Raw genomic sequence first — 72,089 nt, forward strand, 5'->3', positions numbered from 1 at the left:
AAACTGAGTCCACCTCTTTCATACCAACAACTCGGTGTACAAGAAAACATGGTACCCCTGTGGAGTCCTCAAAGTCTCTGGAGTTCACATTCCATTGAATCAAAGTCGAAGCCAGCCCAATCAATTTGCGCGTCGAGATCAAACATAGGATCTGCGACTGGCATCTGTAGGTGGCTGATGTCTGCCAGCCCGATATAGTCATCATCTGGGGGAGCATCTGTCGCACCGATAAAACCTTTGACGGTGAACATATCTGCCAGCCTTGAAAAGTCATCCAGCGAGAGTTCATCGGTTGGACAAACATAGTCACTGATAGGAAGCTCATTTATCTGGCCAAGGAGCACATCCACTGGAATTTCTTCATCGCTAGGTGTTGATGAGGAGTGCAGTTGTAAGCTTTGATCAACAGTGCCAGGGGCTATCTCCATTGGCACTACCTTGTGCACCTCTTCTGTTTTCTGGTCGAGCGACGAAGACGAGGACACACAGGATACAGTAGCTGAGCTGGATAAAGCCTCTTCTTCTGGTGCGGATGATCTAGATTTGATGGCCAACATCTCTGCACGTACCCGGCTCCGTTCAGCCTGATATGCTTCAGCAGCCGCCTCCTCAGAGGTAAATGTGCCAATCCATTTCCGGGTCTTAGTCACAGGATCACGGATCTCCGCTGCCCATTTTCCCCATGCCCTCATGCGCACACCAGGGTACTTGCTTGATGGTTCCTTCTTCTCTACAGCATTTGATTTCTTTGTGCTGCATGGCACAAGGATCTTTCGAGATTTGAAGGCTCCTGAGCTCTTCCTTGGAATTTCTAATTCTATTATCATTCTCTTTTCCTTCTTGGCATTCTGTTCATCTTCATCAGAGGAATCGGTGGCATCAGGATCATAGCAGGAAATGCGGACCTTCCGCGAAGAGGGCATCATGTTCTGCATCTGGCCCTAAATTCAATTAAGATCCGAAGATTACTGGATTGTTGGCTTTGGTTACAAATCTGCAGAGCAAACCAGTGAATGTGTCAGATATGATCATAAAAGGTTGAAATTTAGCAAATTCCAAGGATGTGGAAAAGAACAAGTCTACGTACCAACTGCAATGTTTCACCAAATCAGGACAGAGACTCCTGCTCTGCTCTAGAGCTTGAGTGCAGAATATCTAGAATCAGAAACTAAGCTGTCACAAACTTCTAACTGAAACTGGAGAAAAGAAAGAGTTATTCTCTTTCTGCGAAGACGTCGAAGAGAAGTCGGTCTTCTGTTATGAACTTCAAGAGTGTCAGGGTGGAAAGGAAGGAAGAATGCTGAACTTAATCCACCCAAACCAAATCTGCAAGGATCCAAACATTGCCAGATGAGGCCCAATCTTGTGAGGAAAGTTGTAAAAGATATTTGCCGATATTTTCTCAGTCTGAGGTACAACATTCCTTGCAGATAATTAATACATACCAAGATTATGCGGTTTGGGGGATTCTTTAATCGCTATTACTTCACGTGCGGCAGAGTATGGGGCACTGGTCTAAATGTAGAAAACCAGAGTACTTGACCCCAAATCCAAACCTGAAACAAGAAAGCAGAGCTCATCACTACATGTTATGATGGAGTTCTGCAATTCCAGATGAAGGGCAGCAGATTCTAACACTACATAGAAGAATGTGAGCATTAGATATTAGCACGTGGACATTAATTCATGACTAAATAAAGCAGTAATATTAATGATTGTGCAGCTCAGCTCTGAAATCAGTCCACGGCAAATATACAAAATTGGTAAAGGAGTAAGATTTAAGATGCCTAGATGAAGAAAAAAACCTCCACAATTAGATGAGAAGAAAATAGATTGATCAGTGTTACGGGCTACGTCCATCTCCATTATCTGAAGGTACACTCAATACAGATACTAAGAACAGGAACATAACATCTTACATGAACAGCAATTGCAGTTTATTCTAGTCATAATAAACTATTGATACTAAGAGAAAATTTAAAACAAAAACTGCCTCTGAACTTTGTAGCATAATGAATCATCTTTCTTCTGAATAATAAGAACACGTGGCCCTTTGACTCTGACAAGGAACTATAAGAGAATAATAAAATTCAAACGTAAATAGAACAGGGGAAGCAGGTACTACATCAATCAACTCTCCTTATACTGCTACCGCACACGACATTGCTGTCGTCAGGTGTTGCAACCAGAAACAAACTGCTGCAGGGCAAGGCATAATATAATAATAATAAGTCTGGAGCAGGAGCGATAGGACAGTGCTTACCGGGAGATCTTGAAGCGATGATCCTGCGTTCTGGGGCCCCTCTGCCAAGACTGGGGGAGAAGGTCGCAACAAGCGGAAGTAGCTGATGGTGATGGGAGCTCAGAACCATGGAGCAGCAGAGCAGGCGACATAAATCAATAGCGAGCGCTGGCGCCGGCGGTGTCTACTCCAACTCTGCGATCATCGCGCCAACACCACGAACGGGAAAACGATTAAACCCAGGAAGGAAACAAAAATTAAAGGAACGCGAGAGGAAACAAAAATTAAAGGAAGGAACGCGAGAGATTATATATGGCAGGCAAATCAATCGGCGGGGGGAGGGGCACTGGAGTAGAGCAAGAACACAACACCTGAAAGATTTGCTCTTTCCAAAAATTTCATCAGATGATAAAAAAAAATTCCTTGTTCTCGTTTTTTTAGAAGAATTTAAGGAAGGGGCGGAGATTAGATCGGCAGCAGAAAGAGGACTCCAGGAGGAAGAAGGGAAGGGAAACAAAATAAAAAAGGGGGAGAGACGAGCAAACCGACAGCAAATCCCGTGTATTATCTCCCCGCGATTACCAAAAGAGGAACGACTGCCCGTAAAAAAGGCCCGGCCTTTCCGCGAGAACCAGGCAGCCGATCCATGCCCAGGGACATGGAGGCGAAGGGCGAATCGATCTCGCGCGAGAAACCATTCGGTCGATCGAGCCCGGCGGCGCTCGGTACTTACGGGCACGAGCCGGCGCGCGCTGCGATCTCCGGCCGGGAGAATGAAGGGGAGGGGGATCGGGGGGCTTACGTGGTGGCAGGTCGGGACGGGGCGGGTTTCGCCGTGGCGGAGCGGAGCGGATCGGAGTGGCGCGGAGCGGGGTGGTGGCCGGGGGACGGAGTGGAGCTCTCTGGTTTTCTTGATTTGTTGGGGACGGGAAGGGGAAGCGAGGGGGTTTAGCGAGGAGACGAGACGAGCGGAGCGGAGGGACGAAACGTGTGACGAGCGGAGGTGATGTGGCCTGCGTAATTATAGGTGGGGTCCCGACGGGATGGTCGAATTGGATGGGGGACACCGTTCGTGCACCAGGACTCTGACTTGTGGCTTATAAATCGTTAGAACCAGGACTCAATTTGCCAGATGAGATGTAGTACTTGTTGGAGTAGTGAACTGCTCTATGTGTTAGTAATGTTTAATTGTTGAGGTGGCTAGTTCTACTATACTCAGTTAACTCCATGTTTGACTATGTTATTTTGCCACATTTACTTGATGTGTGTTGCGGGTTTCCAGTGATTTGGCATAAATTCCAAACAAATTTGACTACCGCACGTGTGTTGCAGGGCTTCCAGTGATTTGACATGAACTCCTGAAAAAATTAACTAGCACACGTGTGTTGCGGGATTCCAGTGATTTGGCCTGAATTCCTGATAAAGTTAACTAGCACACGTGGTTGCGGGATTTCCAGTGATAAATTTAACTAACACACGTGTGCTGCGGGCTTCCAGTGATTTGGCCTGAATTCCTGATAAATTTAACTAGCACACGTGTGTTGCGGGCTTCCAGTGCTTTGGCCTGAATTCCTGATAAATTTAACTAACACACGTGTGTTGCGGCATTTCCAATGATTTGGCATGAATTCTTGATAAATTTAACTAGCACACGTGTGTTTAATTTGTGTTTGATTATAATATCACACTTGTGCATACTTTTTTTGCGAATTGTGCATCTTAATTAATTACTCCCTCCGTTCCTTTCTATAATGCCTATTGTTTTTTCGCTTTTGTTTCAGAATATAAGAGTAAAGTTATGTTTTTTTGCAAAGAACCTCTTCCACCGATCTGTTCTCGTCTAGAAAATCTGGAAACGAATCTGTTCCCGTCCAGTAAATCTGGAAACCAATCTGTTACCATCCAAAAAATGTGGAAACCAATCTGATTATGGAAAGAATAGCGGGAGAGAGGACGTACATGACGCGATCGGTTATGGAAACAAGATTATTTTGAGATCTGATTTCAGTTTCCTATTTTGTTTCTAAGATCGCTAGGGGGTTTTGTGTCAAAAAAATGGCTTGCCCTAATTTCCGTGCCAAAATACAATAGGCACTATAGAAAGGAACGGAGGGAGTACAATACATTATCACTATTGTATTTCGACCATGTTGTGGCTTATGTTGACACTAGTCGAACTATACCCATTGGAGTAGTGTGTGATAATATTGTTAAACTGCCATCATTCGTTCAACTATGTTTTCTTCACAATATATTTCAATCTTTTTTACCACGTGAAAACTGTGTAGTCTTATGGCAAAACAATTTATATTATCATTGTAAAAACTCATAGCCCATACATTGCTAAGTGTATGATAATTGGTTGATTTGGAAAGGTGATGTCTACGGGTGCTTCTGTTCTTGTAGACAGTGTTGGGCCTCCAAGAGCAGAGATTTGTAGAACAGCAGCAAGTTTCTCTTAAGTGGATCACCCAAGGTTTATCGAACTCAGGGAGAAAGAGGTCAAAGATATCCCTCTCATGCAACCCTGCAACCACAAAGCAAGAAGTCTCTTGTGTCCCCAACACACCTAATAGGTGCACTAGTTCGGCGAAGAGATAGTGAAATACAAGTGGTATGAATGAATATGAGCAGTAGTAACGGCGCCAGAAAAGTGCTTGCTGGCGTGCAGTTGATGATAGTAATATTGCAGGAAGTAAACATGCAGCAGAACAGTAAACAAGCAGCGATAGCAGTATTTAGGAACAAGGCCTAGGGATCATACTTTCACTAGTGGATACTCTCAACATTGATCACATAACAGAATAAATAGATAGATGCTAGGCTCTACACCCTCTTGTTGGATGATGAACACCACTAACTGTGTAGGATTACACGAACCCTCAATGCCGGAGTTAACAAGCTCCACAATATTCAATGTTCATAATTAAATAACCTTAGAGTGCATAACAGATCAACATAACCAAACCAAGTACTAACATAGCATGCACACTGTCACCTTCACACTACGAAAGGAGGAATAGATCACATCAATACTATCATAGCAATAGTTAACTTCATAATCTACAAGAGATCACAATCATAGCCTACGCCAAGTACTACACGATGCACACACTGTCACCATTACACCGTGCAGGAGGAATAAACTACTTTAATAACATCACTAGAGTAGCACACAGATAAATTGTGATACAAAACACATTGCAATCATAAAGGGATATAAATAAGCACTTCACTATGCCATTCATAACAGTGAATAAGTATTCTGTGAAATATAGCCTAAGAGACTCACACGGTGCACACACTGTCACCTTTCCACACGTGGGACAAGGAGTCTCCGGAGATCACATAAGTAAAATCCACTTGACTAGCATAATGACATCTAGATTACAAGCATCATCATATGAATCTCAATCATGTAAGGCAGCTCATGAGATTATTGTATTGAAGTACATAGGAGAGAGATTAACCACATAGCTACCGGTACAGCCCCGAGCCTCGATGGAGAACTACTCCCTCCTCATGGGAGACAGCAGCGTTGATGAAGATGGCGGTGGTGTTGATGGAGAAGCCTTCCGGGGGCACTTCCCCGTCCCGGCGACGTGCCGGAACAGAGACTCCTGTCCCCCAGATCTTGGCTTCGCGATGGCGGTGGCTTTGGAAGGTTTTCTCTGGTTTCGTCGAATGTGGTAGGGTTTTCGCGACGGAGACTTTAAGTAGGCGGAAGGGCAAGGTCGGTGGAGTCCTGGTGGAGCCACACACTAGGCCGGCGCGGCCAGGGCTTGGGCCGCGCCGCCCTACTGTGTCCCCACCTCGTGGCCCCACTTCGTTTTCCCTTCGGACTTCTGGAAGCTTCGTGGAAAAATAGGACCCTGGGCGTTGATTTCGTCCGATTCCGAGAATATTTCCTTACTAGGATTTCTGAAACCAAAAATAGCAGAAAACATCAACTAGCCCTTCGGCATCTCGTTAATAGGTTAGTTCCGGAAAACGCATAATAATGACATAAAGTATGCATAAAACATGTAGATATCATCAATAATGTGGCATGGAACATAAGAAATTATCGATACGCCGGAGACGTATCAGCATCCCCAAGCTTAGTTCCTGCTCGTCCCGAGCAGGTAAACGATAACAAAGATAATTTCTGGAGTGACATGCCATCATAACCTTGATCATACTATTGTAAGCATATGTAATGAATGCAGCGATCAAAACAATGGTAATGATATGAGTAAACAACTGAATCATAAAGCAAAGACTTTTCATGAATAGTACTTTCAAGACAAGCATCAATAAGTCTTGCATAAGAGTTAACTCATAAAGTAATAAATCAAAGTAAAGGTATTGAAGCAACACAAAGGAAGATTAAGTTTCAGCGGTTGCTTTCAACTTATAACATGTATATCTTATGGATAGTGTCAATGTAAAGTAATATAACAAGTGCAATATGCAAGTATGTAGGAATCAATGCACAGTTCACACAAGTGTTTGCTTCTTGAGGTGGAGAGAAATAGGTGAACTGACTCAACATAAAAGTAAAAGAAAGGTCCTTCAAAGAGGAAAGCATCGATTGCTATATTTGTGCTAGAGCTTTTATTTTGAAAACATGAAACAATTTTGTCAACGATAGTAATAAAGCATATGTATCATGTAAATTATATCTTACAAGTTGCAAGCCTCATGCATAGTATACTAATAATGCCCGCACCTTGTCCTAATTAGCTCGGATTACCAGGATTATCATCGCAATACACATGTTTTAACCAAGTGTCACAAAGGGGTACCTCTATGCCGCCTGTACAAAGGTCTAAGGAGAAAGCTCGCATTTGGATTTCTCGCTTTTGATTATTCTCAACTTAGACATCCATACCGGGACAACATAGACAACAGATAATGGACTCCTCTTTAATGCATAAGCATGTAGCAACAATTAATGTTCTCATATGAGATTGAAGATATATGTCCAAAACTGAAACTTCAACCATGGTTCATGGCTTTAGTTAGCGGCTCAATGTTCTTCTCTAACATCATGCATGCTCTAACCATTAAATGAGTGGTAAATCTTCCTTACTTCAGACAAGACGGACATGCATAGCAACTCACATGATATTCAACAAAGAGTAGTTGATGGCGTCCCCAGGAACATGGTTATCGCACAACAAACAACTTAATAAGAGATAAAGTGCATAAGTACATATTCAATACCACAATAGTTTTTAAGCTATTTGTCCCATGAGCTATATATTGCAAAGGCGAATGATAGAAATTTAAAGGTAGCACTCAAGCAATTTACTTTGGAATGGAGGAGAAATACCATGTAGTAGGTAGGTATGGTGGACACAAATGGCATAGTGGTTGGCTCAAGGATTTTGGATGCATGAGAAGTATTCCCTCTCGATACAAGGTTTAGGCTAGCAAGGTTATTTGAAACAAACACAAGGATGAACCGGTGCAGCAAAACTCACATAAAAGACATATTGTAAACATTATAAGACTCTACACCGTCTTCCTTGTTGTTCAAAACTCAATACTAGAAATTATCTAGACTTTAGAGAGACCAAATATGCAAACCAAATTTTAGCAAGCTCTATGTATTTCTTCATTAATGGGTGCAAAGTATATGATGCAAGAGCTTAAACATGAGCACAACAATTGCCAAGTATCAAATTATCCAAGACATTTTACCAATTACTACATGTAGCATTTTCCGTTTCCAACCATATAACAATGAACGAAGCAGTTTCAACCTTCGCCATGAACATTAAAAGCTAAGAACACATGTGTTCATATGAACCAACGGAGCGTGTCTCTCTCCCACACAAGCATTTATTCAAACAAAAACAAAAACAAAAACAAACAGACGCTCCAACTAAAGTACATAAGATGTGACCGAATAAAAATATAGTTTCAAGGGAGGAACCTGATAAATTTGTCGATGAAGAAGGGGATGCCCCCCAAGATTAGACGCTTGAGTCTTCTTGAAATATGCAGGGATGAACCACGGGGGCATCCCCAAGCTTAGACTTTTCACTCTTCTTGATCATAGTATATCATCCTCCTCTCTTGACCCTTGAAAACTTCCTCCACACCAAACTTAAAACAAACTCATTAGAGAGTTAGTGCATAATCAAAAATTCACATGTTCAGAGGTGACACAATAATTCATAACACTTCTGGACATTGCACAAAGCTTCTGAAAGTTAATGGAACAAAGAAATCCATCAAACATAGCAAAACAGGCAATGCGAAATAAAAGGCAGAATCTGTCAAAACAGAACAGTCTGTAAAGACGAATTTTAAAGTGGCACCAGACTTGCTCAGATGAAAATGCCCAAATTGAATGAAAGTTGCGTACATATCTGAGGATCACTCACGTAAATTGGCATAATTTTCTGAGTTACCTACAGAGAATTCTGCCCAGATTCGTGACAGACAAAAATCTGTTTCTGCGCAATAATCCAAATCTAGTATGAACCTTGCTATCAAAGACTTTACTTGGCACAACAATGAAATAAAGTAAAGATAAGGAGAGGTTGCTACAGTAGTAACAACTTCCAAGACTCAAATATAAAACAAAGTACTGTAGTAAAAAAACACATGGGTTATCTCCCAAGAAGTTCTTTCTTTATAGCCATTAAGATGGGCTCGGCAGTTTTAATGATGCACTCGCAAGAAATAGTATTTGAAGCAAAAGAGAGCATCAAGAGGCAAATTCAAAACAAATTTAAGCCTAACATGCTTCCTATGAAAAGGAATCTTGTAAATAAACAAGTTCATGAAGAGCAAAGTAACAAGCATAGGAAGATAGAACAAGTGTAGCTTCAAAAATTTCAGCACATAGAGAGGTGTTTTAGTAACATGAAAATTTCTACAACCATATTTTCCTCTCTCATAATAATATCCAGTGGCATCATGAGCAAACTTAACAATATAACTATCACATAAAGCATTCTTATCATGAGTCTCATGCATAAAATTATTACTCTCCACATAAGCATAATCAATTTTATTAGTTGTAGTGGGAGCAAATTCAACAAAGTAGCTATCATTATTATTCTCATCAAGTGTAGGAGGCATATTGTAATCATAATTAAAATTATCCTCCATAGTAGGCGGCACCAAAAGACCACTATCATTATAATCATCATAAATAGGAGGCATATCATAATCAACATAAACTTTCTCCTCAATACCCGGAGGGCTAAAGAGATCATTTTCATCAAAACCGACCTCCCCAAGCTTAAATTCTTCCATAGCATTAGCAACAATGGTGTTCAAAGCATTCATACTAATAACATTCCCATTAGCATGCATAAGTTCCATGGGTTTTTAAATTTTCTCTTCAAACACATCATGTCCTAATTCAAGATAAAGTTCATAAAGATCTCTCATTTTGTTGTTGTTTTCCATTAACCCTTACTAGTGTAAAACAAGAGACAAAAAGATGCAATTGCAGGATCTAAAGGAAATAGCTTCGAGCACACACACAACGGTAACAGAAAAGTACTCAGTTACCTGGGACCGAAGTATGAATGCCTTTTACCTTTCCTCCCCGGCAACGGCGCCAGAAAAGTGCTTGATGTCTACGGGTGCTTCTATTCTTGTAGACAGTGTTGGGCCTCCAAGAGCAGAGGTTTGTAGAACAGCAGCAAGTTTCCCTTAAGTGGATCACCCAAGGTTTATCGAACTCAAGGAGGAAGAGGTCAAAGATATCCCTCTCATGCAACCCTGCAACCACAAAGCAAGAAGTCTCTTGCGTCCCCAACACACCTAATAGGTGCACTAGTTCGGCGAAGAGATAGTGAAATACAAGTGGTATGAATGAATATGAGCAGTAGTAACGACGCCAGAAAAGTGCTTGCTGGCGTGCAGTTGATGGTAGTAATATTGCAGGAAGTAAACATGCAGCAGAACAGTAAACAAGCAGCGATAGCAGTATTTAGGAACAAGGCCTAGGGATCATACTTTCACTAGTGGATACTCTCAACATTGATCACATAACAGAATAAATAGATAGATGCTAGACTCTACACCCTCTTGTTGGATGATGAACACCACTAACTGTGTAGGATTACACGAACCCTCAATGCCGGAGTTAACAAGCTCCACAATATTCAATGTTCATAATTAAATAACCTTAGAGTGCATAACAGATCAACATAACCAAACCAAGTACTAACATAGCATGCACACTGTCACCTTCACACTACGAAAGGAGGAATAGATCACATCAATACTATCATAGCAATAGTTAACTTCATAATCTACAAGAGATCACAATCATAGCCTACGCCAAGTACTACACGATGCACACACTGTCACCATTACACCGTGCAGGAGGAATAAACTACTTTAATAACATCACTAGAGTAGCACACAGATAAATTGTGATACAAAACACATTGCAATCATAAAGGGATATAAATAAGCACTTCACTATGCCATTCATAACAGTGAATAAGTATTCTGTGAAATATAGCCTAAGAGACCCACACGGTGCACACACTGTCACCTTTACACACGTGGGACAAGGAGTCTCCGGAGATCACATAAGTAAAATCCACTTGACTAGCATAATGACATCTAGATTACAAGCATCATCATATGAATCTCAATCATGTAAGGCAGCTCATGAGATTATTGTATTGAAGTACATAGGAGAGAGATTAACCACATAGCTACCGGTACAGCCCCGAGCCTCGATGGAGAACTACTCCCTCCTCATGGGAGACAGCAGCGTTGATGAAGATGGCGGTGGTGTTGATGGAGAAGCCTTCCGGGGGCACTTCCCCGTCCCGGCGGCGTGCCGGAACATAGACTCCTGTCCCCCAGATCTTGGCTTCGCGATGGCGGCGGCTGGAAGGTTTTCTCTGGTTTCGTCGAACGTGGTAGGGTTTTCGCGACGGAGACTTTAAGTAGGCGGAAGGGCAAGGTCGGTGGAGTCCTGGTGGGGCCACACACTAGGCCGGCGCGGCCAGGGCTTGGGCCGCGCCGCCCTACTGTGTCCCCACCTCGTGGCCCCATTTCGTTTCCCCTTCGGACTTCTGAAAGCTTCGTGGAAAAATAGGACCCTAAGCGTTGATTTCGTCCGATTCCGAGAATATTTCCTTACTAGGATTTCTGAAACCAAAAACAGCAGAAAACAGCAACTGGCCCTTCGGCATCTCGTCAATAGGTTAGTTCCGGAAAACGCATAGTAATGACATAAAGTATGCATAAAACATGTAGATATCATCAATAATGTGGCATGGAACATAAGAAATTATCGATACGCCGGAGACGTATCAAAAGGCTGCTCCATTGAACTATATTGACCATCTTCTAGTACTATATAAGTTGGTGATTTTGATTTTACCTATTTGCGTTGGCAAGCATAGACTCAAAAGTTATAAATGGTTTCAATGTGTTTGAGCCATGTTTACCCGAATTCGCTAAAAATAGTAGCTTACTCTAGCCTACCCAATGGAGATGTATGATTCTGCTTTCCTCTTCTCCTCTCCCCGCTACAGTTCCTGTGAGAGGCGAAAAGGAGGAGCTTCGTTTCCCTCGTCTCCCCGCTGGCTAGATCGTCGGTTCCCTCCCTCTCCGCCGGCCGCTTCGGCGGCGGGAGAGTGGGGGAACCGCCGATCTGTGTGCTCGGCCTGTAGATAGTAGGGTCTTCGAGTTTGCCGGCGACGCTGTGGTGGCGGAGGCGACGCCGGCTGGAATAAAGGTGCCGCAGCTCACTTCCCATCGCGACGACGTTCCTTCGGGCGGCGTCGGAGAGCTGGCGGCTGCGTATGCCCATGGATCAGGCGGATCTATGGGAGTAGGGTTCCTGTGGGGGGCGGCGCGGCGGCGGCGGCGCCAACCTCCTTGTGGATTTTGTCCTCCGGCTTCGTCGACGTGGCCGCGTTCACTCCGACGCCGCCATGGAGCTTGGGAGGAGCTGTGCAGGAGTTCTGCTGGCATCAGTTGCCGGCACACTCCAGGTGCTAGCTTGGCCGACGCGGGCTTAGCGGTTGTGGTCGGGCGACGTCGCTGTTTTCCGTCGACTTCGTCGATTGGCCCCGGCGGCGTGGCGACTCAGACTAGCTCGGGGCTCTCCCCGGCCGATGTTCCCCAGAGAAGGCTCCGCCGTGCTCGGCGGATGCGGTTAGAGGTCCACAAAGCAGCGGCGACTGCGAGGGTGCTTCTCCGAGTCGTGGTTTGCTGGTATCATCTCCTTCCCCTTCGACGTCTTCGACGGCGGCGGGTGCAGGAGATGTTCGTCGGCGTCCTGCACATCGATCTCCAGGGCTTCTTTGTTATTTTCATTCTTTGTGAGGTTGTTTGTGCAAAGTGTCGGAACAGCTGGTGTTCTGGAGTGTTCGTGTCGTTTCTGAGTTGTAACCTAATGCTAGTATAATGGATGCGTGGTATCTTTTCTAAAAAAAAAAAAGGAGATGTATGCATTACACGGTCGGAGAGATGCGGTAATAGTTAATGCATACTACATATGCAGGACTATTAAACACTATCAACATTTCTTGATTTTTCACCGTATACACAATAATATTGAATCTTCTTCTATCTCTTATTAACTCTGTTTGAAAAATATAACCTTTTTTAGAACGCTAACGTAAATACATAATAAGAAAAAAGAAGATAAATGTTTGATGGATTTCAAATCATGTGTAGAGATATTGTTAGCACACAGAAATTTAATAATAACTTTTTGGATTGAGCAACAGCTCGTATACCGCCTGAAAAAACAATATTTATTATTTGAGTTATATAATGCCATGAGAAGACCAATAGGATCCATACTTGAAAATGACAATCCATAAAAAAATCATAGCTTTCTAAAGAGGCTCTTATTTCGTAACGGAGGTAGCAAGTACTAGTCCAGAATGCACAATAATTCTCCTAGAATCATGAGTGGCTTAGCTTAGCAGAGTCTTAATATAGGCATTACTTGTATTTCGTACCTTTTTTTTTATCTTTTCTTGTGCTATACTGTTTGCAAAAATAGCAAGTGATCCTCCGAAAAGTCATTTTGGATCCTGGGCCACCAGTGCTCTCATCGTATTAAAAAATTCATAAAATATATTTACGTGTTTTAAAAAATTATGTAAAAAAATTCTAAAAGGGGCTGATGATGTATCCCACTAACGTACAAAATCTCAATTACAAATGTTTTATTTTCTGAGATCTACACATTTGTTATTTTGTGTAGCCTAAAATACATATTACTTTCAGTTGAAAGTTTACACGTACGTGGGATACAATACTGGCTACATCATAATTTATTTTCACATTTTTCTGAAACTTGGTAATATAATTTTTAATTATTTTTTTAAAAAGTGATCATTGGTGCCCATGTGCACCAAATCTCTATCCGTGGTCCTCACAACATATAGTTAGAATGTAACTTCTTAAGGTAGTAGCGAGCATTGTCACTTATTACGAAAACAAACAATCAAAATCGTCAAGGCGTGTAACTAATTTCATATCCTACCACAAATTTGGGTAGGGCGATGTCGGCTCTGGCTTGTATTCAACATGGTGGTAAAAATAGAAAGTTGCACATAATTTTTGCAAGCAACTTAGTACTAATACACACATTTTATAAAAGTACAAATACTCCTTCCGTTAGTAGCTGAACTTTGTATAAGTACGGATCTACAAAAAGTTGAGCAATTTTTTTTCACATAGCATTGCATTGATCAAAAGACACTGATAGTGCATGTAACGGTCGTACGTTTCTAGCAATGTATGCTGACTGAATCAGTCAAAGCACAACTGAAAAACTTGCGGCAGAATGCCAACTCAGCCGCTCGAGCTCAACACCACCCCATATCGGTTTAGCTACCGGCTGGTGCGTACGGGCGCCCGTGACCGTGTGTGCGCGAGAGAATAAGCCCGGGCGTGGCGATACGTGTGACGCCTCCCGAAAGATGCGTGACCCAACCCAAGGGCGGTTCCTCGGTCCTCATGGGCCCACGCCGACTAGAACCAACTTCCGCGCCGAGATTCGTGCGGCGTCGAGATCCGCTCGCCGCCAACCGCCGTTCGAAAGCCATTTCGGCTGGCTGCCTCGTGCCGGGCGACACACGCAGCCTCTCTCGCTGCGCTTTCTTGGACTCCAAGTAGCCGGGGTCGCGCGCGGGCCCCACGATGCCGACAGCGCACACTTGCTTTTCCAGTACTGCTCTACCCATCAGTCGTCAGTGCTACTGCTACCTACGCTAGTCGGCGTCAGCTGCAAGACAGAGGCGTCTCTCGCAAGGAACCGAGATATTTTTTTCTCATCAGGATGAGAGGTTTGAAATACTACTGAGGATTTTGGAGGGAAACCAGTTCGCGGGCTTTTTTTTTTTTTGTTTTGGGGATCAGCTACGATAGGAGCCAGCTACCGTTCAGATGCCCATGTGAACTACTCTACTCCCAACAGCATTTAAAAGTCTCTACAAAAAGGAGTTAGCGTTTTGCTCATAGGAGCAAATGCTCCTGTTATACAGAATAATTAAATATTAATTTTAAAAATGTCAAAAAAATTGACATAAAATTATTGGTGTACATCGTGACATTCTATGTTCGTACACAAGTTTTCGTGGAAAAAAATATTTTGTATGGTGTGTACAAAAAAGACAAAAAATGTGTTGTACGTAGTCGTGTTACAACATCAAAATCTGTCTTTTTTACATGAGCCACATATTTTTTTTATTTTTTTGAAAATTTGTGTACCAACATAAAATGTCTAGATGTACATGTAAAAATTTAGTTTAGAATTTTTTGACACTTCGAAATATGGATTCACACAATGAGAGCAAATGCTCCTATGAGCCAAATGTGCATTTCCCCTAAAAAAAACAGCATTTAAAGGGACCGAATTTTTTTCTTGTTTTTTTAGAAACACAGTACAAACGTAGATGCTCACATACACTCATCTCTATAAACACACACGCACACCCTACCCCTTTATTTTAAGCACCTTCGAAAAACTGATTCGGCGGATTGGATCTTGAAATTAACGAAGACCAATTTAAGCATATGATTCCACGTTTCCAAAAATATTTCTAAATATATCAACTGTCGATTTTTTAATGGCTAGGTGATGTAATTTTTTTTTACATTATTGGGATGCATAGTTTGAGGCCAATTGACCAAAATATATACATCAACATGGGTGATGTATCCCCTTTTTTTATTATTGGCGCACGGTCCTAACCACCGCACGAAATATCCATGTGTCTTCTTCCCTCGTAGCCGATTCCCGCCGCCATCCCCCCGCTGAATTGCACCACGCCACATCGGGATGCCTCCGCACCACCTCACCAATCAGCGACCGACTTCATCGGAGCACGGCTGTGGTAGTCTAGCCGCTACGCCACAGAGATCACCGTCGATGGCGTACGCTGGTGGCTCGCCACCTTTGCGTCCCCGGAGCTCGCCCACAACTTCGACGTGTGCACGCTTGGCCAGCTACGGGCAGAGATGAATTTTCCCAGACATCGAGAGCCTCAAGGAGGCTGAGTTCCTCTCGTCGCCGTGCGCATGGCCTCCCGCGAGGAGGAGGAGAAGGAGAATCGCCGCTCGTTCCTTGCAGTTTTGGCACATTGTATCCAAAACTGGTCGTAGCGTGGTCATTTTAAGCAAAAGTACCAATCTTTCCATTTTTAGCCGTGTGGTGTATTCTAACAAATGTGGCAAAAATATCTAGCAAAAACACAATTGGACCGTGTGCTTAACGGTATTACCATGTTAACACTCCATAAATCAGTGGAAAGTGGGATTGATGTATAAAAACGAAAAAGATTGGGCGAAGGAGGCGAAACTCACATGGCATATTTTCGGGTTGAACAACATGCAAGCGACACATGGATAAAAACGTTCTAGCAAACCGATGTATGTAAGTGGCACCTAAAATAGTATCCCCATAATATATATCCAACTAGAGTTCTGTTCTAAACCTCTTGTTAAGAAATCAAATAAACTGCAAAGAGGATCAAAAAATGAAATAAGATAATATATATACATAGCTGGTAACTCATTTTGGGCATGTATTATTTCATATATGCACTGGTGTTAAAATTCGTGCGACGGGTGACAAAAAAACAAGATCTTTTTTTCAGCCAGGAAAACCTGATTTTTCATGAAGGCACAACAAGAACATAGAGCATCTATACCTATTATTTCTCTGCTATTGGGAACAGATACATTACTAAGGTGGTGGCGGGGGTCAAAAGGCTGAAGAACAGAGCTTCCGTTAGTCTGCCTCTCCATTTCTTATTTACATCGTTGAGGGCATGATCTTGGTCAATAATCTGTGACATTTACCATCGTCCAGGTACTTGCGCGGTGCTGGCCGCATAGGTGAAACCAGTGCGTGTAAGAGAAAGCCGAGCATCCTCGCAGCAACAAGCCCGGCTAGCAAAGTAAGACCCAGTAGTGTTAGAAACGCTTTCTAATTGCTGATCTCACAATTCAACATGGCAAGAACTCCGGTGGGAGTCCCCTTTAGGATCCTGGCAAGTTTTCCAAGGGATCTCTCTTCCCTGTCTGTATGAGCTGGAAGAATTCTGCAAGGAAGCCATACAAGATCAACACCTCAAGAAAGCTACAAAATGAGTCACGTGACATGTATTTTTTACCCAAAATAAATCTGATAGATTTGATATCACAAACGTTTGTAGACAGCATACATTCCAAGTCGTTGGATTAATAATAATAAATCAAGCCTTTGCAGACAACATACCTTCCAAGTCTTTGGAAATAGTCAATCAACCTTTGCAAACATATTTCCATGTCGTTGGCTTCAGCAACATAGGTTCTGCACAGATTAATTGCAAAATCTTACACTTAGAGAAACATCATTAGAGAAATTCCTGATTTGTGCCGTACTGCAAACATCACTATCTAACAAGTACATTTAAACTCACAAGTAAGTGAATAGAGAATGTTATTGCTGCTCGCTTACTTCCATAATAATGGGCATCTATGTACTCCCTCTGGAGGCTTCCCAGCTGTTGCTGCAGGCTTATAGGGAGCGTCTTCATACCAGGGCAGTCTATAATGTATAGATATTGGAGACCTGAATATGCTTGTGGCCCATCCGGTAGGGATGATAGTGTATTGCAGCTAGAAAGCAAGAGGTGCTCCAATGATGGGCGCTCTCCCAAGCTAGATTGAAGAGATGTCAACCCATTGCAGCACTTCATTTCTAGTTTCTTCAGGGAGGGAGGAATATGCAGGACCCCTGTTAAGCCATCACATTCCGATAATATTAATTCTTCCAAATGGTCCACGTTGGCTCCAGGCGATGATGGGGATGAAACCTCGGGTACACTAGATGGCCCTTGATAAATCGGTGATGCTGATTGTCCCTGCTGCAGCCTCCTGCCGGATCTGAACACAAGCTTTTTGCAATAATGAATTTCCATTCTCCTGAGAGAGGCAGGGATGATGAAGACCTCAACCAAGCTTTTACAACTCCATATCTCCAGAGACTCTAGACGCGGCAGGAGCTGGCTAGTTTCTGTTGATGCTGATGGCTCGACAGAAGCTTGTGCATATCCAGTAAGATTATTGCATTTGCGAATCAGAAGCCTCCTCAAGGAAGCCAATCCTTGAAACTCTTTTTCTGGCCAGTGGACGAGCGCACTGCAGCTCCAAATTGACAAATCTTGAAGGTGTACAAAACATGCACACAGCTCTTTCACACCCGACTTGAAGTTTTTTAGAACCAAAACTGCCAGGGGAAAATCATGATCATTCCACTTTTCCCTGCCATCCAGCACTTCCCTCAAACCATGCTTAGCGGCAACCGAGGTTGTTTCTGTACTGTCATCAAGGCTCTGAAGTTCTAGATTGGTCAATGAAGTCATATGTCTAGCTACCCATGGGAACAACTCTCCCTCACTTCCTTCCATGTTTAATACGCCGAGCTTTGGTGATTTAGCTGTAGTTGTCAACTCTGGACATCCCAAAATAAGAGCGTGCTGGAGGTTAGGGAAGGTTGGACGTCCTGGGAGTGCTGTCAACTTCTTACAGCGAAGAATAAACAACTTCTCAAGCCTAGGAAAAATTATCTTGTCTCCTTGCATTACATTATTTCTTTCCAAACATCTCTCCAAACAGACAAGATCTTGTAATGTAAGATCCTTCAGATTTGGGAATGCAAAAGATGCATCACTGTCACAGGTGAACAACCATTGCAGCTTTTTACAATGAAAAAGATGGATCTCAACAATGTTCTGTAACATAGCCATCCAGACTGGAAAGGTGGTGGCTCCGTATGAGTGTATACTTATAGCATGCAGCCCATCATGAGGTTCAAGTTTCTCGAGCACTCTTGCATCATCCCTACAACTAGTTTGCTCAGAATCGGCCCATTTTAATGTTAGTTCTCTTAGTTCCTTCTTCATCACGAGGTTTGCTGCTTTTGCATCTTCTTCTATCACATTCTGTAGATGGTGTAGCTCTAGTTGACCACCAAGGTTCAAATGCCCAAGCTCTCCAACATCACTGCAATTAGACCCACTACCTGCTACAAAACTTGTAAGTGTCTGTAGGGATGTGAGCTTTCCGAGGTCCCTAGGCATGCTTTTCAGCATTCGACAACCATGAGTGTAAAGGTGACGGAGGGCAGTCATATACTTCATTTGCCTGGGAAGTTCACGAAGAAATTCGCACCCAGAGAGGTTCAGTGTTTGCAGGTTGTATAGAATAATCATATTTTTCGGAAGTGCCCTGATATAACTTTTAGAAAGATCCAGGTACCTCAGGTGATGTAGATACTTTAGTTTCAGCGGAAATGACCTTTTCTCTGAACAGAGCTGCAATGCTTGTAAAGAGCTGTATTTTGATGGATGATGCAGTGAACTAATCATACCGCTATCACACAGAAGTGTTTGGATCGCTGGAGAGATGTTCTCCAGAGAGATATTTAATTTTCTCCCTGGCTCTTTGCATGACAAAAATAGATGCCGAGCAGAGTTCGGAAGCCACTCCCTCTGACATGGTCCCATAGTTGCGACAATAGAATCAATATTTCCTGGGTCTTCAGTTGCCAAGGCACATTCCATTTCCATTACAGACAGTGCAACATCATGCATAAGATCATGTATTTTACATGTAGTTCTAGAATAACACGCCCGGCCCCTTACAATTTCACTGACTGTGGCTTGGACTTGTTTCACATCTTGAAAGAATGACCTTGAGGCCAGCTCATTGAAAGTCTGTTTGCCAATGGTTTCAAGGCGCACTTGCTCTTCTTGGATAATAAAGCCATGTGCAATCCATAGTCGGATCAGCTTGTCCACATCAATCTCGTAATCTTTGGGAAATATAGCACAAAACGCAAAGCATTGTTTCATATGCGGCGGCAGGTCGTTATAACTGAGCTTAAGTATTGGTAAGATTCCAGACTCCACGGTGCAAATGTTGCTTCTCCTTGATACAGCTTTCCATTCTTCTTCACTGGTTTTGTTACGCAATATGGATCCCAGCGCTATTGCAGCTAAAGGAGAGCCAGCACAGCGCTCGCCAATCTCACCAAGGATATTCACCAACATGGCGGACCTTTTCTCTTCCTTCTTCAAACGACTAAATGCTGTTGTCTCGATAATTTCCTTTATGTACTCTCTTTCCAAAGCTCCGAGATTATAAGCTTTAACAGTACCCATTATTTCTGCAACTCTTTTATCACGAGTTGTTGTCAAGATCACACTACCCATGCCACCATGTTCAAGGCTGGCCTTGAGCTGTTCCCATTTACGATCCTCTCGTGCCCATACATCATCCAATACAAGGAGGTATCTTTTCCCGCTCAGTATATTCTGAAGAGTATCAAGTGGTCTCTGCTTGGAAGCAACAGCTGCTTTTTTACTGTCATCTTTCTTCTCAGGGGCTGCTTCAACTATACGTGTAGCCAGAGAATCCACATCAAAGCCATCAGAGACACACACCCATAGCAGCAAATCAAAATGCGTCTCAATTTCATACTCATTGTAAACAAGTTGTGCTAACGTAGTCTTGCCCAGACCCCCCATTCCAACGATGGGAACAACTGTGAGAGCTGGATTGTTAGCTTGACCAACTAGTATATCAACAATATTCTTATTATCTCTAGCTCTGGATCTATTGATGATTTCCTTTGGATCAAAGATAACGTGATCCGTCTGCCGCCACTGCCTACATACCAGTGGTTGTTGCTCATATTTAAAGCCAAATGCATTCATCTCAGTCACAAGGACCTCAATGGCCAGAACAATCTTGCGGAGCTTTTTACCCATCCTGCACCTGAATATGAAACGGTTGTGGGAGGGGAAGAGCTTTACCACATCGAAGCCAAGCTCCTTGTACTGCCCCATCTTTCGCGCTTGACGACGAAGCGCCTCGTATTTGAACTCGTCGAAGACTTCATTCGCCTGGTAAGCCACTTTCTTGATGGCCTCAAGCCAGGCCGCTGCCCCTTCCCTGTGGGTTGCCGCCTGCTCAGCGTCAGTGATGACGTCCAGGATGGCAGGAAGTTTGCGCTTCAGGATCTCATGTTGCTTCTCCATGCCCTTCATCACCTTGTACTTGTCGAGGAGGTAGTTGGATGCCTTCTCCATCACGATTTTGACCAGTGGTCCGACCACCATGGTGGCCACCACAGCCGCCATTGGAAACACCAAGGACTCGCAAGAACACGAGGCGCACAAGTGCAGCGCAATGTGGAGCAGGCAATGGTCTGAGCAAGATGCACTTGCTTGCTTCTTGCTTTCTTGTGAGGACTGGGGAAAGTCGAAAGCAAATGGTTTTCAGCGATTGCTTTCGGGGACAGGTAAATGTGAATGCTTTTCATTTGATTGATTGCATCCACTAGCATAATATACAAATGAATCAACACGGTAGCAATGGGGGTAGCACTACAGCAGAGGGAAGGTAAGCACCTCTCTGCGTGGCTTTAGAACCGTGGCCCAAAAACACCACTTGCCAAAGCATGTAGAAAAATACTCACAGTAGCTAATTCCACAGTTACCACTACGATGACTAGAATCTCTGTTCCTATGAGTCGTGCATCTACCACCGCAACCAACATAGAAGGACGTTTGCATGTTGTTTGCTACGAACCACCACTAATTAATCAAAAACAAGTAGTAGCACTCAAGAGAGGAAGACCATAGTATAGACTGAATCAACCAAGGTTCAGGAGCAACAAAGCAACCTTATAATATGTAGTAACTAAGCACTACGGGACTCGGACACAACGAATCGAAGGAAGGCTTCAGTACACCTCTGTCCCCAGTCGCCGGCAGCTACTCCCGCGCCCCATTCCGCCTTTAGTGTTGATCCACGGCACGCCCCGGCGGCCGCCAGTGACCCTCTCTCCTAAAACAACGTTGCTGGAGCAGAGAGGGGCGACGACGGCGGCTCCGGAAGACAACATAAACTAGGACGGCGCCATGGCTTCCTCACATGTGGCCTCGCTTTGAGGATGCTCGCTCGATTGCCCCCTCTCCTCACTTCTGCTGCATCCTCTCTACTCACTGCTCCGCCGCCAAATCGAAAGGCCGCTAAGAATCCGGCTTGAGAACGGGATGGAGAAAGTTGGAACCGCTTCGAGGGTGCACGGCTCGGCGGCGGCTGAAGGAGATACCCGCCGGCGTTCTTCTAGGATTTGGGGATTCCATCAGTGGAAACACGAGTACGTTTTTTTAAGGGAAAGACGAGTACGTGATTTGCGAATGATCAGGCCTACTAGGCCAATGCCCATCGAGCAACCAAGAGCCCAGTAAAAGCGAGGATGCGCAGCGAAATATAGCCACGGACTAGTTTCAAGCCCGTCAACTTTTTTATCCCAAAAAATAATCCACAAGAACGAGAATTGCGAGGATGACATGAAAAATGTGTACACTCACATAATAATTGATAATAATAGAATTTTCCAGCAGAAAAAGAGATGCACACAAAAAAATCTCTGGTTAAGATTGAGAAAATGATTTTCTGAGCAGAAATTTCTACAAGAAAAAAGTGTTCCTTTCAAATTAGTGGAAGTTGCGCATAAAAAAATCTCTCAGGATAAACTGTTGTCTAAACAAAAAAAAAGTGCGCTAATAAACCACTAATTGGTAAAAAGCTTTAGAAGTGCGATGATATCAAACAAACTCTTAGGTGAAAATTCGGTGGGCATCAAAAGAGTGCTCAAGAAACATCGAACTATTCTTAACTAAGAGATGTTTGCAAGAAAAGTTTGCATAGCAAAATCAAAATATTATTCGACTGTAGGAAAACTTTTCCCATCTTCTAACCGAAATGGAGCGTTGTATTTAACAAAAAAAAGTACCCCTCCATCTGAAAAAGGATTTCTATATTTGGATGTATCTAGGTACTAAATAGTTTTTAGATATATTTAAATTTAGATAAATTTTAGGTATCTTTTTTTTAGGATGGAGGCAGTATAGTATATCTTAACAGACTAAAGTAGTGAAAAGTAGGATCTTGAAATGTAACATGTTCACATAAAAGCACTGTATATGACAACAACAAGATTGCCGAAAAAACCCACAAAATTTATAAAGTTGAGAGAATGATGTCCAACGAAAATGATGACACTAAGCATATTTTTGTCTTGGAACAAATAAATTGACAAGTGGATGAAAACTCTACTTGGCGAACTGATTTATAAAAGCAGCACTGGAAAAGCCTCCTCGAAACATATACAATAGTATCAAAATTGTTGTTGGTGTTCTGTTTTGAACCTATCGTTTAAGGAACATCAAATATACCACGAAAGGAAAAAAACGGAAACAAAGAAAATACACCATATCTTGACTATTTAAAAAGGGAAGCAATGTATTTGCAAGAAGCAAGAGAATGTTGAGACATATGGAAAGAAGAAAATACGTCTAGTAGATTGTGGTGGTTCTACCCTAAGAGGATAATAATGGCATATGAAGTAAAAATTGGGTGACCAATTCTCGAATTGACTTAGTTCTCAACCATGCAATATCATCGAATCTTACTTGCAACCATGTTGCAACTCACTGTTAGTACGAATCATGAAGAGAATCCACAGAAGAAGTTATTTTTTCTAGTTAGAATCTCATTTGTAACCGAAAAAAGTTATAGTTGTAAGTTATAACTCAATTTGTAACTTATAAGTGCATGAATCACGATATAAATCCAACGATCGATGTATGATTAAGTGAGAGCGAAGTATCTCAACTAGACGGGAATTAGCAAAACTAAAAAAAATAGATTTAGCGTGGATTAGCACTGATTTATATTCGTAATTAGTATCCTAGCATGGACTCTTCAGAACACTAAACTGGCGTCCCTCTATGGCATGCTATTTTTTTAATTACATATATGCTCTCAGATATGCATCTTAGAAAACCAATCTTTACTATTAAATTGCAATAGGTGGCTGCCTGGTGTCACAAACGGGCCGAAGAGCTTTTTCTTTTTCTTTAGGCCCAACATAGATCGCAAACAATCCAAATCGAGATTTAAAAAAAAGCCTGACTCATGCACCTACTGCCGTTCCGAAAAGAACTCCTTTACTCTCACGGGTCGTCCGATTCGACGCCATCGCGGAACGCCGTGCAAAAGAGGCTGCGCACCGGCCGAATGAAACAGGACGGTGCGCGTTTTCGTGCGTGCCCGTGAAAACAGATGCGGCGCCAGAGGAGGCCACGGCAAGCGGCGCAGGATGCAAGAAGGTGAGGGGGTCGCGTGTGACCAGTGCTGCAGTGCAAGATGGTACGGTGTAGCAGGAGATGGTCAAACGGCGACAAGTACACCCTCTGCAGCTCGCCAACGGTTTGTCGGTATCATCTCCTACCCACCGGTTGGAGCGTTGAGAGGGTGTAGCAAGAGCTTCCTCCACGGTGCAATGGCGTGGTTGTGCGTACATGCGGATGCCTTACTTTGAAGATTGAGCGCATATATACGGCCTGCGTATCAGTGTATGTGCACATGCTGTACTACCGTTTGAAGCTGGCATTTGTTCCTGAAACAGCTCCACGGAAGATGGGTCAGTCTGAATATTTTGTCATGTACTGGCCGCAATGAACACCTGCCTTTCAAGTTTCAACTACGCCGTGTTTATACAAACTACAACTATGGAGCTCAATTTTATGTTGCAGGGGTACACGCAAGGAAAAGATCAATGCTTTGTCTGATGGCTAGATCATACTAAAAATGAAGGTTCAAACTAATATGACTAACCATTAATGATATATAGATCAATATTATTTTTGGTTTCTTATATCTCAGATTCAAGAAATTAAAAATATAGTTCGAAAAGTAAAGATTTCATCACAATTTAGATGTAAATCAAAACGGCAATTTCTGAAAGCTATTCTTAGTTAAGCATGCTACATCACAATGTGAGAATTTCACGATTTTAAGCTATGAAATATGTCGGAAGCTAAAACATGGATGCATCAAAAGTCACAGTTCAGAATCATGTAGTCGGATCTGCACTTAGTATAGGAAATGTCATCGTGATATCTTTGGTCTGCATACCAATTCTTCTCTCCAGGTGAAATTGGCTGGTTTTGGTCGCATGTCGTGGCCTCAAAAGAACTTACTTTGTGAGCCTCCGTGACGATGCAGATTTTTTCCACGCTATTGCTATGACGCATGGGCATGTTTAGATTAGATTGACATACAATTTAAAGCATGTGAAATAATTTAAAGCATGTGAAATGTTATTCATTTAGTTTAAGATAATAGTAGCAACGCACGGGATTTATGCTACACTTTGCGATCCACTGATGTCGCCTGGTCATTCCCAAATTCCCTTTTTCGTAGGTAGCGAGCAGAAAATTTGGCTGGTTCCTTTTTCGTATGGGCACGGGATAAAGCTGTGGAGATGATTTGGGGATTTGAGGATGATTGCACTAAAGTGCTTCGTGAAAAAAAAAATACTTGCAGATGAGAAGATTAACATGCTGTCATACTGGGCCATGGGCTGACATAAGTGGGCTTAAAACTTCTCAAAAAAAATTGAAGAGTTTGTAGCAAAATTTCTCAAAAAAATATTAGGAAACAAGACATGATCAAATCATAATATTTAGTAAAGCAAAGGAATTTTATCACTACATATCACCTATGGTACAAGCTTACGAACGTCCCGAATAAGTAAACAACTGATCCTACCTCGTCGCGAAGTGGTGGGGACCCACTACCTTACCTATTTATTCCACGTAATCAGCATCGCCAGCAAGGAGTATGTAAGCGGCGTGGTTAGAAATGAATTAGGATATGATCATGGACATTCAATAATAAAACCAAAATGTTTTCTAAATACATGGACTGAAAACTATCCGTAGCAACGCACGGGTATTGTGCTAGTATATCTTATTATTCGCATCAAAGAATATATATAGTAAAGAAAAATATATAGAGATAATTGGAAAGGGCGGCAATATATATCTGCATCCATCGTATCGATCGGCACAACGAACTTAAGGACGCGAAAAATGTTTCTAAAGTCCTACCCCGGCGGATGATTCAAAATTGACACATATAGTGTGCATGGTGCACTGCATTGTCGAAGCGAGAATAATTAGCTCTAGTTCTCCAGCTTGATCCCGCTCTCCTCCTTCACGAGGAAGCTCGTCACCATGCCATGCACGGGCTCCCAGACTACCTTCCCCCATGGCTCCTCCACGCTCTCGCCGTCCGCCATGCGCGCCAGCACCTCCGTGCAGTCCACCCGCCGGACGTCCCACCCGTCCAGCATGCTCAGCTGCCGGATCTTCTCCACCTGCTCCTGCACCAGCCCGAACGTGTTGGCCTTGATCTCCTCCACCGCCCTCTCCAGCAGCCCCTCGGCGTCCTCATCGTCGTCGTGCCTCGAGCGCCGCAGGTACGCGTCCATCTCCGGTAGGCCGATGGCACGGCGCAGCCCCCTCGTGTACCCGGCGTCCGGGTCGAACGCCGCGCGGGCCTCGTCCACCAGCCCGCGCCGCACCATGTCGTCCACCCGCACCGCGGTGCACCGGCGGAGGACCTCCGGCTCGGCGTCCAGCCAGACGAAGAGGCAGTCGTGCGTGGAGCGGAAAGCGCCGCCGTCGCCGTCCACCAGGGCCTTGATGTACCGGTTGGACCCGCCGGCCACGACGGGGAGGCCGCCGCGGGAGAGCACGCGCTTGATCGCGGCACCCGCCTCACGGCAGAAGTCTTCGGCGGTGAAGTCGGCGTCGGGGCAGGTGACGCAGCTGAGGAGGTGGTGCGGCACGCCGGCGCACTCCTCGTCCGTCACCTTGTTGGTGATCACGGGCAGGCCGGCGTACACCTGGATCTTGTCAGAGTTGATCACCTCGCCGCCGAACCGCGCCGCCAGGGCGATGGCCAGCTTCGACTTGCCCGTCGCCGTCGCGCCCAGCACGAACACTACCTTAGGCTTGCTGCCGCGCTGCTGCTGCTGCTCAACATCCATCACGGCGGCGGCGCCCATGGTGTGCTCCTGCTCCTGCTCGTGCGCGTTGCCGGATGTTGATTGTTGAAAACGACGCGATCAGGGCGCCGCCCTTTATAGGAGCAGGCACGCTGCTGTTCATGGAAGGAATTAAAAGCGCGATCGAGATCGTACACGATCTGTGCTTATGGATTTCGATATGGTAGATTGAGGAAGACGACTCAAGGATTATCAGACCCATATTTGGAAATGAATGACTCTTTCCCAGGAAACGGTGTCGTTTCTTAAGGATTCCAGAAGGTTTTACGCATATATATTGCAAATTTAAGAGGGTTTGATTTGATTTGATCTTCACCAAGCATGGATAGGTACGTACTACTACTACCTTGTGTGGATTTGAATCAAAAAAGTAATTAGCACTATCCTATTCTGTGGATCATTGCATTTATGGGAAGATACGAGACCATATAGCATGTAATTTTGGCAGTCAAAGCTCCGATCAGACGCGGCCCAGTCGCACCCGGTGCCCGGCCGCTTCTCTGCTAGTATACGACATTGTGACAGAAAAGAAAACAATATCAGTGCCTACTATATTTACTATGAGACTTAACAATTGCTTATATTTTTCCATGAAAAAAGATATTTCTTCCATTGCATCTCAAATTAAAGATTTTTTTTTTTTTGCATAGAATATCGGGAGCTTTATTAAATATGGTTTCCAATACAATCAGCCCTTAGGCTGCTGGACAAGAAACTAGGATTTTCATCAAGCCAGCTACAGGTTTGATCAAGTGTACAAGCTAGTCTCGCACATACATGAGCAGAATTATTTGCCGAACGCTAACATGCTGAACTGAGAACGACACAAAATCAGAAACCAGCTCCCCAACTTCATCTAAGATAGGCGCCACGATGGAACGATCATCCTGGCGCAAAGACCAGAGGTTAACTACCTCCAAACTGTCCATCTCCATCACCACATGTGAGAACCCTCGGAGTTTCGCGAAGATCACTCCATCTCTTAAGGCCAATACTTCAGCAATTAATGGATCAGTCACTCCAATGAAAGGTTTACTCCAAGCACCCAGAAAGGACAGGTGAGATCTAGCAACTCCACCACCGCCACCCTTCCCCTCAGGTGCATTGATGGCGCCATCTGTATTGATTTTAACCCATCCCGGATCAGGTGGTCGCCAACATTGTCCCTCTGCAAGTTTTGAGTTCTTTCCTTGCATTTCTAACATATACAACTCCTCCCTAATCTTGCGCATTGACAAGATCGGATCATATGTCTCATCATCATGAACCCATCGATTCCTGGATGACCAAATTGCATACATGGTACTGATAATAGTGCACGTTTGGTCATCACTAAACATGGGGTCACACAGAATGTCCTTTGCCCATGTGTTTTGATGAAGCCGAGGTAGCTTCAGATCAAACATCCGCCTACCTTCCTCCCAGAACCTTTGTGCATGTGAGCAACTTATCAGAGCATGCATGAGGTCTTCTTCAGAACCAAGACAAATCTCACACCTCCCAATCTCCTTAATATGTCTACGCTTCAGGGTAACACTGTCAGGTAAAATACCCCTTAGCACCCGCCACCAAAATACTCTGATCTTAGGCAGCACTCGTAGTTTCCACAGAGATTTCCACATATTTTCTTCTGCAGTTGAAGTTCCCATGACCGTCCCTTCTTCTAGAGCAAGATGCTCTTTCCGAATCATTAGAGCACGGTATGCTGTTTTAACAGAATATATGCCAGTCTTCTCTAGACTCCACGCCAAAAAATCCTCCCCTCCATTTGCTCTTAAAGGAATATTTAAAATTGCATCCGCATCTGGAGCAAGGAAATTATTCCGAACCACATCCACATTCCATGTACCACTTCCAGCAATGATCAGATCAGAAACTTTTTCCAATGGTAGAGTGCCCATCCGGCCCATAGGTTTCAATGATAGAGTACCTGGGATCCAACGATCTTCCCAAGTTCTTATCTGAGTTCCATCGCCAACTCGCTTAATCAGCCCTGTAGATAGAGCTTCTCGTCCCGCCACAATGGCTCGCCATGTCGCGGATGCACCTCGTGGTACAGTAGCCTCCATAAAATCCACATTATGGAAATACTTCCCTCTCAAAACTTTAGCACATAAAGAGTCTGGGTGAGTTAAGAATCTCCACCCATGCTTGCCTAATAATGCTATGTTAAACTGCTCCAGGTCTCGAAAACCCAAACCACCTTTTATCTTTGGTAAAACCATCTTTTCCCAAGATAACCAATGTAAAGACCGTTTGTCCAAAGATCCACTCCACCAAAATTTTGCTATACTTGAAATCAACACTTTATACACCTTTTTGGTGAGCTTAAAACAACTCATACTGTATAAAGGAATTGCCTGAATAATCACCTTTATAAGGATCTCCTTCGCTGCACAAGAAAGGAATTTTTCAGACCAACCTTGCATCTTCCCACGTGAACGTTCTCCAATATGATCAAATGTTCCACTGGTAATTCTACCTACTGCTGTTGGGAGTCCCAAGTAGCGCTCTGTAAAGGCCTCCACTGAAATCCCAAGTAGATTTTTAATCACATCTTTCAAAGGCTGCATTGCATTTGGACTGAAGTAAATAGAGCTTTTCTGTTTATTAACCATTTGACCAGAGCAATCAGCATAAATATTCAGGATTGAGTTTAGCCTTTCCGCACTTTCTACCCTGGCACTCATGAAAATCAGACTATCATCTGCGAAAAGTAAGTGATTAACCCATGGAGATCGGTTACTCACCCTTATACCTCTATCCACATATGCCCCATATCTATTCAACAGGGAGGTCAGCCCCTCTCCACATATCAGAAATAAATATGGAGAGATTGGATCACCTTGTCTCAAACCTCTGGTTGGTGAGAAGAACTCCTGTAATTCACCATTAACCTTGACAGAAAATCTCACCGAGGAGACACACTTCATAATCAATCTGACAAAATTACTATCAAAGCCAAGCTTCAACATAATAGCCTCTAGATAGTGCCACTCCACCCTATCATATGCTTTCATCATATCTAATTTAACTGCACAAAAAGCCTTCTTGCATCTCTTCTTTTTCTTTAGGGAATGCACACTCTCATATGCCACCAAAACGTTATCAGTAATTAACCGTCCTGGCACAAATGCACTCTGTTCCTCCCCAATAACATCATTCAACATCCCTCTCATTCTATTTGCAATAGATTTTGCAGCAATTTTATAAAGAACCTGACAGAGGGAAATTGGTCTATATTGGGATATATACTGAGGATTCCGTACCTTTGGGATTAATGTGATAGCAGTATCATTCATCCCAAGTGGTAACTCCCCGCCATTCAGAAAATGTAAAACAGCCGGCACCAGATCAGCTTTTAAGATTTCCCAATGTCTCTGGAAGAACCCAGCCGTAAAACCATCCACACCCGGCGCTTTCGACGGCGCCATTTGGAAAAGAGCCTTCTTCACATCCTCCTCAATAAACTCCTTAGTCAGAGTTTCATTCATATGTTCTGTTACTTTTGGTATAACCACATCCAATAGCAGTCCCATCTCCCTGTACCCTTGAGACTCGTACAAAGCATGATAAAAACCCTGAATCTCTTCATTAATCTCACTAGGTTCCTCACATACCCGATCATCCTCTGTAGATTTCAGAGATGAAATACGGTTTATTCTTTTTCTTTGAGCAGCTTGAGCATGGAAGTAGGAGGTATTGCGGTCTCCTGATTTAAGCCATTGTACTCTGCTCCTTTGTTTCATCCAAATCTCCTCCTGCCTCAGAGCTTCTCGAAGCTTTCTAGCAACCGCACGTTCCTCGTCCGATGGTCCTGAGCCCACCGATGCACCTCGAAGTCGCTCTAAAAGTTTCTGCAATTTCCGGACCTTTTTCCGTAATCCACCAAACTCCTTTGTACCCCACGTACTAAGCTTATTTTGCATTTCTTTCAAAGCTGAGACCACTCCCTGTAGACCAAACTGGCCAGCACCATGCTGCCAAGTTTTTTTGACCAACTCGTCATATTCCGAATGAGTTTGCCATACATTCTCATACTGGAATTGTTTCGTCCCATAGTTGGACCGTAGACAAACCTGTCGTAGCTGTGTCAAAACAAAGCAATGATCAGACTCTACAGAGCTTATATGTTTCACGCTCGCCATTTCAAAAAGCTGAAGAAACTCCGCATTCACAAAAGATCTATCAAGCCTTGCTTTGACATTTGCATCTCCTTGCTGCTTGTTATCCCATGTGAATGGAACTCCAGAATATCCAAGATCTTGTAACGAACAATCATCCACTGCCTCCCGAAAATTCCTCATCTGCCATTCTGGTCTGGCCGCGGAGCTAAAATGTTCATCCGCATATAATGTTTCATTAAAATCACCAGTACACATCCATGCCCCATGTGGCACCGCATGTAAAATACGCAGGAACCTCCAACTGTGATAACGATTCTCCACTCGTGGTTCCCCATAAAAACCAGTAAAACGCCATGATGGTACATTAGCGTCAGTCATACTCACATTAGCATCAATATGCGCTAAACTGAAACTTTTGATATCAACTTCCACTCCATCAGACCAAAAAAGTCCTATTCCACCACTCAGCCCGTCACTATCGACAGCGAAACAATGTTTAAAACCAAACACACACTTTAACTTCTCAACTCTCTCCGCTAAAATTTTCGTTTCCATGACAAACAAGAGAGTGGGCCCTTCCTGCTTCACCATATTGCGAAGCTCACGAACTGTCGCCTGGTTCCCAAGCCCTCGACAGTTCAGACTTAGACAACTCATTGTGGCAGGCAGGGCTGCGCCGCAGCCGCTGCCAAATTGCCAGAACTTGTTGGTAAGTATCCGGAAAGTATGAGTTGAGGCATATGGATCAACAGTGGGATTTGTCCATCCCGATGACGGATAGATATACTCTGGGCCCTCTCGGTGGAATGTCGTCTAATGTCTTGCAAGCATATGAAAGAGTTCATAAGAGACCACATACCACGGTACATCTCAAATTAAAGATTCTGCTAAATACTGACGTTTTTGCATGGTATATATCTTTATAGGGGAGTATATAATACCCATGAAAGATAACATTGTAAAATGCAATTGGCACACGCAAGTACAAAGTGTGTATTCTGCCATTACGAACAAGACCATTAGCCATTTAAGTTGGTTCTACCTTATATTTGCAAGGCGGTTTTGCAAATATGTTTGCCAACTGGCTAAATGGCGTGGACCATAGGTTTAGAAATCTATACTATTATATTCGAGTTGGTCGTAAGTCGTACAACACGTTTGATGAAGGAGATTGTGACCATCCGGTACGTTAATCTGCATCCGACTCACATATGCCGTCCGATGCTTTTCAGGTACGTCCCCGCCTCCTTAATTAGCGCTTTTGCATGATCAATTAAATCCTCCCTTTCCTATTTCATTATCACAATCAAATCATCTCTTTCCTATTTAGTTAGAACCATACCCGTTCAATACATGCCAAAGTGATCCCCGTAATCAACTCTAACTTGCCAAATCTCTCTCTTTATGGCTAAAGATGCAATCAAATCAGATCTCCCTGCCCCTTCTCTCCCAGATGAAGGCGACCAGCCCTCCCATGGACGCCGCCCACACGACCTACCCTCGGTCAGCGCTGCCGCTTGCCATGGACGATGTACAAGGTCGGTGGTTATGACGGCAGGATCATGAATCGCTTACCGACGCCCCATAGTCGTGACCGTAGCGGCTCCGCCTCGTCCACGGGCGGCGTGTCCCCACCTCCCGCGCTCGCGCCGACACAAGAAGAGGGGTACGAGGAGTTGTTCATCAACAATCAAGATGTGGTGGGCAGAGCTAGCCGGTGGATGCACACTAATGCAAGCTCTCTCCAACACTCCGTCGTTTGGTTCAGTGGGTTCCAAAATTTAGGCTAACCAATTTCGATGTTCTACCATTACAGTTATTTTAACCAAGCTCTTTTCTGTATTTTCTTCCATTACACCATCATTCCTTATGAATTTGCAATACATTCAGACTGCTTCAATTTACTATCAGCTTATAGTCATCGAGCAAAGCAAAACCATGTCGTTGATATTGGTCGTGGTGGTGCAGGTTATTGAGGGCGCATGTCCATCTTTATCTACCATAGATCCACTGAGAGAGTTGGCCACGAGGATGTGAGGAGTTGCCTCCGTCATCCTTAATTATCAGCCAAGAACAGTAGGTCTTTGTCTACCAGTCTTTGTGTTACGACAAGGAGGGCGGAATTATCATTGAGCATCTCTACAGTTATGCCCTGCGGGAGGTGGCTTTGATATATGTAGGGTCCTAAGTTATGTTGATTCATGCGGTCATGTCCATAATCTAATGCGTTGCACTGTTGCTGCCTTTGGGTTATAGTAACTGATAAATATCCATAGTCTAATGTGGTCTTCTTTTGATTTTGTTTTTCCCCTAATTCTCTACCATACTATACTCTCGGACACAATAGATGCAACCTACATAGTTTTCAGGAGTATACTTTTGATATATATAACTTCAAAATCTCTTGAAAATGAACTAAAATACATTTTATAATCCATTATCTATTTCATATATGCCTTCACATTATCTTTATATATAGGCCTTTGTTGCACGTCGGTCGCGGGTGTGGCCGTGGGGAGTGTGGGCTGGAGAATCAGCATAGAACCATCGACTAAAGTGGGCAGCCCCGTATAAGCAACCAGATGGAAGATGGGCACATTGGCTACTCCAATTTTCTACTCTGTTATAAGCATCATTTCAGTTCCGAAGCTTGTTCCGTGAGCAAATTGGTATCTATGCAGGTCTTATGCAGTTACCATGAACATGGACCTCAGCCAGTAGGACAAGCTCAATGAATAGAACAAGTCATCCCTTGATTTGTATGGCGGCTTATTTGTGAATTATACTTGAAAGGTAACCTCGTTCTTCCATTGATCGCCGCAAGCTCACTTAAATGATGACCTGAAATATTTGGAATTATTTTGGTAGGCAAAATATTCAAGACTCAGATCAAACTCTGGACTGATGTTGCAGTTGTTATGAGGGGTTCTTGCATCCCATGTGGTTCGCTGTGAACATGGGGTATAGGATCATTGGGAGCAACCTCTGAGTTGAAGAAGCCGTCACCGGTGTCTCGTGACATCTTTCTGACCCTTCTTCCCGAGATTTAGCGGTTAGTGCCATTACCCAATTAAGTTGCAGACATTGCAGGCGACTTACCATCTGTTGGAAGTAACTTTGTTTGTCTGATGGTCACACCTTTGGCATTTGAATAATGCAATATTGTTGTGCCTATCATGGGGCATACCTCCCATATTCTTTTCAGATATGTCCTACAATTTTTTTGGTCAAGCAAGAAATGAAGTTACTTGGTAAGAATATTCCAACTATGATACACGAAGTGCTAGGATCTTCAGGCAAACTTATATTGCAGATTGTCTCCTGTACAATTGGTACCTCCACAGTCAGTTAGCTACTAGGCATTTCCATATTTGAACTCATTTTTAGGAACATGCATATGAACCAAAGAATCCTCACGTTCTCATTTGCATTTAGTGGGCAGCGAGATATGAGAAATCTGATCTCTTCCGCCACTCCTGTTGGTGGCTGGACAATGGTACCGTCGAGCAAGGTTGATGATGCACACTTGGCCCTCCATACAAACTCTCTCTACCAGTTTGGGCGCTTGGGATACAATATCGAAGTGGCTTGATCTCGTTGTCAACATGGTTGACACGCTAGGTTGTGAGGGGTCGTGTGACAAGTGAAAGTGTTTCTATCGTCGGACCGGTAGATCCAAATTATAACTTTTATGGACATTTCAAATGAAGTGTAACCTTTAATGTTTTCCAAATACATAAGTTTTCACATGCATTAGAATTTGGACATGCGTTATTATGATCAAATAACATACAATAAAAAGTTAAATTCTTTGACCGTGGCAACGCACGGGCATTCAACTAGTATCTATTAGTGTGGAAGCGTTTGTCGTTATTTGGTCTCTATGACTATGTAGAAATAACAAGGTTTTAATGATAAAAATTATTATCTCATGTAGGTTATCAACTGGTGAACGACTTTGCTCTGTTCATGATCGTCTCTACGGCGCGTGGAAAGGCGCGTGGAAAATCACGACATGTTTATAGTACACGATTGGAAGACATGGCGAGGGATATTTCTATCCAACATGGATGTCAGCGTAATCTACGGATTGAGCCTCTACCACCGTAGGCGTCTAGACAGTTTCCTCGAATATTACTTCTGATTTTATTTAATTTTTATCTCTTGTTCATCTGGATATTAGCGAATGTGTGTACCCTATTTTATGCATAGGACGGGTGTAATAGTTAAACATTTTATTTAACAAAATGGCTTTTATAAAAAATGCATATGGCACATGTTTCTCCTCACAAACTCACAGCTCACCACTCCAGTCACTTGTGACTGTAAATTTCAGTTATTTAAAGGGGGATATTTTATAATTTGCCACACATTACATTGGACCTTTATAATTTGCCACATATTACTTTGTCTTTTACTATTTGCCACACATCACACTCATTCCTTTATAATTTGCCCTATTTCTCCCTTTACAGCTTTGTTAAATTATTTTACTCCAAAATACTTTGTGAAATACGGTAACTGTACGTATGTGGCTAGAACTAGTTGAATCGATGAACAAAACGAATCAAATCCCCCACTCAGTTGGGGGTCAACCACTGCTATTCTCCATTCCTCTTCCTAGTGACCACACGGGAGAGCACCATCCGACGCAGCGAACGTGCCAGGGTCCGCGCTGGCTGGCCGGCCGCCATGCTCACGATCGTCCCGTGTCCGGCCGAGCAACGGCGAGCTCGGAGCTCCCATGGCAGGGGAGACAGCGGAGCTCCTCAAGACCTCAAGGCGTGGTACAGGGGCCGGGCGGGGACCCCAAAAATGGAGTCATAGTGGTACTCGGCAGCAGCTGCGGCTGGTGCGACGAGGAAGAGCCGGCGATTGCTTGCGTCGAGCTGCTTTCGTGGATCCTGTTTTTCCGCTGTTGTAAAAGGAACGACGGTTTTGTTCTGTTTCGGTAATGATTTGTTTAACCAAACGATTGAGTGCAGATCTAATCTACTAGATTGATCGTTCCAGCCACATACGTACAGTTATGGTATTTCACAAAGTATTTTGGAGTAAAAAATTATTATAGAGCTGTAAAGTGGAGAATAGGGCAAATTATAAAGGAATGAGTGTAATGTGTGGCAAATAGTAAAAGACAAAGTAATATGTGGCAAATTATAAAGATCCAATATAATGTGTGGCAAATTATAAAATATCCCTATTTAAAGGGGTGCTGAAACCATTTCTCCATATTTCGGGTCGAATTCGAACTAATTAGAAGACTTGGTGACCGTTAAATCATGTTCAAATTTCTCCGCAATTGTTCGAATTTTTTTTCGAAATCATCTTTGTATGTAACGAAATGCTCACAATAAATCGGCTTCATCCCAATTTTTGGACACATAGCTACCGGTCTCCCTCCTCCAACATGGTGTTTCTAAGCTTGGGTCATCGGTCTAGATCACATGCACCTTTCTTAACCAAACAATCATGTACTATCCGAGCGAAAATTTTGTTAGAACTACTATAAACTGGTGAGGCTGCGCATATGTTTAGTCCCACCTTACTTACAGGAGAAGGGTACAACCAGCTTATAAGAAAGATTTTTCCTCCTCTTTTCGGTTCGGGGTTTTGGGATAGAGTGGCCTTGGCGCTTGTAGCTGAGTTGTATGCATCTAAACGTCAATATCGATTTCTAGGCTAGGCCCGAGTGGATGCTAACAAATTTTCTTTCAGAATGAAATTACTTTCCAATGACTATCATGGTTCCCTTTTTTGAATTTATTTCGATTGAACCCGGAAACTGGTAGTAAAAATCCTAAAGAAAATAATTAGCACTATCCTATTTTGTGCATTATTGCATTTGGAACATATGAGAGCGTATAGAATGTATTTTTGGCAGCTTCGACATCACGGCTTCGATCAGCCACCACCGGATATCAGATGGCCAATTCTCTGTTAAAAACAACATCAACGACTTCGATCAGCTTCTACTATGTTTACTACTCCCTCCAATCCGCAATAAGTGTATTTTAGTTCAAATTAGCTCAAATTTGAACTAAATCCTCAACATTTATTATGGACGAAACTTAATTAACTGTACACAATTTCTCTAGGAAGGAAATCATTGTCCATTTGCACATGGAATCTATTTCGTCACAAAGTGACGGCTTACCACTCCAGTCACTCGGTAATTCCAAAATTTTAGGGTACTGAAATCATTTTTCCAAATCTAAGGCCAAATTTCAAACTGAGTAAAGATTGATGAAACCTGCTAAATCGTGTTGGAATTTCTCCCCAATTATTTCAAATTTTCTTAAATCACTTTTTTTGCATGTAGCAAATGTTCCCAAATCGAAACTGTAAACCGGGTTCATCTAAATTGTTGTACACATTTCCACCAGCTTCAGCTCTCTCCCCAACATATGGCGCTTGGTTCGGTCTAGATGCCAAATTAACAAGTGGTTGAGCCAAACTGAGGTTCAGTACGCTAGTGTAACTGCAAATATTGACATATATCAAGGAGCATATTGTCAATCCAAAATACAATGTGGGTTGTCAGACCGAGATTTAACGTTATTGTACATGGTTTCTACCTTTCGCTGTAATGACAACAATAAAACGCAACAAGACATAGGACAACGACTAGGACTGGACATCCGAGCCTATCATTGGATCACACATAAATTGCAAAAAAAAGGGTTATAGATGAAAACATTTGATTATTGGAATTTCAATGAAAATATATAAAGCTTAGGACAACATGATGGAATTTTGAGTGAAACAAGTAAGGGATTTTGTGGATATAAATTGGTGAAGCTTCTGATGATGTGAAACACAAGTACAACATAACCAGAGAAATTTGACTCCTCGAACTAGGACCATGTTTTGAGTTTTGACTAGATTCTCTAGATTGGACATCATCAGCTTTATTTTGTGGGTAAGGCAGAAATTTATTCATTCGATAGGATGACATTACTCTCGTCAGAGTAAGTCTAAAACACAGGAACCCCCAAATACTGGACATTATCAGATTTTAGCAAACAACTAATTGAAGTAAATGGTGCAGACAGATATATCTGATTCTCTTATGAATGACAGCGTACCCGAATGAGTTACATCTGAACCTGGCAAACATGTTGAGATGAGTCGATTGTGGAGCCCTATTCAGTATACTGTGCTTGCTCGAACAATTACTTCATCCAAACTTGTCGACAGCAAAAGAAGTATACTAAAGTGCAATAAAGGTGGCATGATTCTATTCAGCTATGAAGAACTAACAACTCGTTGAACTAAGAACTGAGAAACAATAAGGACAATAGCGCATAGTATTTACTTGATAATTGTTTCCCGATTGCCAGGAACAGGAGGCAGCACCAGCCCCAGGTTACCAGCGTTGTACATACTAGTATATGATTCCCCGCGCGGTGCTGCGGAAATTATTGCCCAAAGTTATTGTTTTACTTAGACTAAATTAACTCCTAAAATTATTAACAAAATAACAAATAAATGATTCTGCTTTGACATGAATACTTTAGAATGATACAGACGTAAAACCAATCCTCCAACTTATCTTTGAATGTTTCGACATCAGACAAAACTGGGTTAGAGGATTATACGGTAAACTAAACCAACAGGTTTAAAGCTTCAATATAGGATACCAAATTACCACATCTGCTTTGAATTTATGCAATGAACTTTCATGCTACAACGGAAGCATCCCCAACTCCATTTCTATCTGTATCCCCAAGTCTTCACTCTGTGTAATCTCCATGAGAACTCCCATATACATTTACTTTCATATACATTCCAGAAAATGAGTTAAACAAATGTCATTAGTTCAGACTGAATAATAAGGCTTCGCCTTCATATGTAGTCTTTAAATGTTTCTTACCCTTATCATCTAAAAGCTCCCTACCGTGACTAATATTATGGATTGATAAACCTGCAAAAAATGACCTAATCCACATATAAGTGCATTACATATACCAGAAATGAATCCATTGAGGTGGTGCCAAGCTCGCCAAAACAAAAACATATGTTTATCTCCAGCATATCAACATTCAAAACTGTCATCGATGGCATATCGTTATTACCTCTGAAAGTTTGTTGTACTTACGTCGTAAAGTTGCAAGGTGAGCATGATGTAAGGAACTATAGTTGTTGGTAGTTTCTTGCCTACCAAATCTTATGACTGAGATGTTTTTTCTTCCTTAATTCGGAATCAAAATTATTAATGCAGCTAGCTAATGACAACTTAGTGCTAGCACTTCAAGATTACTATAAACTGAAAAGCAGTTACATGTAACTTACTTGGGTTGTGTTTAACGATCTTGGAAAAAATTGCTAGTGCACCTTAAACCTAAATTAAATTTTAAAAATTGGAAAAGTAAAAAAGAATAGGGGATGCCAACAGGAAATCAATAGGAAAATAGGATCTTTGTGTTCACCGAATGCAGGAATTGCAAAGGAACTTGCACTGATATATGCAACATCTGATTTTCGTGGAGTGTAGAATTTCATGATACTTGGAGTCAATCTCGAAATACTTAATGTTAACAATTAACATAAAAATAATAAACCATTTATAAATTATCTTGTAACTAACAACAAAATATTTAGATTCATAAATAAACTGTAAATGTCACTAATCTGTGTGGTCATGGTGAATTTTCACTTTTATCTTTCAGTTGGGACGGATGTAAAACAGTTAACATGTCTTAGGTTCCTATCGAGAATAAAAAAACAAGACTCGGTTTGAGATTGTTGAACTTTCTTTCTTTCGTCTAAAACAGTAAAACCAAAACTTGTTTTCAACTAAATACGAAAACCAAACAGACAAATTGATGAGTACTTTTGAAAAGCAACCTCATAGAAAACAAAAGTATAAAAATACATTCGAGATGATTGGTGGCTTAACTCGGGGTATTTCAGGGCTAGTTCTTTTCATCTTAAGCTCCTCCATAAACAGCTTATGATTATCGATCTATGTGAGTACGTGAGGTCAGCAGACAAAATGCAAACTCCCCCGCCAGTCAAATCAATATTTTGGTTCTTATAACCTAGTCAACAGAAAAACAATGGAGGCATCATTCAAAGGGAGAATTTTGATTTCACCCACAAGCTCTCCTGCACAATGGCAACTTCGTTGCATACAAGGAAGAGAGAAGAAAACACATGCATACAAGCAAAAGTGAGAGCCTCAAGATTAGGAGGAGAGAGAGACATGTAGAACATAGTCCACCATACACCAAGAACCAATGCCCCCTTCCATCTCATGGGCCAGGTAACCAGATTACACTAAAACACCTTCACATTCCAACCCTTTGATAGTATAACACAACTTGTTCTGAGGCATAACGCCCCTTTGATATTTTGCAAGTCCAAAAGCTCGCTAGCTCCAAAGTGCAACTTACGATTAATACCTACCCACTTTCTTGTTTTTGATTATATAACATCAAGAATAACATGAGGTGTCCATACAGGTAGTGTATTACGATTTTACAACCGGCACCAGGCCTACCATAAACAATAGTGATGAAGCCTAGTTTTCTTCCAGTAGAAAATGAGTAGTGCAGACAAAGGGGAACTTCTAATTGTAAACAAATATTACATAATACACTGGCATTGTCTATTGTGTGGTTCTGTTGCAACGGTCAAGCAGGAGGGCCTACTGAACAAAATTAAAGGACAAACCTGTCGATCTAAAGCTAAGAATGGCATTCTTCATGCACTGGGGCGTTCACCAGATGAAACCAACTTCTGTCTCTCCTCATCATACTCTGCACTGTCACTGTCATCCTTAGGTTGCTCAGATGCCAGTGCATGCTGTGGTGCTGCAATATTTCCTTTTACAGTAACTGATTGCTGGTAGAGTACTCCACCAGCTAGAGTGAACAGAAGGCTAACCAAACCAAATGCGCTCGCATGCTTGTCCCAGATCGTCACATTGATCGCCACTGTGAGGAACTTGTTCACAACCCCAGTTACCGTGAATGCTGTGGCAGAGATTGCTTTCCTAGCCGCGAAGCCAAAGAAGCTGATGAGCAATCCGAACACGCATGACAATGCTACCGCAACAAAGGCGTCGAGCTGGAACCAACTCTCGCCCCGTGATTCGACAGCTGAAAAGACCGACTTGTGCTCTCCTGTCAGAAACCAAAAGATGGGGGAAATCATCAGCGAAAGAAGGTTGTTGTACAGCACATATCCCCATGTGTTTAGACCCAGACTCGACACAATGTGCTTGATGTACACCATCTCCGTTGTAATTGTCACCAGATAGGCAAGCGCCCATGAGTATGCTGTGAGGCTGAAAGCGGAATCTGTTATAACATAGCCAACTGCTCCTCCCAATATGATTACAAGGGAAAAGAATGTGAGCTTGGAAGGGCATGGCTGCTTCCGGAAGAATGTGTCAGCAATAGCAACCAAAAGCGGAGTCAAGGATCTGAAAACTATAAATGTGTCCACATTGGCATGGACGAGGAGGTTTGTGTTGGTGAATATTGCGAGGTAGAAGACAACAGCAGCCGGTGCGAATTTCTTGGCAGTCTCCAGGTTGAAGGAATCATGGCAGAGAAAGCCCAGCTTTCCAAGGCCCCAAACACCAGCAGCAGATGTAAAGTACTGCAGCGTTGTCAGGAGGCCAGGGTAATTGAACTTTGTGACAGCATACTTGTTGATGATTGCCAGCAAGCTCGAGCACAAAGCATAGCCTATCACAAGGCTGCTGGTCGCGTAGTGTTGCTTCGCCATGAGACCAGATTATTTACCTGAAATTGGTAAGGTAACAGCACACATGAGAATCAAACCGATAGATATTATTCTAAAAAACTGCAAGCTACCTCAGGTGTTTTGCAATTCTATTTTGCTTATAAAGAACTAATTACAGACGTCCATAAATAAATGCGCATAAACACACAAGCATGTAATTACTTGACAGATTACAACGTGGCCAACAAATAAAACTGGGATACCCAGATCAACAACATAAGCATTAGAAATATCAACAGGCAATAATTTCTTAGCAGGCACTTCTGGCCATAGCAGCCGGAAACGGGGAACGGTGGCCCGTTCCTCGATCCCGATTCACTGGCCCGGAATCGGAGTTGGGAACGAGAGCCGGTACGAGAGGATTCAGAGAGGAAACGCGTTCCTGCTCTCGGTACACGTTCCAGGTCGCGCACCTGGTGAGATTGGAGGCCATGATTAAGGAAGGATTGCGGCGGCGGCAGCGGCAGCGGCATGGATTGTTCAGTATTCTGGTTTGGGAGGAAGGAGATCGACTGGTATGTGTGTCATGTTGGCTATGTGGACATGCAAGGGCTTAGAATGGGCCCTGTATTAACGTGGGCTGTAGCTAGATACGGCTGATTTGACTCGATCCATTCCATCGTCCCCGGTTCATCGTCCCCAAATTTTCCGGATCGCGTCCCACCCCTGAGATGTATACCCTGACTGTTTCCTAATTTTTGCTAGCCACGATTCTCGTCCCCCGTTTCCGTTCCTCGAACCCACCGTACCGGAAACTTGGCTACTATGCTTCTGGCATACGATTACAGTTGACATCTTATATTGAACTAAATGCAGCCTGTTCCTCTTGCGTATGAATCATGACAGCAGAATTACTACAACTAAGGCACCAAAGGCTGAAGTTGTGCTCTCCCAACTACCAAGTCCAATCTGAACCAGCAACATATTTCAGTTGCGAACACCAGATTCAGCACTTGTCAAGTTGTTTAGCTTAAGCTGTTGTGGCATGGGCTCAGAAAAGCCTTTTTTTAAGTGTGGAATATTCATTCACTGATTCACCACCAATCAATTGGCTGGAGATAACCAGTGCAGGATTGAATAGGCACAATTACCGGAAATATAACTATACTAGTAGTGAAGAAGAAACTCCTAAAATGAGGCATCCTAACTTCACGACGAGTTAGTTCCCATGACGAATCCTCTCAAAAAAAAAAAAAAAAAAAAAAACAAACTTCACGACGAACCGATTCAAGCACCAAGATGGACACAGCTGCCCATTCTATTGTGTGGCAATTTTCCGCGCAATCTCTTGATGGCTTCCGCCCACTGACGGGACCTCCGCGTCGCAATCAGACCAAGATTTTTTTACTCTTTTTAGATGAATCCAGCCAAGATTAGCGGGGTGGGGCAGCTACTTAAGATTTGGGGCAAGGGGCAATCAGTTGAATAAGAACGGGGATGGATCACACAGGCCACACATGAAACAAATAAAAACAGATCTTTTGGCGTTTCAGTCCAGCCAAAAATCTACTCCACCAAGAAAGGTTCGAGTGCCCGATCTCGGATGAGCGTAGCAAGAACAGAAAAGAGGAGAACGGGGAAGAACGCTCTACGGATGACAGATCCAAGAAAATCAACCAAACAATGGAACTGATAGAGAGAGAGAAAGAGAGGCGTACGGGGAGAGGAAGAGGTTCGGGCGGGTCAGCATCCCCCGGGGGCTTCTGGCAGCCTGCAGTGCGGGGTGTGTGTGGCTGGAAGAGAAGTTGATGATTTATGGAGTAGTAGGACTGGCTGCGCACTTGGTGCTAATCACGTCTAGAGAAGAGGGAGCAAGCCATTAAACCTCGGCACCCAGGTCCCATCGTTTCTTAACACGGCCTGTCGGCTTGTCTCACGGACGATTCTGAAGAAGAGATTTCCATTTATTTTCTTCATCTGGTTATCTTTACTCTTTAGCACGGCAGCGGTTGTTGACTCCACTTTTATTGGTGGACGAAGCAAGCATTCTCAGTTGAAAAAATGTCTCCTTCACGTAAGCACAAGCTTTACTCAAAGGGCGCAAATTGCAGCCCTAGACTAGTGGTACTGGTAGCTAGCCTCCGCTCACATTTAAATACATCTAGATTCATCTATATTTAAATAAACTTGCGCCACTTATTTTAAAATTGAGATAGTACTACTCGAAAGAAGCATGGTCAACTCGAGGAGGCTTTGACTGCATCACAAGCGTACTGTAGTAGTATTATACTTCAGCACCGGGTGTACATTTCCTCGCAGAATTTGATTCTATGCCAGCCAAATTAGGACCTTGGAGTCTTCCCAGGATCCAATGCTTCTCTCGAGATACTCATATTTCCCCACATACAATAATTTACGTGAAAATAGCACTTGGACAGATAGATTGAAGACCAGAAAACGAGAATTCACTTGCTCCTGTATACATTGTCTAAAGAACTAGCCTCATCAACGAACAAAAAAAACAGATCATGTAAACAGTCTACGAGATCTTGCAAATAGCTGCACAGAGTACACAGTATACACGAGCAGCGTACGACGATTTAATCAGCTAAGCAATTTTTCCTTCGGGACACTTAGAAGAGAGACATTTGCCAGGAAATCATGGTCCAAACGAAAACGAAAATCCAAATGAAATGTGGTCAGATTGTGTACTAACAGTGGTCTCACAAACTCATTAACACCCATGGTAAGCACTGAGAACAAAAGAATCATGTAGGCCTCAACTAGACAGTGTTCTCTGTCCATGACTTCTCTTCCTGGGTGTGTAGCAGCAGCCAGGAGTTTCTAGTGCTTGAAGACGATCAGAACGGCTGTGCAGTTATCCTTGCATCGCCTCTCGCGAACAGCCTCCTTCACCAGACGCCGCACAGCGAGCGTGGCTGAAGATGTCTCCTGAGTGGTACAGTAAGGTACAGTGAGATGCTTAGGGTAAAATGAAATTTATTGAAGGTATGAAAATATGTTTGCAGTAAATAATAAGTATCATTGTTGAAGTTGTAGATATTGACACAATTTCCTAGATTCATCATAAAATATAGATTTAACGTTCTAGATATATATTGACACACTTTTTTCTATAAATCCACTCAAACTTATAGAAGTATGACTTGGAAAAAACCCAGAACTTCAACTATTTTGGAAAGGATGGAGTATATTGCTATGTGGTGAATTTCCTGCAGAGTTTACGAAACCACGCCAGCTTCAACGCATACGCCAGATTATGAGAGGAGCTACATCTTTCACTAATTTCTCAGTCTTCTATTTCGTAATAAAGAGTCATCATGTTAGGAAAAGTTATTATGCCTGAGAGTTTGAATCAGATAAGGATTAAGTTAGTCATGGATGTCATATGTAAAGACTAGTCTGTAGTCTGTACTCATGAAAGCCAAGCAAAATAATTATTATTTTCCCTAGTTAATCTCCCTCCCCAAACCCTATTTATCACGAGTGCTCCCAGGTCATGGCTACTCATTGAGATCCCAGAGCTCTACCATGTATACATGGGTAATCTAGTCGATAGGGGAATGGGTAGCATAAACTTCACTACAGAAGATAGGCTTACAATTTAATTTTAGCATCATCTAATCAAAGCCTAATCAGTTTTACCTCAGTACAGACAACTTATAGCAAATAGTGGGTAGAAGAAACAAATGTATATAGAAGTTACAAATTACTTAGCACCTTTAATTGCTTCTGGACAAATTCAACAGCATCACTTGGTCCAAATACCTGGGATACGTAACAAATTAGACTCAACATAAATACAATTGAAGAAATCCAAATGAGGCCAAAAACTGATGTAACAAGGAAAGGAAAATGAACATACTCCCCATAAGCCATCACAGCCAAGAATGATGAAATGATCCTTCTTTGTAAGTTCAAAAGAATGTACATCTGGTGTTGCAATTAACCCGACCTGCACAGTAGTTGATTGATTAATGTTCATGCCCCACAAAGGTATTTTTTTACAGCTAGCCTTCTTATCTGTTGAACGCTGGCTTTGAGAAAGCATGCTGAAGGAGCATGTATAGTAGGCAGCACACACTTTTTTTTGTATAGTTTTTTTACGATAAATTAGATTTATTGGTTAGTTTGGCTTGACACAGCTACATCTGCAAAAATAAGCGTCAATGTCTTCCCAAAATTTGGATAGAACATTTGACAGCAGTGGTAAAATTATCTCTCTAATGAGGGTACCTCATACTAATGTAGAGCATTGAGTTTTTGACAGTTTTGGATGTAAGCAACACAATGTAAGAACTTAGTAACTGATATAAATTAGAACTGTAAGCCCAAAACTGTATATGACTGATGTGCACTCTATACAAAAGACCTGTATTTTCATGAACGAGCCATGCTAACCAATTACCTCCATTATTGCATTGTTTTGCATGGATGGTCACACGAGAAAATAGCAAATCAGAACTATGGTTTAGCTCGCATCCAGAAATCACAAACATCATCAATTGATCTGGAGTTAACATGAAAATGTGCAAAACCATAAGCATAATTATAGCAAGCAGATACATCTCTGTGTCCGTTATCGGTTACCTGAAGTTCCTAATAGATCCCACAGAACTTACAACGAGTTCAGTTGGAAATTAGGTATTTGAACCAAAAAAAAAGTCATCTGTTTTGTAGGTGGCCATGGGAATTTAGGAGGAATAGGGCATGGAAGTAGATGATCTAATTCCTACCATTTAACAAAAAGGAGGGAGATGGGAATAAGGAGGGAATCGTTCTCTAGAGAACACCTCAACCATTCATCACAGCACTAGTGATACTCAAACAGTAATATATTTTCTATATAGACAAACAGAATACCAGGTTAGTTTTATCAGCAAATAAGTTTGCATCAGTAAACCTTCTTAAAGTGGCGATCTCCAAGAGCTCTAGATACTTCAATGCGTCCTTGCAGTCTCCCATTAGGACCAACAGAACCTCCAGACTTTATAGCACAAGGTTAAATGAATCGTGAGCAAGGACATATCAAAATAAGAGCTCAATATGCAATATGTAGCGGGTAAGATGCTCATCTAATATTGTATTCAGACATTAGACCAAGCAAATGAGACAACATGAGAAAATGAATCAACGAAAGGACAAGAGTTTTTCATCACAAATCAGCTAGTTCCTCACTAAAAACTGGCAGCAATTAGGGTAAGTTGGCATGGGTTGGATGCGCAACAGAAATGCTAATATTCCAATGCTCGAGAAAGTCCTTTGAACAAACTGGAACGAATGTCAGAGCTTAAATTTGATATAATTACCAAAATCAGACTTTTTCCCCTCTACTTATTACCATAATCTGATCTCATCTGACAGATAGTGGTGCCAAGAAAAAGAGACAACATGACTGCAATGGCAACCATAAAATAACCAGGGAATTGATTCCTTTGGAACATGCATAACCAAGCAAACTTAAGTTAGGAGGGACAACTGAAATAAATGTTGGAACTACATATCTATTAACCTTCTGGATTCTGGAGCGCTCTTGTGGAAAGATGGCTTTATGTTCTCTCGTCAAAACAATAGCCTTCAGTAGACTTTTAGTGTCAACCACTTCAATTTCGCCATCGGTTGAAGTAGAACGAGCTAATACTGCCTTAGCATCCCCAGCATTCGCAACCACAACCTGGAACATGTCAAGAAAGAGCAGCTTAAGCAAAATAGATTGCATAACTAGATTTGAATTTAAATTGAGATTTGATTTAGCATGTAAAATGTCTGAAATGCATAAGCTATGCATCTCAACAAATAATAATTAGCACTCAGTACCCAAATGATAACACCACATAATGAGTTACTTATGCATGAGAACAAAAACCAATGCATGGATTATTATGTTTGTAGATTAGCCACGGTAAATTATGCCGCAGTATGCTGAGTTGCTGACTTAAAGATAGGAATGTGGGTATAAACTAAATTCAATACAAAGAAATGAAGAATCGGTGTTCTACTGTTCTTCAAGTCAGGGAATGGACATTAAACATTATGCATACTAAAGAAACAAATGGTCTCATAAATCATGATTCCATACGGACTTTAAATTCGATAACCGAAAAGAATTCCAGGATATGATGCATATGAAGAAAGAAGAAAATCCCTGGTACTATAAACTGACCGTCTGTCCCAAGACCCAAACGCATACAGCTGTTGCACCATCTTGCCAGTTTCCTATAGATCAGACATGTGAGTACTATCATGAAATAAGCAAGCAATAAGAAAGTAAGTTACATGATAGAGATCCTCCAAAACTACCATTTTTTATGGGCTTTGTGTACTTAGTACAATAAAATGTTTATTGTTGTTAATTTACCATCAATCCATCATAACTACTAAGAGATTGTTGTCAGTGCAAGAAAGTAAGGTCCACCCTATTCCACTGTGTCGTTGCGCACCAACCAAGGTTTAGAAAAACGCTATCTCCTCGGCCAGGGATGAGTCACTGTCAAGGCTGTACCATCTAAAAAATCACCAATGCCAATAGAGAAGAAAGAGGTATAAAAAGCTAAAAAGATAAGAGTGGAGACTGGCCAATCGAGCTGACCCACAAGTGGAATAGTAAGGTTAATTCGTCGCCTGAGGATATTGTAGGTCGCTTAGACTACCGCGTAGGGTCACAGCGCCGTGCCACGCCACAGCAGAGCATCTAGGCATCCTCGGCGACACCATAGTAACGCCCAATAGAGGATTGTTTAACCTTGCCACCAGCTAAACAATACACTTGAAAGTATCATGAAAATATCTGGTGGAAACGGGCATGGTTTTTGAGTCGCTGAATAGTCGTTGTATAGTCGACGAGTCGTTTTCCAAAAAACACAGCGACTCGCGACTATACAGCAACTTATGGCGACTATACAGTGACTTTGGTCGACTATACACTGAGTCACAGCCTCGGCGACTCACTTTTGAGTTGTGACTCAAAAATCATGGAAACCGGTGAAAACCACGTCAACCCATGTTTAAAGTTTTCATAAAAAATCACAACAATTATTGAGGGGTGGAGTTCTTTGAAGAAGTAAACTTTCAAGTTCAAAATCAGAATCATTTAGGAGCTACAAAAAAACAAACTGAGTGATGAATAGTAGCAAACAAAAAATGCTACTACTCATTGCTGAATTTGTCTTTTACATAACTGCAAAATGATTATGAGTTGGAACTTGAAATTTTGAACATAATGTATTTTTTTGATAATTTTTACAAACCCCTAACATGGTTTCCACAGAGTTTTCGTCATAATGTGTTTTCCACCGGATACTTTCTCAAAAGTATCACTTTTAAAGGAGGTGGCTTGTGAGGATAGGTCTACAGAACACAGGATACAATTTGCAACATTTAAAAAAGTTACTATAACCAATAAATATATCAGTTGTTAGTTGTTAGACCAGCTTGCCTGACAATTTCCCAACCATGGTCGTAGGGTCTGACTGGTCATTTTGCAAAGCAGACGAAGAAAGTTGAGACTACAATTCTTACCTTTAGTACTTTCCTGCAGTAGTGACTCATCAGTTCTATGAAAACCTGCAGACGCCAAGCATTAAGAAAAGCTTAAATCAGAGTTATACAAATACCCAACAAAGTTTCAACAGAATAGCACTGCATGACCACTAAGAAGAAGAATGAAGAGTAAAAGGCACCACAGAGGCACACAAGAAAAGAATATGCAAAAAGACAGTCAATATGGCACTGTATAAGCAAACAGAATATATTGAATTAAAATCATTTCCACTCAAAACCTGACACACCCCATACATGATGGCAATCCCAGTGACATGTCAATAGAAGTGCATCAGAGAAATAAAGATATAGAACCATCTAGGGTAAGGCGACAATGAATTTTTGAATTGCAAGCACAATCTAATCTAAAATTGTAAAGTACAATGATGAAAATAGTAGAAGGGGTTCTTCTAATTAGTATTGGCCTGGTTATATTCTAGAGTCTAAACAAGCAAAGAATTTGATGTATTAGATACCTTCAATAATGGCCTTCTTTGCCAGTTTAACATTCATCTGCAAAACAATACATAAATATTAGCTAAATTACCAACAACGGGATAAGCAAATTGAAATATCTGAATCATGCAATTTAGTCTTAAAAATGAGTCTAGTCATTGAATGGTCTCACAATCAAATTAAAGAAAAAGTAAGGTAGCACTCTTAGCGAGGAAGTCAATATCAAGAAACAGTAAATGGCCATGTGATCTCATAAAATTATTAATTCGTCAGTCAACAGACAAAAGAGGATGCAAAGTGCATAATCATAAATACAGCTAGCATGAAATTTTTTGTTCTTATTGCACATATAAATTACTAAAACAATATTCCAAGGAGACATTAGTTTGAATGGGTATAGAAGCAGATGAAAAAAAAGGAGAAACCATCTGAGTATAGCACTAAGAAATGAAAAAAACAGTTGATGGTACAAAAACATCTGTATGAGCAACTGAAGATACAGGAAATACATCGTGATTTAGTAATGAACGAAATACATAGTGATTTAGTAATGAACATTAATGAAAACATTGAACAGAAGCCGACAATGTAAACAGACCAACTCACGTGGTAATCCTGCAGCGATAACATGCTGGTGTAAATGCTTCTGTGCATACTCCGCAGCCAAGCGGCCACCATGCCCATCATATATTGCGAAATGTGCACATCTGCATCAAGCTACTTAAATTAGCTACAGGCTAGCATCAGAAGGGATCCTGCAGTAACTAATCTGAATATAAGAGGGGCAACCTCAGATTTCCTGGAGATTCCATGCTAGCATCAGAAAGCACCACCCAGGCATCCTCCATTGCATGTCTGCAGCCCTTATCTTCTGCAGCATCGGCTTCAATAGTAGCTAATATCATCTCTTGCTGACTTGGAAATTTCGAGATGGCTATGGACTTCTCATCCGAAATACACGAGCCCATCGACGCCTTGCTTTCCTTTTGAGAGGTGTCTCCCTTTTCACCATTTGTTTCCTGAGAAGCAGCAGTGTCTACAGTGCAATCCTTTTCAGTAGAATTGGCAGCACCTTTCAGGCGCTTTGATGCCCAATCTTCGTCGGTGAGGCTGGATTCACGCTTTTGATGAGCCATGATGACACTAGACACTGAAGATTCCAGTAGCTTTGTATCAGTTTCACCAATTTAAGCCACCGCTGGATGAACAACACATAAATGTTAGCAAAGGTATCACCCAAAGAAACTGATTGCGCTAAGGAATATGTGCTTTGGTGACCTACCAAGGAGGCAAGCTAAAAAGGAACCACGCCAGCAACCTAGATTAGGTCACAAATCTATAAGTACTAACATAGTACTTCTGAATAACAACCCTGCCTATCTAAATGCATATATAAAGATACCAGCGAAATACATGCTCACACAGAAACACTACATGGAGCTATCAATATGCTAATCGCAGTACCCTCAAAGCCAAAATTATAAGTTTGTTCCTAAAATTCTTTACAAAAGAACTAAGCCTGCCAGGTCATCAACCCACTTTACACAACACATTGCGCTAACTAGGTTCAGCGAATACAGAAACCTAGGGCACTGTATTCTCTTCAACCACTCAAGCAAATATAGATCGACAGATTCTACCAAGTAACCACTTGCTAGCACGATGTTGATCTATGGCAGCCTTGCTTCCGTTTAGGGCTCCGAGAGTGGTCCTAGAACCAAAGAAGCACCTCCATCTAAGAAGAATAGAATTTACTGTACGACCCGGACAAGCAGAACCGCGAAATATCTCGAGGGTACTACTAACGGAGAAACCAAGAAGTGCCGATGAGAACAGAACGAGATGGGCAGAGTCCAGCAGGGAAGGTACACGTACTCACCAGAACCCGGACGCGGACGGCGGTACTTGTCTCTCTGGGCCGCCGGCGGATGCCACGGGATCTGCACGGTCGCCGCCGATGTCGCCGGTGAGGAGCGGCGGAGGTAACGGTGGTTTGGCCGGTAGGGAATCGATGGAACGATAATAAGAAATGGGCCAGGTTTCAAGCCGGTGTGGACCATGGGCTGCTAGAATAAGGCCCAGTATATCACGACGTAGGTGGGCCCGCCTGTTCCTCCGTTTGCTTTTTGCAATTTGCAAATTGGCCCATTTGAACTGTAGTTTTCTTAGAAAACGAGTAAATAATTCTCAACAACAACAACAACAACAACAACAACAACAAAAAGTGTAAAATATATGAATACAAAAAATCACGATTCCTAGTGAATATTTGAATCGTGAAACATGAATGCTAATAGACCTGAATCTTACTACATCGGGTCGAATTTAATCAACGCACACTCGCGCTTAGCTCTCACTTCGTATGCACTACCTCCCGCGTCGATTAAATCTGACTGGAGGGAGTAGATATTTTGGCTCATACTCAAACTCGTATGTTTTATCCTTTGGAAAATTCAATTCGGCTCCCGGGTGCGTATGCTCCCCTTTGGCATATTGATGACTCTAAAAGCGACATGTTTTTCACTATATAAACATATTTTTTTTTTATCTCATTACATGCTCTATTTAGCTTCGACTACATATATCCTAAAATGCATGATTACAAGTATTGCTTCATTTTCATGAGAGATTTTCACAACTAGTAGTTTTAGTATAATTTTATCATGTTTCCTTGTATTTGATATGTGTGTAGGTGTTATGAATGTTTATGGACAAAGCACGAGAAAAGGAGCCAAAGAGAGGCAATATGGAGTAGTTACATGCACACGATTTAGCCATTTCATGGGTGGAAAGCAGTCAATTTTTTCATTACAAGATAATAAATATCCAAGATCATGGTGTTGCATCCCTCATTGACACGAATCCAAAGAGCCAAATAACACCTAAATCAGAGTTCATATGAAGAAATGGCGGCCAAAATTCTGAAGCATTGCAGAAACCTTAATGAACACTGGTACAGTCGTGGTGATAGTACCACGCGCCCATACCACGGGTTCTAGATCACAAAAATGCACATAACTGATGCGACTCTCCACATACTTCGTCCCCGTTTGTTCCTAAACTTTTCTTAGGTTCTAAGGTCGGTTGGGAGACTATTGGAGGCCCGTCCTATGCATATATAAAGGAGGGGAGAGCCACCACAAGATCCGATCTCATTCACATCTTGGCACTGTGGAGCCCTGCCGACGTGTTGTGGCCATTGAATGATCTGATCTCATTCAAAGTATTTGACCCTTCGGAGCTGCAACTTCTCATGGTACAGATTTTTACGAAGAATGAAGATAGTTGAACAAGTTCACGAGTCTTCGGCCAACACGTCTGCCCTAGGAATCCAAAAGAAAGATGGCTCCATGCTTCTACTTTACCGTTGTGAACTCTAATTAAAAGCTAGCTATGAGCTATGCAAGTTGTGATGAACTATTTTATTTCTGTTGGATCATCCGTGGTAGTGATTGACCTTTTTTTTATATTCATCTTGCAAATGTGTGTGCTAGCAATTTGATCCTGGACTAGCACTGTAAGCACATGGATCGGCACCTAATAAATGTGAGGTCACTACATAAACTAACTTGCAACTATACTTACCTGCAACTAAAGAGAACCACTAACAATAATCCGACATTATCAAATACTATAAGTAATGCACTGATCCGACACTAATAAAACTGACAGTGCAACTACAAGCACTATAAGTGTCTACTAACATTATCAAATACTAGAACTAATGCACTAAGTTGACACTACATTGTGCACTGAAATAAACAGTTGTTACGTTGCAAACGTATCTATAATTTTTGATGCTCCATGCTTGTTTTACACCAATTTCTATATGTTTTGTTTATACTTCATCGCACTTTTATATATTTTTGGAACTAACCTATTGACAAGATGCTACAGTGTCAGTTCCCTATTTTCTGCTGTTTTGTATTTCAGAAAAGTTGTACAGAAAATATTCTCGGAATTGGACGAAACAAAAGCCGAAATTCCTATTTTACTGTACCAAAGACGAAGTCCGGAGGGGAGACGAAGATGTGCCAGGACGCGGCCACACCTGCCCTAGGCACGGGCCACCCCCTGGCCGCGCCTAGGGGTGGTGTGGGCCCCTTGGGCACCCACCGACCTCGCCCTTCCACCTATTTATTCACCTGTTCAGGAAAAATCTAAATACCCGAGCCTCCATCCACGAAAAGTTCTGTTGCGGCCGCCATCGCCGACCCTAGCCCGGGAGGGTTCACCGGAGGCCTCTACATCGTCATGCCTGCCTCCGAAGTGATGTGTGAGTAGTTCATCTCTGGACTACGGGTCCATAGCAGTAGCTAGATGGTTGTCTTCTCCAATTTTTGCTTCATGTTTATATCTTGTGAGTTGCTTATCATGATCAAGATCATCTTTATGTAATGCTACATGTTGTGTTTGTTGGGATCTAATGAATATTGAAAACTACGGTTGAGATTGATTATATACTTGTCATATGTTATTTGTGATCTTGCATGCTCTCTGATGCTAGTAGATGCTCTGGCCAAGTATGTGCTTGTGACTCTAAGAGGGGGTATTTATGCTCGATAGTGGGTTCATGCCTCTAGTAATCTGGAAGAGTGACAATAACTTCTAAGGTTGTAGATGTGTTGTTGCTACTAGGAAGAAAACAACAATAATTTGTCTAAGGATAATTCTATTGTTTACTTTACACACTTTGCTTAATGCAATAATCTGTTGCTTGCAACTTAATACTGAAAGGGGTGCAGACGCTAACCGGAAGGTGGATTATTAGTCATAGACGCAGTTGATTACGGTCTATGTATTATGTTGTAATGCTCAAATGAATCTCATAGTTATCATCTTGTCATGTATGATCTTTATTCTGTCAATTGCCCAACTGTAATTTTTTCACCCAGCATGTTATTTATCTTTATGGAGAGACACCTCTAGTGAACTGTAGACCCCGGTCCTTTCTTTTAAACTAATAAAATCATCTACTGCGAACACATGTTCTGTTTACTTACTGCAAGCACTATTCTCTTTAACTCCACTTCAAAACAAACATCTCTTTCCACACTATACGGTTAATCATTTGTTTTCAGCAAAACCAGTGAGATTGACAACCTCACTGTAAGTTGGGGCAAAATATTTTGGTTGTGTTTGTGTGCAGGTTCCATGTTGTTGATGACGCTGGTAGTGCGCCCTACTAAAATTCAGCTAGCAATACCTTCAGAAGTCATTTCTTTCTCATACTGGTGGATTCAACCTTGGTTTGTTACTTAGGGAAAACTTGCTACTTTGCTCATCATACCTTCCTCTTGGGGTTCCCCAACGGTGTGCTCTGCACTCATCAAGGCTATTTTCTGGCACTGTTGCCGGGGAGAAAGAGGATTTCTGCAAGGAGAGTCTCTCATCTCCAATCTCTTTACATTGTTATTATTTTGCTTAGTTTATTTTATTTTATTTTGTCTTGTTTGCTTTATTATATCAAAAACACAAAAAATTAGTTTCTATTATAGTTGTTATTTCTGTTGCTCTCTTTTAATTTTGCTGAAATGGGTACTCCTCAGAACACTAAGTTGTGTGACTTTACTAGCACAAACAACAATAATTTTATTTGTACACATATTGCTCCACCTGCTCCTGATGCAGCCTTTTATGAAATTAAACCTGATTTGTTAAATCTTGTTATGAAAGGGCAATTTTCTGGTGTTAGTACTGATGATGTTGCTTCTCACCTTAATAATTTTGTTGAACTTTGTGAGATGAAAAAGTATAAGGATGTAGATGGTGACATTATTAAACTTAAATTGTTTCCTTTCTCTTTGAGAGGGAGAGCTAAAGATTGGTTGTTATCTTTGCCTAGAAATAGTATTGATTCTTGGGTTAAATGCAAAGATGCTTTCATTGGAAAATATTATCCTCATGCTAAGATTATATCCTTGAGAAGTGACATAATGAAATTTAGACAATTAGATAATGAACATGTTGCTCAAGCTTGGGAAAGAATAAAATCTTTGATAAAGAATTGTCCCACTCATGGATTGACTACTTGGATGATCGTCCAAAAAATTTATGCAGGACTGAATTTTTCTTCAAGAAACCTTCTAGATTCAACTGCTGGAGGTACCTTTATGTCCATTACTTTGGGGGCTGCACCAAAACTCCTTGATGATATGATGATAAATTATTATGAATGGACATCGAGAGGGCTCCACAAGGTAAGAAGGTAAATTATGTTGAAGAAACCTCCTCCTTGAGTGATAAAATTGATACCATTATGTCTATGATTGTTAATGGTAAAGCTCATGTTGATCCAAATAATATTACTTTAGCTTCTTTGGTTGCTCAAGAAGAGCATGTTGATGTGAACTTCATTAAAAGCAATAATTTTAGCAACAATGTTTATAGGAATAACTTTGGTAGTAACAATTATAAGCCATATCCTTCTAATAATGGTAATGCTTATGGCAATTCTTATGGTAAATTCCTACAACAACAATAAAAGTGCACCTTATGGTCTTGAAGTCATTCTTAAGGACTTTATTAGTAAACAAACTGCTTTTTAATAAATTTGTTGAGGAAAAGTTTGGAAAAATTGATATTCTTGCTTCTAAATTGATAGCCTTGCTCGTGATGGTGAACTTTTTAAATTAAAGGTTATGCCTCATGATATTAAATAAAGAAAAACATTGAATGCCATTCAAGTTAGAATTGATGACAATGTTAGGATGTTGACGGAATTGCATGCTAGTGGGAAAGAGAAGATTAAATTGCTAGAAATGATAATATGACTAAAGTTTGTACCATTACCACCACTAGTAATGTTGAAGTCTCAAATGCTAGCAAACCTCCTACTATTAATTATAAAATAATTGGTGTAGGAAAAGTCCTCACTCCTTCTACAAAATTTCCTAGAACCACTAAAACTGTTTCTGATAAGAGTGCTGAAATTTTTCAAAGTATGTTTCTGATAATAATGACTTTGATTTTGATAATTTCAATATCTCTGAAATAATTAAGTTCTTACAAAAGTTTCCCACAAGTCCTAATTCCAGTGCTATAAATATAGCTTTTACAAAACATATTACAAATGCTCTGGTGCAAATTAGAGAAGACAAATTAAACGTGAATCTTCTATTCCCAGGAAGTTAGAAGATGGTTGGGAGCCCATCATTAAGATGAAAATAAATGACTTTGATTGCAATGTTTTATGTGACCTTGGTGCGAACATTTCTGTTATACCTAGAAAAATCTATGATATGCTTGATTTGCCACCGTTGGAAAATGTTATTTGGATGTTCATCTTGCTGATATTGCTAAGAAGAAACCTTTGGGGAGAGTTAATAATGTTCTTGTTATGGCTAATAACAACTTTGTCCCCGTTGATTTTGTTGTTTTGGATATTGAATGCAATGTTTTTGTCCTATTATTTTGGGAAGACTTTTTTAGAACTGTTGGTGCGGAAATTCAATTCGGCACATGGGAGCATATGCTCCTGCTACCGGAAAAACATTTTAAAATATTCAAAAAATCAAACAAAAAATTTCTCACTTACGTATCAACATTTTACGTGCGCACATCAAGTCTTGCGAAAAACCTACATTTTTTGTGACTTGTGTAAAAAAGACAAATAAAACGTCTCCTACACAACCTTTTTTTACACAAACATTTGTCTTTTTTACGTATGACACTCAAAATGTCGGTTTTCTGTGAAACCACTTTTTGAACATTTAGAATTTCAAGATGTATCCACTAAATTTTGTGTTCAAATTTTTCAACATTTTAAAAGAGCATTTAAAATGAAGTTTAAAAACCGGGAGCATACGCTCCCGAGTGCTAAAACGCCACTCCCCTGTTGGTGCTGCTATTGATATGAGAGATGGGATTATTAAATATCAATTCCCACTCAAGAAAGATATGGAACACTTCCCTAGAAAAATAAATAAGTCACCTTTTGATTCTAGTAATATGACAAGTTATGATGTTGATATTCTTCACTTGAAAATACTTGATGCGAGTTCTTTTTCTGCGCCTAGCTGAAAGGCGTTGAAGAAAAACACTCTTGGAAGATAACCCATGTTTTATTTCTGTAATTTTTTTCCTTTGTTGAGTCTTGGAAGTTATTACCTCTGTAATAACCTATCCTTATCATTTTTATTTTGTTTTTGTTCCAAGAATAGCCTCTAATAGGAAGAAAGTAAGATTTTGGGAAGTTCCTGTCCTGAAACAGATTCTCTGTTGTCACTAAAAAATTCTTATTCCCAGCAAGAACGTAATTTTGAGCTGATAATTGAGCATATGCCCCAGGTTATTATCTAACTTTTGTTAGTTTAGCACTTTTCGATTTGAGCAACAAAGCATTTTCGAAAAAATCGATCTTTAACTACTGTTCTGTTTTGACAGCTGCCACTATTTGCATTTCCCTCTTAATCTCTCTTTTTCAGTTCTTTTGAGAGAAAGAGCTTTTTGAAGAAGTTGCTACAGTAGCTAATGTTTTAATGGATGTTTGACATATGTTAAAACTGAGCCCTAGTGGATTTGTTATTTCGATTACACTAATGCTACTAATGAAAATTGTGTGAAGTTTTGTATGAAGGAAGTTTTCAAGTGTAGGGAGAGGAGAATGATGTAATGAGATGAAGTATGGATAAAAGATCAAGCTTGGGATGCCCATGTCACCCCAACAAATATCCAAGAGGTACAAGCGTCAAACCTTGGGGATGCCCAGGGCATCCCCTTCTTCATGAACAAAGTATCAGGTCATCGCCATATTTTTATTGCTTCATATGCTATGTGTTGTTCTTGGAGCGTCTTTATTTTTGTTTTTAGTTTTATTTTTATTTTGTTTGCTGTAGAATATGGTTGGATCCCAGCATATTTATTTTGGATAATGACACACTCCATTTTAATTGCATAGAACACTATAGTTTTCACTCATATTGTTCTGCGAGTGTTCTCTTTTGCTAGTATTGTGTTTAGCTCTGGTTTTCCACTCGTATTTTGTTCAGAGCTTGTTAGTTTTCTTTAGTTAGGTATGATTATCTCTCTGGTCTTTATTTATTATTATCTATGAGAGTTGTTTCAAATAAGTTGATTGGTGTTGGAGACGGGTAAAATGCTTCATGTTTATAGTGATGCAAAAGGAAGCTTGTTTAGACTGTGGCATAGATTTTGGTATGTCATGTTGGATATTATTTTAATTATATGCTTAGTAGTTATTGTTTTAGCATGACTTGTCTCAAATATCTGAGAGTGCTTCATGTGCCATTGAAAGAATCATGTGTTGTTTCCATTATACAAAGTATAATATTGTGGTATTCTCCTTTGATGCTTTATTGGGTTGACTTGGCACATGTTTACATCATGTTATGAATACAAACCAGTCACCTAAAGCCTCTATGATCATTTAGTTATTGACTTGTAATATCACTTTATGCTTTGATTAATAATGTTTTGTCGCTATGCATGATTATGGCCATTATTTCTCTCTTAGTTGGTCGCTCTTTCCAATTTTTTGCTAGCCTTCACCTATACTGAGTATGAGCTCTACTCGTGCATCCAACTCCTAAAAACCAAAGTTTGCCAATTGTGTCCACCATACCTATATATATGTGGTATTTCACCGCCACTCCAAAATGAATTGCTTGTGTGCTACCTTTAAACCTTAAAAAATTATTATATGTTTTGTGTTTTGTTTTAGATCATGAGTAAGTGTTGAATGCTTTATCATCTCTGTCATGTTTATTTTGGCTTCACACTTTGACTAGCATGCAAAATGTGTTGGTCCTTAATTTTGCAAAAGAGCAGGTGCGGGTGCCCACCCACTAAATATAAATTAAACCAATAATCTAAATCTGCTAACACTATGTACTTGAGAAATCATGAACTTAGCTTGTTTAAACAAAGGAGAAGAGAAACTTTATTGTTCTCTCTATGGGAGCCGCTCTTGAATCCATTAAACATGAAAGGATGATAGATCAGTTGATATCATTGTTGACATAGACATACATACCTCTCCAAATATATTTTCAACACCTCTATTGCATTCAAAATAAAAAGCTCTAGCACATGAGTAATCTTGCTTCCCTCTGCGCAGGCCTTTCTTTTACTGTTTTGTTGAGTCTTCATCTTCTTACTTTATGCACCAATTAAGAGAGCATAGTTGTCATTCTGAGTATAATGTGCATAGTCCCAAAATTTATTATTGATTGATTCATGATTATGTTATTGTTTATTCTCAAATTGCTTGTATCTAGTCATCCTTTGAACTTTAAAGGTGTCCTAGTGACATAGGTATGCCGAATAGGCATGCCGAGTAAAGCACCCGGATTATCTAGAGAGAAGTGAGGCCCACGACCTGAAACTTTGGAGGCCCAGAAGCTCAGAGAACTTCGGATAAGGAAAGTAGAGTTGTAATAGGAATATTGTAGCAATATAGGAAAGGCTCAACACGCCTCTCGCAGTTTGTAACTTATATGGAACGAAAAGCCTCGGCTCCACCTCCTATATAAAGGGGAGCCGAGGGAAAAGCAAGGGATCGAGTCTATTGTCAACAGAACCATCGAAACCTTTAGCTGTGCACCTTTGTCGGTTGAAACCCTCGAGATATACTTTCCCTCTACTTCTTACGAAACCCTAAGTATACAATCTGTAGGCATTGACGAGTTAATCCCTCGTCAATTGGCGCCGTCTGTGGGGATTGGAGGTTGCAAGGTCATGATTTCGATGGCATCGTTAACATCATCGTCAACAGCAAGCAACGCGATGGACGGAGGTAAACGAGTCCAACCTGATCTCGCTGATTTTGTTCCTCACCATCCCACCCGTTTGCATGCATATGCCGATCTGGAGGAGTCGACAGAGATGACGTTCGGGAGCTTCCGCTTCCTCGTCGGGAAAGAAGGATCGCACCGTCTCGCGGCACCGATTTTTTCGGGACCGTTAGCGGCCGGATCTGATTTCTTGGGATCATCAACATCATCTGTCGAGTCAGGCGACAAGGAAGTTTCACCGTCATGCTTCCCCAAGCCCGCCGACGGCGGAGCACTCACCGATTTGTTCGGTGACATGACTTTCGGGTCGTTCATGGACTCTGATCTGGAAACTGACTCGGAAAGCTTCAACAACAACGACTTCACCAACCACGGCTTCACCAACTTCGACTTCATCGCCAACTCTACTGCTAGTAGGGAGGTCTTCGCCGATCTATATGACGGCGTCACCGACCCTGAGGCTGACGAAAACATAGCTGCAACATATCACCAAATCTGCGTAATCGCGGGAACAAGCCGTCAAGAGGATGAAGCGTCTAAGGCTTCCAACTATTTGGGCAATCCTTACGTCGATCCCGCAGATCTCACACGTGGAACCGGTAACAAGTACATCGGAACTAAGCCGCGAGAAAAAGTGCAGCTGCCGCAGGAAGCGTGGGGTAGAGCTCAGAGAGCCATGGATGGTACAGAGCCAATGACCACTACAGCCACGCCAGAAGCGCTGCAAGCATATCAATATAAAATTGCTCGTTCCAGACGTGAGTTAGAAAAATTACGGAAAACACTCGACAAAAGAACAGCTGCAGCTGATGCGTCAAGTGAGCGCAGAAACAACCTGAGTCGGCACTCGAGGACTTCAGGAGATAGTCACAAGAATACCCACTCAAGGGCAAGATCTCGATTGGCAGGGATACCCGAGGAAGATAGGGAGAATCTGATCCAAAATCTCGACATGTCCTTTATGTCAATAGACACGAGAGGGCACATCACCCCGAAAACTCTGGAGGTAGGGTATATGGCGACACATGCTTACCTAATGGAATCCAAACCACCTCAAGGAGATCTCAGGGCATCACTGTACCAGATGGCTATGTCAGGAGTCAGTGTTATGGGGGCAGCGATAGCAGGAAGAGAAGTTGCACCACAACCCGAAAGTGCTCACGCAAAAACAGTCCAAGACAAAATAGTTCCCGACCCACTGCGGTGGCAGCGCGAGACGCTCCAAGAGAAAATGACGCAAGGAACACGGTGACTCAGGCTCGAATCGACAGGGCACATGAGGAGAGGAGTCACGAAAATAGAACACGAGAATGTCGACATTCGTTAGAAGTTAATGATGAGGACTTGTACGGACTCCCTTGCTTTACCCAATGGGTTCGCAAAACTCGAGTGCCCACTAGTTTCAAGTTACCTGACAACTATAAAAATTTCGATGGGCTGCAAGATCTAGAGGATTGGCTAGTCGATTATCTAGAGACAGTGAAGCTGATGGGCGGAACCAAAGCAACAGCTAAGGAAAGCATTCCGGTCCACCTCAGTGGAGCCGCAAGATCCTGGATGAAGAAGCTACCGGAAGGATCCATCGATAGCTGGGAAACTTTCGAGGATTTGTTTGTGAGGAATTTCCGTTCCACGTGCAAAAAACCTACATAAATAGAGCAGTTAAGGACTTGCAAGCAAAAGTCGGATGAATCAATGAGGATGTACATTCAGCGGTGGAGCATCATAAAAAACTCGGCTGAGTACGTGTCTGATGAAAGAGAAATTGACGCATTTGTTGCAGGAATCCAAAGAAGACACTAGTAACATTTGGCTAGTCTATAACGATTTTAGTTAGTCAGAGAATGTGCAAAATCCGTCATGGAGGCCTCATGCTGACGGTTTGCAGGACCGTGGCGAACCTCGCGTCACAGATGGCCAGGCTGACAGTTAGATTTGGCTGTCACGGATCCATGACGGATTTGTGCTGGCCCAGAGCCCGCCCGGCCCAAGTAGTTCTGACGCAAATAACCGTCATGAGCCGGCTCCCCTCACCGGCGACCACCATGTCAGGTGTGTCAGGCCAATGATTACCATGTCGGGACAATGATTGACTTGTCAGACCAATCATTAAGCTGTCAGTCCGGTCGACTCTAAGCTTTGTCGTCTAGCCTGATGCCAGCATCACCGTGGAATGGGTAACGTGGCACATTAGGAAGCCAACACGTGTATGTCTGATGACAACAGCCTTACCAATTGAAGCATGCCACATCGACAAATGAATAAGGACACGTTATCCAATAGAATCTCAATTCATGGACAAATAGTAATAGGGCAAGAGGACTAGTAGTATTTCGACACGTGCCAATTTTACGCCGACAAACTTTACACACCGACACGAGGCCCATCCTGTTGACTGACATGTGTCCGTACTGACATTGCTCTCTCCGTCAGGTGGACGAGTAAGAAATAGCCACGTGTTCGGAACTAGCAATGCGAGGCCTTCTTATAGCTAGGCCATATTTCAAGTTCAGCCCAGGTAAAAATAGGCCCGTCGGAAGCCCGCAAAGCAAGGCCTGCTTACTTCCGGGCCGGTTTTCTAGTTCGGCCCAGTAAAAATTATGACACGACCCTTTATGAGGCTAGAAATTTATATGTTCACAGCTTGATTATATTCGGCCCGGTTTGCCAGTTTAATACATGACGATGTGTGCCCACGGCCCATCATATAAAAGATATCAGGCTGCTATGATAAATTACAGACCCAGGAATACGCATCGTACATGACATAGGCCCAATGGAATTGCTTGCAGAAACAGAAGCCACGAAAGTAACATGAATAATTACAGGCATACACACATCACCGTTAAACGAGTACAGTTGCAGGAACATTAGTTTAATGTGGACCATAACCATCCAACCATCTAAATCAACAGTTCAACATCGCACCACCAAAATAACAGTTCAACCAATAACCAGCCAACCATCAAAAGCAACCGTTGAACATCGCACCATCAGGCCACCATAGCCATTATATGGGTTAGGAAGTCTACATTTACTCGTGAATGAACCTGAGCAACTTCTCCATCTTTGCATATATCCCAGAGTGCAGGTCTTCATTTTCATTCATCTTGCTAGCCAATTGATTTATTTGATTGCGCTGGGTGTTGACAAGATCCTCCAGTTCTGTAGTTACCATCTTCTCTTTCTGTGGGCCCGATAGGGTTGGGACCACGGACCCACCAAGCTCTGACATATGGGCCCCACAAGTTCTGACATATTGGGTCCACACACTGGCATGTTGGGCCCACCAAGCTCGGGCATGCTGGGACACACTAGGCTCTGACATGCGGATCCCACAGATCTCTGGCATGCCGGACCCACTAAAACTGTCATACGTGGGTCCCACCAGGCTCTAACATGCGGCCCCAGAGATCTCTGGCATGCCGGACCCACCAAAACTCTCAGAGAAGGGTCCCAACAGGCTCTTGACCTGCGGGGCCATGCGTCCAGAATTGACGGCAGGCAGACACTTGTGCTGGCACGTGCGTAATTTTTTTTGCATGGCAACTGACATGTGGAACCCATGTTGGTGGTACTGACAGTTATGGGCCACTTCGCATGCTGGGAGGCTGTCGGAATGGGCGGCCCCACGCAGGTGGGTCGTGTCGGTACCTGACATGCGGGCCCGAGTGCTACAGGCCAGGTATATGTGTGCAGACAGTGATTGTCTCCCTTACAAATATGGGTCCCAGTGCTGCAGGCCTTGGACTGTTGTACGGGCAGACAGAAAAGTACGTGGACAGGAGCGTCCAGAGTGTGGGTCAGGTGTGTCCACCGACCCGAAGCCCGGTTATTGTGACACCCCCTGTTGACTCCGCAGTTCGGGCCGCCCACCACCCGCGACGCTCATTTCTGCACAATCGTTGACGTTTAGACCTCGCCCGTCACTAATTTTTCGGGCCGAGCGGCCCAAATCGCCATCTGTGACGTGAAAATGCCCTATTGTCATAGAAAAAGACAATCACTGATGGATTTATCAATCGTCAGTATCATACCGTCATTGAAGACCCATATGTTACTAGTGAGAGATCTAATTGAATAATTGGGTTGGTCCAACCCAAGAACAATAGCAGACCTCATGGAAATAGCGAATCGCTAGGCTGACGGGGAAGATGTTGTTCATAACAAACGACAGAGGTCACCTGGAAAGGATCGCAACAAAAACAACAATCAAAATAGGCGAAGTTTTCGCCACTTCATAGATTATGACGGTACCAACCAAGTAGCGGCTGGCTTCCGAGGAAATAGTGGAGGAAACCATCGTGATGATTACCAAAGGGGTAACGATCAACGCAATGATCAGAGAGATGCACCGAGTTTCAGCAGACAAAATAATCGTCCAAGGTTTCCAAGGCCATCAACATGTCACCCGAAGATCTGCTGAATGGGCCGTGCCAGATGCACTTCTACCTTGACAATGATGGAAAGAGACAGTCGGGTCATGTTCAGAAACACTGCTGAACTTTCCAAGCTTTGCGAAGATATACGGAGAACGCAAACACGCAAGCAGCAAACAGGAGATATGTGCAGGGTCCAAGGAGTGAAGTTCACCTGCCACCACCACCCGCAATTACTAGTGCGAACCAACATCAATTGCAACTTCCGGCGCCTCCGGGAAACAATGGCAACTTCATAGATACAACAGGAATAGTGTCGATGATACAGAACGGTAGACCTTTGAATAGATCGCAGAAGTTAATTTCACGACATGTGTACATGGCAGAAAATTCGCCTCCGCCAACCACTGATTACCTCAATTGGTCAGGACAACCAACATGATTGAATCCACAGCCAGGTCAATCAGCTATGATCCTTGATACGTCCCAAACGTATCTATAATTTCTTATGTTCCATGCTACTTTTATGATGATACTCACATGTTTTATACACATTATATGTCATATTTATGCATTTTCCGGCACGAACCTATTGACGAGATGCCGAAGAGCCAGTTGCTGTTTTCTGCTGTTTTTGGTTTCAGAAATCCTAGTAAGGAAATATTCTCGGAATTGGACGAAATCAACGCCCAGGGGCCTATTTTTCCACGAAGCTTCCAGAATACCGGAGGGGAGACGAAGTGGGGCCACGGGGCGCCGCCACACTAGGGCGGCGCGGCCTAGAGGGGTCCCACGCGGCCCTAGCGTGTGGGGCCCCCGTGACTCTCCCGACTCCGCCCTTCCGCCTACTTAAAGCCTCCATCGCGAAACCCCCAGTACCGAGAGCCACGATACGGAAAACCTTCCAGAGACGCAGCCGTCGCCAATCCCATCTCGGGGGATTCAGGAGATCGCCTCCGGCACCCTGCCGGAGAGGGGAATCATCTCCCGGAGGACTCTTCATCGCCATGATCGCCTCCGGATCGATGTGTGAGTAGTTCACCCCGGGACCATGGGTCCATAGCAGTAGCTAGATGGTCATCTTCTCCTCATTGTGCTATCATGTTCGATCTTGTGAGCTGCCTATCATGATCAAGATCGTTTATTTGTAATCCTACATGTTGTGTTTGTTGGGATCCGATGGATATTGAATACTATGTCAAGTTGATTATCAATCTATCATATATGAGTTGTTTATGTTCTTGCATGCTCTCCGTTGCTAGTAGAGGCTCTGGCCAAGTTGATACTTGTGACTCCAAGAGGGAGTATTTATGCTCGATAGTGGGTTCATGCCTCCATTAAATCTGGGACGATGTGAGAAAGTTCTAAGGTTGTGGATGTGCTGTTGCCACTAGGGATAAAACATCGATGCTTTGTCTAAGGATATTTGTGTTGATTACATTACGCACCATACTTAATGCAATTGTCTGTTGCTTGCAACTTAATACCGGAAGGGGTTCGGATGATAACCTGAAAGTGGACTTTTTAGGCATAGATGCATGCTGGATGGCGGTCTATGTACTTTGTCGTAATGCCCTGATTAAATCTCATAGTACTCATCATGATATTTGTATGTGTATTGTTATGCCTTCTTTATTTGTCAATTGCCCAACTGTAATTTATTCACCCAACATGTTGTTTATCTTATGGGAGAGACACCACTAGTGAACTGTGGACCCCGGTCCTATTCTTTACATCTGAAATACAATCTACTGCAATACTTATTCTTTACTGTTCTTCGCAAACAATCATCTTCCACACAATACGGTTAATCCTTTGTTCACAGCAAGCCGGTGAGATTGACAACCTCACTGTTACGTTGGGGCAAAGTACTTTGGTTGTGTTGTGCAGGTTCCACGTTGGCGCCGGAATCCCTGGTGTTGCGCCGTACTACACTTCGCCACCAACAACCTTCAACGTGCTTCTTGGCTCCTCCTGATTCGATAAACCTTGGTTTCTTTCTGAGGGAAAACTTACTGCTGTGCACATCACACCTTCCTCTTGGGGTTCCCAACGGACGTGTATCTCACGCGCATCAAGAATGTTTTCTGGCGCCGTTGCCGGGGAGATCAAGACACGCTGCAAGGGGAGTCTCCACTTCCAATCTCTTTACTTTGTTTTTGTCTTGCTTTACTTTACTTTATTTACTACTTTGTTTGCTGCACTAAAACAAAACACAAAAAAATTAGTTGCTAGCTTTACTTTATTTACTGTCTTGTTCTCCATATTAAAAACACAAAAAAATTAGTTACTTGCGTTTACTTTTCTTTTGTTTATTTCATCATGTTTCCTCCTAATTACACTCTAAAAGACATACCGGTAGGACGTGGGTCTATCATTGGAAGAGATAATATAGAAGCATTTTTCACTCATGTTAGTAAGGTTGAAGATTTTGAAGATAGACACTTGGTAGAACTTGCTCCCACTTATGAAATTGCCGTTGCCTCTTTAGTACGCATGTTGGAAACTAAATTTGTTAATCTCAATCCTATAATTCAACATATGTTTCTTACACTCGGTGATATGGAAGAAGGGGAAAAGAAAGATTTTGTTTTAGAGACCCTTCTTAAAGAATTTGGTGGTGTAGCAAGAGAGGCTAGAAAAGTCTTTATTAAATATAAGATGCTTGGTTCTTACACCAACTTTGCTAGTACCCTTGAAAAGATGGACATTGATAGAGTAAAGTACACTAATAATGTTAATGATGGAGGGGAGATTAAAGTACCGATACCTAGTAAGCTCCTAGGAATGCATGAAGTTCTAGAAAATAACTATGGTTGGCTTGTTCCTGAAAATTTGTTTGATGAGAATAGCAAGCCTAAGAGTAATGAAAAAGGAGCCTCTGAAACTTAAATAGATAAGATAACATGCATTGTTGAGGAAACTCCCAACACCCCTGGTAATAATGTTGATGCTTCATCTCTTGATAATACTTGATTCACACTTTGTGCGCCTAGCTGAAAGGCGTTAAAGAAAAGCGCTTATGGGAGACAACCCATGTTTTTACTACAGTACTTTTGTTTTATATTTGAGTCTTGGAAGTTGTTACTACTGTAGAAACCTCTCCTTATCTTTATTTTATTGCATTGTTGTGCCAAGTAAAGTCTTTGATAGTAAAGTCAATACTAGATTTGGATTACTGCGCAGAAACAGATTTCTTGCTGTCACGAATCTGGGCAGAATTCTCTGTAGGTAACTCAGAAAAATCTGCAAATTTACGTGCGTGATCCTCAGATATGTACGCAACTTTCATTCAATTTGAGCATTTTCATCTGAGCAAGTTAAGTGCCCCTGTAAAATTCGTATTTACGGACTGTTCTGTTTTGACAGATTCTGCCTTTTATTTCGCATTGCCTGTTTTGCTATGTTCGATGGATTTCTTTGTTCCATTAACTTTCAGTAGCTTTGTGCAATGTCCAGAAGTGTTAAGAATGATTATGTCACCTCTGAATGTATGAATTTTTAATTATGCACTAACCCTCTAATGAGTTTGTTTCGAGTTTGGTGTGGAGGAAGTTTTCAAGGGTCAAGAGAGGAGGATGATATACTATGATCAAGGAGAGTGAAAAGTCTAAGCTTGGGGATGCCCCCGTGGTTCATCCCTGCATATTTCAAGAAGACTCAAGCATCTAAGCTTGGGGATGCCCAAGGCATCCCCTTCTTCATCGACAACATTATCAGGTTCCTCTAGTGAAACTATATTTTTATTCAGTCACATCTTATGTGCTTTGCTTGGAGCGTCTGTTTGCTTTAGTTTTTGTTTTTGTTTGTATAAGATCGGATCCTAGCATTCTTTGTTTGGGAGAGAGACGCGCTCCGCTGTTGCATATGAACACATGTGTTCTTAGCTTTATCTTTAATGTTCATTGCAAAGGTTGAATTTCCTCATTCATTGATATATGGTTGGAAACGGAAAATGCCGCATGTGGTAAATGGTATAATGTCTTGAATAATGTGATACTTGGCAATTGTTGTGCTCATATAGATCATGTTTAAGCTCTTGCATCATGTACCTTGTACCTATTAATGAATAACTACATAGAGCTTGTTAAAATCTGGTTTGCATGATTGGTCTCTCTAAGTCTAGATATTTTCTGGTTGAGGTGTTTGAACAACAAGGAGACGATGTAAAGTCTTATAATACCTACAATATGTTTATATGTGAGTCTTGCTGCACCATTTTATACTTGAGTTTGCTTCAAACAACCTTGCTAGCCTAGCCTTGTATTGAGAGGGATTCTTCTCGTGCATCCAAATCCTTGAGCCAAATACTATGCCATTTGTGTCCACCATACCTACCTACCACATGGTATTTCCCCGCCATTCCAAAGTACATTACTTGAGTGCTGCCTTTAAACTTCTATTCTTTGCCTTTACAATATATAGCTCATGGGACAAATAGCCTTAAAAACTATTGTGGTGAAGAATATGTACTTATGTGTCTTATTTCTTAATAAGTTGCTTGTTGTGCGGTAACCATGTTTCTGGGGACGCCATCAACTTTTACCTTTGTTGAATATCATGTGAGTTGCTATGCATGTTCGTCTTGTCTGAAGTAAGGGCAATTTTCATGATCAAATGGTTTGAGTATGCATATTGTTAGAGAAGAACATTGGGCTGCTAACTAAAGCCATGAATCATGGTGGAAGTTTCAGTTTGGACATAAAACCTCAATCTCTTATGAGAATATTACCTGTTGTTGAATGCTTAAGCATTAAAAGAGGAGTCCATTATCTGTTGTCTATGTTGTCCCGGTATGGGTGTCTAAGTTGAGAATGATCAAAAGCGAGAAATCCAATGCGGACCTTCTCCTTAGACTCTTGTACAGGCGGCATAGAGGTACCCCTTTGTGACACTTGGTTGAAACATATGTTATGCAATGATAATCCGTGTTAATCCAAGCTAATTAGGACAAGGTGCGGGCACTATTGGTATACTATGCATGAGGCTTGCAACTTATAAGATATCTTATACATAACTCATATGATTTATTACTACCGTTGACAACATTGTTTCTTGTCTTCAAAATGAAAAGCTCTAGCACAAAAATAGTAATCCATGCTTCCCTCTGCGAAGGGCCATTCTTCTACTTTATTGTTGAGTCAGTTTACCTACTTCTTTCTATCTTAGAAGCAAACACTTGTGTAAACTGTGTGCATTGATTCTTACATGTTTACCTATTGCACTTGTTATATTACTTTGTGTTGACAATTATCCATGAGATAAATATGTTGAAGTTGAAAGCAACCGCTGAAACTTATATCTTCCTTTGTGTTGTTTCAAAGCTTTCTACTAAGAATTTATTGCTTATGAGTTAACTCTTATGCAAGACTTATTGATGCTTGTCTTGAAAATACTGTTCATGAAAAGTCTTTGCTATATGATTCAGTTGTTTACTCATTATCTTCATCATTGCTTCGAATCGCTGCATTCATCTCATGTGCTTTACAATAGTATTGATCAAGATTATGATAGCATGTCACTTTAGAAATTATCTTTGTTATCGTTTACCTACTCGAGGGTGAGTAGGAACTAAGCTTGGGGATGCTTGAAACGTCCCAAACGTATCTATAATTTCTTATGTTCCATGCTACTTTTATGATGATACTCACATGTTTTATACACATTATATGTCATATTTATGCATTTTCCGGCACTAACCTATTGACGAGATGCCGAAGAGCCAGTTGCTTTTTCTGCTGTTTTTGGTTTCAGAAATCCTAGTAAGGAAATATTCTCGGAATTGGACGAAATCAACGCCCAGGGGCCTATTTTTCCACGAAGCTTCCAGAAGACCGGAGGGGAGACGAAGTGGGGCCACGGGACGCCGCCACACTAGGGCGGCGTGGCCTAGAGGGGGCCCGCGCGGCCCAAGCGTGTGGGGCCCCCGTGACTCTCCCGACTCCGCCCTTCCGCCTACTTAAAGCCTCCGTCGCGAAACCCCCAGTGCCGAGAGCCACGATACGGAAAACCTTCCAGAGACGCAGCCGCCGCCAATCCCATCTCGGGGGATTCAGGAGATCGCCTCCGGCACCCTGCCGGAGAGGGGAATCATCTCCCGGAGGACTCTTCATCGCCATGATCGCCTCCGGATCGATGTGTGAGTAGTTCACCCCTGGACCATGGGTCCATAGCAGTAGCTAGATGGTCGTCTTCTCCTTTTTGTGCTATCATGTTCGATCTTGTGAGCTGCCTATCATAATCAAGATCGTTTATTTGTAATCCTACATGTTGTGTTTGTTGGGATCCGATGGATATTGAATACTATGTCAAGTTGATTATCAATCTATCATATATGAGTTGTTTATGTTCTTGCATGCTCTCCGTTGCTAGTAGAGGCTCTGGCCAAGTTGATACTTGTGACTCCAAGAGGGAGTATTTATGCTCGATAGTGGGTTCATGCCTCCATTAAATCTGGGACAGTGATAGAAAGTTATAAGGTTGTGGATGTACTGTTGCCACTAGGGATAAAACATCGATGCTTTGTCGAAGGATATTTGTGTTGATTACATTACGCACCATACTTAATGCAATTGTCTGTTGCTTGCAACTTAATACTGGAAGGGGTTCAGATGATAACCTGAAAGTGGACTTTTTAGGCATAGATGCATGCTGGATGGCGGTCTATGTACTTTGTCGTAATGCCCTGATTAAATCTCATAGTACTCATCATGATATTTGTATGTGCATTGTTATGCCTTCTTTATTTGTCAATTTCCCAACTGTAATTTGTTCACCCAACATGTTGTTTATCTTATGGGAGAGACACCACTAGTGAACTGTGGACCCCGGTCCTATTCTTTACATCTGAAATACAATCTACTGCAATACTTGTTCTTTACTATTCTTCGCAAACAATCATCTTCCACACAATACGGTTAATCCTTTGTTCACAGCAAGCCGGTGAGATTGACAACCTCACTGTTACGTTGGGGCAAAGTACTTTGGTTGTGTTGTGCAGGTTCCACGTTGGCGCCAGAATCCCTGGTGTTGCGCCACACTACACTTCGCCACCAACAACCTTCAACGTGCTTCTTGGCTCCTCCTGGTTCGATAAACCTTGGTTTCTTTCTGAGGGAAAACTTACTGCTGTGCACATCACACCTTCCTCTTGGGGTTCCCAACGGACGTGTGTCTCACGCGCATCAATCCTACCGGCAATCATCGCGGGATATGATGTCTCCCGCATATTCATAGATGGAGGGAGCAGTTTGAATCTCATATACGCGGATACTATGCGGAAGATGAATATCTCTCTGGCAAACTTGACACCAACTGGCACACGTTTTCACGGCATTGCACCCGAGAAACCAAACTATCCTCTGGGCAAGATCGCACTCGACGTGCAGTTTGGAACACGAGAAAACTTCAGGAAGGAGAAGCTGGAGTTCGAAGTCATCGACTGTCCGTCAC

The 72,089-nt window shown here is 42.1% G+C and overlaps 5 protein-coding genes across 7 annotated transcripts in view; all 5 read right to left on the reverse strand.

Moving 5' to 3' along the window:
- The window catches only part of LOC127300626 (ethylene-responsive transcription factor ERF119), a 3,390-nt gene extending 191 nt beyond the window's left edge, over window positions 1-3,199 (reverse strand). Inside the window, exons 1-5 of the mRNA XM_051330764.1 lie at window positions 3,045-3,199; window positions 2,264-2,437; window positions 1,446-1,556; window positions 1,088-1,326; window positions 1-994 (exon numbers count right to left, since the gene is read on the reverse strand). The exon at window positions 1-994 is cut by the window's left edge and continues 191 nt beyond it. Coding sequence (XP_051186724.1) covers window positions 69-935 — 867 coding nt within the window. The 5' untranslated portion in view covers window positions 936-994; window positions 1,088-1,326; window positions 1,446-1,556; window positions 2,264-2,437; window positions 3,045-3,199 and the 3' untranslated portion in view covers window positions 1-68. The remainder of the gene's footprint in view (window positions 995-1,087; window positions 1,327-1,445; window positions 1,557-2,263; window positions 2,438-3,044) is intronic.
- Window positions 3,200-16,222: 13,023 nt separating this feature from the next.
- On the reverse strand, window positions 16,223-21,898 carry LOC127300627 (disease resistance protein RGA2-like). The gene is made up of 3 exons (XM_051330766.2): window positions 17,187-21,898; window positions 16,965-17,039; window positions 16,223-16,788 (listed from the first exon to the last, which is right to left on the reverse strand). The coding sequence occupies exons 1-2, from the start codon at window positions 20,872-20,874 to the stop codon at window positions 16,990-16,992; spliced, it is 3,738 nt and encodes a 1,245-aa protein (XP_051186726.1). The 5' UTR covers window positions 20,875-21,898; the 3' UTR covers window positions 16,223-16,788; window positions 16,965-16,989.
- A 3,728-nt stretch (window positions 21,899-25,626) lies between these two features.
- On the reverse strand, window positions 25,627-26,685 carry LOC127298008 (adenylate isopentenyltransferase 3, chloroplastic-like). The gene has a single exon (XM_051328015.2). The coding sequence runs from the start codon at window positions 26,661-26,663 to the stop codon at window positions 25,776-25,778; it is 888 nt and encodes a 295-aa protein (XP_051183975.1). The 5' UTR covers window positions 26,664-26,685; the 3' UTR covers window positions 25,627-25,775.
- Window positions 26,686-40,190: 13,505 nt separating this feature from the next.
- LOC127300628 (GDP-fucose transporter 1) lies at window positions 40,191-43,417 on the reverse strand. Its single transcript, XM_051330767.2, has 2 exons — window positions 43,207-43,417; window positions 40,191-41,547 (listed from the first exon to the last, which is right to left on the reverse strand). Exon 2 carries the CDS (start codon window positions 41,528-41,530, stop codon window positions 40,499-40,501), a length of 1,032 nt encoding a protein of 343 aa, XP_051186727.1. The 5' UTR covers window positions 41,531-41,547; window positions 43,207-43,417; the 3' UTR covers window positions 40,191-40,498.
- Window positions 43,418-44,019: 602 nt separating this feature from the next.
- LOC127300629 (probable protein phosphatase 2C 67) lies at window positions 44,020-51,551 on the reverse strand. Of its 3 annotated transcripts, none has more exons than XM_051330770.2 (11): window positions 51,384-51,551; window positions 50,294-50,654; window positions 50,103-50,211; window positions 49,525-49,561; window positions 49,028-49,072; window positions 47,673-47,725; window positions 47,022-47,183; window positions 46,413-46,496; window positions 45,375-45,464; window positions 45,230-45,277; window positions 44,020-44,440 (listed from the first exon to the last, which is right to left on the reverse strand). In XM_051330770.2, the coding sequence occupies exons 2-11, from the start codon at window positions 50,638-50,640 to the stop codon at window positions 44,333-44,335; spliced, it is 1,083 nt and encodes a 360-aa protein (XP_051186730.1). In that variant the 5' UTR covers window positions 50,641-50,654; window positions 51,384-51,551; the 3' UTR covers window positions 44,020-44,332. The 3 variants fall into 3 exon arrangements, with proteins under 3 accessions (XP_051186730.1, XP_051186728.1, XP_051186729.1); XM_051330768.2 differs by having other exon boundaries at window positions 50,294-50,702; window positions 51,384-51,515; XM_051330769.2 differs by having other exon boundaries at window positions 50,294-50,702; window positions 51,380-51,499.
- Between the last annotated feature and the right edge of the window lie 20,538 nt (window positions 51,552-72,089).

The sequence above is a fragment of the Lolium perenne genome, chromosome 5 (genome assembly GCF_019359855.2).
Source record: "Lolium perenne isolate Kyuss_39 chromosome 5, Kyuss_2.0, whole genome shotgun sequence".
Taxonomy (NCBI): Eukaryota; Viridiplantae; Streptophyta; class Magnoliopsida; order Poales; family Poaceae; genus Lolium; species Lolium perenne.

Coding starts and splice junctions, on each gene's coding strand:
- LOC127300627 (XM_051330766.2), bottom strand. CDS start 20,874: ATGGCGGCTGTGGTGGCCACCATGGTGGTCGGACCACTGGTCAAAATC. Junction 17,040..17,186: donor AGATGCCCATTATTATGGAA/GTAAGCGAGCAG, acceptor TAATCTGTGCAG/AACCTATGTTGCTGAAGCCA.
- LOC127298008 (XM_051328015.2), bottom strand. CDS start 26,663: ATGGGCGCCGCCGCCGTGATGGATGTTGAGCAGCAGCAGCAGCGCGGC.
- LOC127300628 (XM_051330767.2), bottom strand. CDS start 41,530: ATGGCGAAGCAACACTACGCGACCAGCAGCCTTGTGATAGGCTATGCT.
- LOC127300629 (XM_051330770.2), bottom strand. CDS start 50,640: ATGGCTCATCAAAAGCGTGAATCCAGCCTCACCGACGAAGATTGGGCA. Junction 50,212..50,293: donor GAATCTCCAGGAAATCTGAG/GTTGCCCCTCTT, acceptor AGCTTGATGCAG/ATGTGCACATTTCGCAATAT. Junction 44,441..45,229: donor TTGTCCAGAAGCAATTAAAG/GTGCTAAGTAAT, acceptor TGTACCACTCAG/GAGACATCTTCAGCCACGCT.